Genomic DNA, 66,810 nt, shown 5'->3' with positions numbered 1-66,810 from the left:
GGTCTGAACACGAAAGAAGTGTTGAAAACTTCTTTGCTACTGATTTTATTGCAATTTAGGCCGAGTCAGTTATATATATATATATATATATATATATAGAGAGAGAGAGAGAGAGAGAGAGAGAGAACTCTAAACACTTTGTTGAAATATTTCGACCGGGTTACCGGTCTTTTTCAGTCGTGTTTTCGTGAAGGAGACCGGTAACACGGTCGAAATATTTCAACAAAGTGTTTAGAGTTTTTTCTGTATTTTACTTCCGAAAAAGAGACTTTATATATATATATATATATATAGATAGATAGATAGATAGATAGATAAAATTTCAAACTCCTATGGACATACAGTTAGGGGTGGATCAGTGATATAGGTTCAAAGGCACGCCAGTATCGCAACATTAACAATCAACCTTTGCTGTGGTTTATTATGACGTTATAGAAAGCGCGTCTAATGCTAACGAAATGCTGAATTTCTTTAATAATGTGTTACATGAACAGGAGAGGGATGGTTTGGGGAATTTAGTTTTTGCTAGAATTCACAGAACTTGCCTTTGTTCATTCAATTACTGTGGATTTACAGTAAGTGTGAACGAGACATATCGGCAAGTACATGACGTGCTTCAGATAGTTCATTTGTAAAGTCCCCGAGTGATTTTAAAGAGCGCTTTTGATAGGTCGGTTAAATTATAGGTAGGCGGTCCCAAGTATTTGGCATTATATTATCTCGTGCCTAACAAGTGTAAGTTTCACTATTTGATTTCAGTGTAAATTGCACCGTACGTAGCGTGAGATTCAATATCGGTTTTGATTTGACAACGGAGATTTGAGATTACGTTAATAAAATGTCTTGTAAAGTTTATCTTATATATACTAGATATCTGCATGTATAAGAGTGATGGGATATCTTATAAAGAAAAAAATATAAGATGTCTTATAAAAGATACAAGATATCTCGTAAACTTTAGAAGATATAACTTTTATCAGATACCTTATAAATTTTACCTTTTAAAGAGGAATAACCGTGTTATACTTATAATCCATCGCAGTATCAATAGGTAAGGGAGGGGGAATACAGGGTGAAAAAGGCGAGCTCCGATATGTAAAGAAAAGGCAGGATAGCAATATCCCAGAATTCAAATAGTGCTGAATATTGAAAAGAAAAGAAAAAGACGGGATCGAAAATGCTGCGGGAAAAGGCAGGATCCGCAGTTACCTCTATATCCCAATAAAAATTGAAAGGTTACTACCTTAAATTCCTGTAGATACTTGTCAGTTTTAAGTGATCAGAAATTTCAGTACATGTTTCTATAAGCGATTTTGTCCGTTTAAGAACAATGCTTTTGTTTTGTTGTCTCTTTCACATTCGCAGTTTCCATATCGTTATTTTAAAATAAATCTCTCAGAGGATATTTTCGAAATCTTGCAAAGCATTGGAAAAGATCATGTCGGAAAAATTTCTAAATTCAAATAGTTAGGGGGAAGAGGGGGTAAAAACTCGTAAGTTTCTGTCATCCGACATCGATTACACGTTAGTGGGAAAAAAAGACAACTGACTTTAAAACCACATAATAATACATTTTAATAAACGTTTAATAGTTTCAATGTACACTTTCATTTGTTTTACTTGTTAATCGATTAGTTTCAACATACTTCATATTTAGTTTTGTATTGGGGGGGGGGGGGGGGGGGGGGGGGTGTCTTGGTGAGAACTATGCGAACTCAGTTTTCTCTAACATTGAACATTTGATCTCGCCCCTAAAATAATTTGTCAGATTAAGTAATAAGATCAATAGATATTCTACTTCGAGAAAACATTTATTTTCAACACATGGCATGCTTTGATGTCTTTTACTGTTATATAAACCCACATTTTCGTAAGAAATTCGGAAGTAACCATCGCTAGATACTGTTAATTGAATGAACAACGGCAAGTTCTGTGAATTCTAGCAAAAACTAAATTCCCCAAACCACCCCTCTCCTGTACATGTAACACATTATTAAAGAAATTCAGCATTTCGTTAGCATTCTATAATGTCATAATAAACCACAGCAAAGGTCGATTGTTAATGTTGCGATACTGGCGTACCTTTGAACCTATATCACTGGTCCACCCCTAACTGTATGTCCATAGGAGTTTGAAATTTTATCAATAAAGTTAATAAAATGTACTTGATTGACCAAGCCATGAGCTATGGTCAATCAAGTACATTTTATTAACTTTATTGATAAAATTTCAAGTTCCTATGGTATGTCCGTGATTGCGATTACCCGTTGTACGAACGCGACACTCGCTTCGTCAATTATATATATATATATATAAAGTCTCTTTTTTGGAAGTAAAATACAGAAAAAACTCTAAACACTTTGTTGAAATATTTCGACCGTGTTACCGGTCTTCTTCACGAAAACACGACTGAAGAAGACCGGTAACCCGGTCGAAATATTTCAACAAAGCGTTTAGAGTCTCTCTCTCTCTCTCTCTCTCTCTCTCTCTATATATATATATATATATATATATATATATATCTGACTCGGCCTAAATTGCAATAAAATCAGTAGCAAAGAAATTTTCAACACTTCTTTCGTGTTCAGACCACAGGGGCTCGTCACGAATTGACCCTCTCTATTCTATATTTACATTTATTTGTAAATATAGAATAGACGATGTCAAATTTTAAAAAGACAAATATTTCGTGACGAGTCCCTGTGTTCAGACGAAATATGCTTCTCTTGGATTTTCTTTGCAGTTTCTTGAAAGTCATTTCCCTAAAAATTTCTCGCAGTTCTACAAATTAAAGACACCTTTGGTACATTGTCAGGGGTACAAATATTTCTTCTTAATAAATTTTGTCTGATTTCTCTATTAATATACACTTGATTTCTTTTTAATTTCATACTCGATTAACAAAAGTACATCCGGTGTGAGCATTGCCGGTGTGCTACATGGTTACACCGGTATGAGCTTCGTTGGCGACATTTTCGGTGCAAGAGTTCCCATGATTGACAATTTTATAACGTGGCCTTTGCGACGCCTAATTTCTTACTGATTTTACCAAAAAATAAACTCTCGGCATGTAATTTTAAAATCAACGTCATTGTTTTAGTTGGTATTGGTTTTCCCTTTTCGCAGTCTCTTCCATCGTGCTAAAAGATTATGTAATGACACGCCAGTGTAAAGACACGTGTGACCATCTAAAATTATTTTTATTCCCGCCCCTTTAAATATTGGTCCAATCGCAGTGATTGTTCTTTCCTTGATGCGTCAACATTGACAGATTTGTTTTGAAACCAACTATCCGAGACCTCGAATGAACTTGAGAAGCTGAGTCGTTCACACTTACTGTAAATTCACAGTAACAGTATCTAGCGATGGTTACTTCCGAATTTCTTACGAAAATGTGGGTATATATAACAGTAAAAGACATCAAAGCATGCCATGTGTTGAAAATAAATGTTTTCTCGAAGTAGAATATCTATTGATCTTATTACTTAATCTGAAAAATTATTTTAGGGACGAGATCAAATGTTCAATGTTAGAGAAAACTGAGTTTGCATAGTTCTCACCAAGACCCCCCCCCCCCCCCCCCCTGTATTCCCCCTCCCATACCTATTGATACTGCGATGGATTATAAGTATAACACGGTTATTCCTGTTTAAAAGATAAAATTTATAAGGTATCTGATAAAAGTTATATCTTCTAAAGTTTACGAGATATCTTGTATCTTTTATAAGACATCTTATATTTTTTTCTTTATAAGATATCCCATCACTCTTATACATGTAGATATCTAGTATATATAAGATAAACTTTACAAGATATTTTATTAACGTAATTTCAAATCTCCGTTGTCAAATCAATACCGATATTGAATCTCACGCTACGTACGGTGCAACTTACACTGAATCAAATAGTGAAACTTACACTTGTTAGGCACGAGATAATATAATGCTAAATACTTGGGACCGCCTACCTATAATTTAACCGACCTATCAAAAGTGCTCTTTAAAATCACTCGGATGAACTATCTGAAGCACGTCATGTACTTGCCGATATGTCTCGTTCACACTTACTGTAAATCCACAGTAACAACTTTTACTATTATGGATATTTAAATCATCGCGAATCTGTGCACTACTCTCTTCATGTGAAGTATCGAATCAATCGAGCCAATTTTTTCTAAATAAATGAACTTTTAACCCCAATATTGTTAACAAAGCTACATATGAAATATCTTGGTGTTACCCACAAAGTCCAGTTACTATATCCCCTCTTCCAATGAATTGCAAGGGGATAATCGACAATAGTCCCAAGCAAGCAAGGACCACAGGCCTTTTCAGTTACCCGAGTATTAGTTATTTACTAGGAAGGGATAAAATGCGGACCAGATCGGGATTCGAACCGGGGGCCCTAAATCTCTAGTCAGGTGCTCTACCCACTGAGCTATCTATCCACCTGATCGCTACAGTTAAAAGTATCACTAGTCCACAGGCCTTATCAGTCACCCAAATATTAGTTCAATGTATCACTAGGTCACAGGCCTTATCAGTCACCAAGTATTGGCAAAATGTATCACTAGTCCCACAGGCCTTATCGATCACCTGAGTATTAGTTAAAAGTATCCCTAGTCCACAGGCCTTATCAGTCACCCAAATATTAGTTAAAAGTATCACTAGTCCCACAGGCCTTATAGATCACCTAAGAATTAGTTTTAAGTATCGCTAGTTCCATTGGTTACAAAATTTAGAAAAAATTTCCCGTTCTGAAGGTGGCTCACAACACCCAGAAATAGTTTCTCAGATCAGTACAAATTGATTTAATTGTTAAAGATATGACGATATACAAGTATATATGCCAAATAGGCAAACAAAAATTCACTTTAACACATGAACAAAGCTTTACTGTGGATTTACAGTAAGTGTGAACGAGACATATCGGCAAGTACATGACGTGCTTCAGATAGTTCATTTGTAAAGTCCCCGAGTGATTTTAAAGAGCGCTTTTGATAGGTCGGTTAAATTATAGGTAGGCGGTTCCAAGTATTTGGCAATATATCATCTCGTGCCTAACAAGTGTAATTTTCACTATTTGATTTCAATGTAAATTGCACCGTACGTAGCGTGAGATTCAATATCGGTTTTGATTTGACAACGGAGATTTGAGATTACGTTAATAAAATGTCTTGTAAAGTTTATCTTATATATACTAGATATCTGCATATATAAGAGTGATATGGGATCTCTTATAAAGAAAAAAAAAATAAGATGTCTTATAAAAGATACAAGATATCTCGTAAACTTTAGAAGATATAACTTTTATCAGATACCTTATAAATTTTATCTTTTAAACAGGAATAACCGTGTTATACTTATAATCCATCGCAGTATCAATAGGTATGGGAGGGGGAATACAGGGTGAAAAAGGTGAGCTCCGATATGTAAAGAAAAGGCAGGATAGCAATATCCCAGAATTCAAATAGTGCTGAATATTGAAAAGAAAAGAAAAAGACGGGATCGAAAATGCTGCGGGAAAAGACAGGATCCGCAGTTGCCTCTATATCCCAATAAAAATTGAAAGGTTACTCCCTTAAATTCCTGTAGATACTTGTCAGTTTTAAGTGATCAGAAATTTCAGTACATGTTTCTATAGGCGATTTTGTCCGTTTAAGAACAATGCTTTTGTTTTGTTGTGTCTTTCACATTCGCAGTTTCCATATCCATGATATCGTTATTTTAAAATAAATCTCTCAGAGGATATTTTCGAAATCTTGCAAAGCATTGGAAAAGATCATGTCGGAAAAATTTCTAAATTCAAATAGTTAGGGGGAAGAGGGGGTAAAAACTCGTAACTTTCTGTCATCCGACATCGATTACACGTTAGTGGGGGAAAAAAGACAACTGACTTTAAAACCACATAATAATACATTTTAATAAACGTTTAATAGTTTCAATGTACACTTTCATTTGTTAATCGATTAGTTTCAACATACTTCATATTTAGTTTTGTATTGGTGAGAACTATGCGAACTCAGTTTTCTCTAACATTGAACATTTGATCTCGCCCCTAAAATAATTTGTCAGATTAAGTAATAAGATCAATAGATATTCTACTTCGAGAAAACATTTATTTTCAACACATGGCATGCTTTGATGTCTTTTACTGTTTTATATACCCACATTTTCGTAAGAAATTCGGAAGTAACCATCGCTAGATACTGTTAATTGAATGAACAACGGCAAGTTCTGTGAATTCTAGCAAAAACTAAATTCCCCAAACCACCCCTCTCCTGTACATGTAACACATTATTAAAGAAATTCAGCATTTCGTTAGCATTCTATAACGTCAAAATAAACCACAGCAAAGGTCGATTGTTAATGTTGCGATACTGGCGTACCTTTGAACCTATATCACTGGTCCACCCCTAACTGTATGTCCATAGGAGTTTGAAATTTTATCAATAAAGTTAATAAAATGTACTTGATTGACCAAGCCATGAGCTATGGTCAATCAAGTACATTTTATTAACTTTATTGATAAAATTTCAAGTTCCTATGGTATGTCCGTGATTGCGATTACCCGTTGTACGAACGCGACACTCGCTTCGTCAATTATATATATATATATAAAGTCTCTTTTTTGGAAGTAAAATACAGAAAAAACTCTAAACACTTTGTTGAAATATTTCGACCGTGTTACCGGTCTTCTTCACGAAAACACGACTGAAGAAGACCGGTAACCCGGTCGAAATATTTCAACAAAGCGTTTAGAGTCTCTCTCTCTCTCTCTCTCTCTCTCTCTCTCTCTCTCTCTATATATATATATATATATATATATACAGTGAAACTTCTCCAAACCGGCCCCTCAGAATACCGGTTCTCCCTGAATATCAGCCGATTTTCAAAGTCCCGGCAGAAATCTTGACACTTCCTTACAAAGAAAGTCTTACAAAACCGGCCACCCCTGAAAACCGGACATCGGCCACTTTTTAAAGTACATTTGTTAACAAACATGTGTAATTTACCCTTAAAGCTGACATGAATTAATAAATATAGTATAATTCTATATGTCCGCCATATTTCTCTGCTAATCCGCCATATTAGTTGGAATTTCTATTGTTATATATATCAGGGTTCGCATGGTATATAAGGGGACGAGCTTTGCTACGCCTCACTTCACATCAGTGTCTTCGATTTACCTGTGCGGGTAGTTTCGACAGGTAACACGTACATCTCCGATACTAATTTATAGGACATCAAGAAGAAATGAAATCACGTTTTGAAACACCATGCAGTGCTCAAAATTATAATAAACATATTGTACAGTAGTAAATCATTCTAAATATATATATTTGGATAAATATATATAGAATGCCTTTTCTTTACGTGAACGTGCGTACATTTGCAGTAAATATGTCAAAACTATACAAATATGCGGTCAAATATTTCATCTTTTATCTATTGATAAAATGGAATAAGCAAAGATTATACGATCTATACCAATTACAATTACTTCAAGTAAAAGGCAAAGACATAAATACCACTATACTTATGAAAATGGCATGTATGCTCGCCATGAAAATGCATCGAATGCGGACGACTATTTACCTGGGTCTACTCGTAATATCAGTAAAGGACCGCAGATGTACGTGTACACTTGTCGAAAATACTCTAAGTAGTAGTAAAACTCCATTTATTTGCATAATCCATGAAACAAAACGATAAACTCCATTTGCATTCCAACAGTAAACAACATTGTCCATTGTACAGACTGCGACACACTTAGCCCGTGCCGATCAGCTATCTTCAATCAGGGGAAGTATCAGAGTATAATATTTACCCTGTATTGTGCATGAATCCTTATACCATATGATTTACTGGTCAGAGTATTGCCGATTTATAAATCAGGAAATCATTTAGGAACATAAATTTGCATATACAACACTGTACGAGTGTATGGGATGAGAGAGAGAGAGAGAGAGAGAGAGAGAGAGAGAGAGAGAGAGAGAACAACGAGAGAGAGAGAGAGAACAACGAGAGAGAGAGAGAACCGATGATCTTGTAACAATCGTGCTCTTATTAAGACAAATGATATTGCTAATTCAATAAAAAGAGAACAGTACTATAGCTAGTAACTCAATATTGCTCTCATTAATTGATAATACTGATTTATTTGATTCATTTAAAGCACGCAATAATTAAAAATTAAACATTTTTAAATAATGTTATTTTCAATTACTTCATTTTATGCTAATTTGGCGCTCAATAGATCTTATATATCTACGCCATTTTGCGTTATTACATTCTGCGTCGAACTCGACGCAAATTGTACTAACGCAAAATGTAATAATCGAGTTTATCATATTATGCGTCGTTATCAAACATCAAGGGGAGAGTACAAGAGTGTCTGTCACCCACCTTTAATAACAATATCCATTTTTTGTTAGTTTGTAATGCAAATAAAAGATACATTGAGTGACAACCCCTCCCCCACTTACCCCAGCTTGAAAGTTCTGATATAATAGTAAAAGACACACACCACCACCAATTAAGAAAATGAAGATATGAGGCACTCTTAGTAGAGGACTAACCACCCCATCCGACCCCCAACGATTGAAGAAAATGAAGTGTAGGGGGAAATTATTGAGGTAGCCAAAGTAAAAGACTCTTTAACCCTTCACCCCCACATTAGGACTTTGAACATCGGACAAAACATCTTGGTTTGTTTGGGTGTTTTGTTTTATTTTATTGCTGTTTTCGTTCATCTTTTTTAATAATTATTTTGAATGGCAAGAGATTTTGAAGAATCCAATTTTCCATTTTTTCCCCTGTTCTATCCCCCCCCCTCCCCCATGAAAAATGACGATACATGTCTGGTTATTACATGTACATTTTGCTTTGAAACACATGCATGTATACTAATTGTATGGTGCATGTAGAATTGCACCCTTTACCAAGTTTTCCTTCATTTACACAGTGTAAGGAATGGTAAACCAAAATCACAAAACAAAATGCAATAAAGACCAAGATATTTTCAAGCGTAGGAACTTCATTCATGAATACATGTATTCAGAAAAATCGCATGCATGCATTGCAGGACTATAGCATTTGTGTGTTTTAACGTTTCTGTAACATGCCATAATGATTACTTTGAGGCTTGAGTGTAATTTATTCATAAATATTTTCATTTCGTAGATCTGGCGCAATGGCCATACCGCTGTACGTAGAAATTTCAAATTCAAATGTATTCGATAAGATGTTAGTATGCATAAATCAGTAAAATTCGTGTTGAGGTTTTATTTGATATGATACAATGTCAATATACTGTAATGCATTAGTAGGATATGCAAAAGGCAAGAGTATAAACATTTTCTTTTTTCATTATCAGTATCAATATCTATATGATCACGAAAAAAAAAAAACCATTATGATAATTTATATCCGGATTTATTTATACCGATTTAGATATCAATAAAAACAAAGCTGCATAGTTTGGGAGAGGGATTTCTAATGAGTCTGATGAAATTAAAAGAAGGAATCCAACATTTGCATTCAAACTAGATGTACTTCAAAATGAATTCATTTCTGCTCTGACTGAAAGCATGATTCTAAATTCGGGAACGAATCTTGCATACAAAATAATTAACAGGGGAACACATAAATTCGAGCTCCTTTGGAATTTAATGAAATGTAGATATGCACCTTTCTTTCAACACGAATTGATATGTTGTTCCAGGTACGAAAACAAGGGGTTGGGGTGGGCAGGAAGGCTGGTCTGCTTTTCCCACTTTTTTTGACAATTTACTTTTTTCCCATTATTCTAACATACAAAGTCCGTATTTTCTACACGCACAGTTCAAACTAATATTCTTTTTTTAAAATTTGTAATGAATTCAATTATAAGCATCAACTCCTGTAAGTTTCCAATATATTGTCAATCACAAATTTTTAGATAGCTGGAAATTTTTAATGCTTGTAAGCTTACATTTATATAAGTGATCAATTTTCTTTCCTTCTGTGAAATGATATATTATAAATCGAAGTAGTACGGTCTCTCTCTCTCTCTCTGAATATGGACATACAGAGACCGTAAATAATTATGTGGTTCCAAAAGAGACAACAAAACAATATTTTCGTTTATAAATTTCCTTTCATACGTGTCTTTGTGTAATGAACTGTTTATTATGGATTGCAAATGTAATATACGCATTTGCACACATATGTATATTTTCGATCATTATTCCCTTATTTGTATATCCAAGTTTGTATATGATAATCGAGAAATTTTGAATTGTGCACGCAATATATCCAACCAAATATTAGATTCCCCATTTCTATAAACTGCAAAACCTCGACCAGACAAGCATTCAATGCAGGAAAAATTTTCGACTCTGACATCTCCCCTGATTGAAGACACCCTGTTTGGGACGGGTGAAGTGTGTCGCAGTCTGTATAATGGAATGACAACGTGTTGTAAAGTTCTAACGAGATACAAATGGAGTTTATCATTTTGTTTCGTGGATTTATCAGAATAAAGAGAATCTAATATTTTCGGTAAGTGCACATCTCCGATACCTGTTGAATAGACGCCCGTATTTGATACTTTTTTTGGCGATTATACCTTGTGCATTGCATATTATGCATATAGCATGCACCTTTATTTTGCAAGAAGTGATATAAATAATATATTTTATGCTCTTTGCCTATTCCATTCTATCAGTATGTAATTGGTAAATGATTTACCCGCATTTATTTTATTAGAAAATGCAAATACTTGCATGCATTTGCAAGTATGCAAGAAAAGTTTTTTGTTTTTTTTGTATTTTTGTCTAACTTATCTAAACTTCCAGAATGTTGCATTAGTATACAATCAATATTTTGTAAATTTGAGCAAAGCATAATGTTTTAATCTGTTATTTTATTTGTTTCTCATTCCCTATATATTACTATCGGAGATGTGCACTGGTCGAGTCCACCTACAAAAATCACTCAGGTGTGACAATCACATTTGGGGTATATACGGGTAGAGTAAATTAGGCTACCTGAGAGAAATATGGCGGATAAGATGAGAAAGGTGTACGTATTTATCAATTCATGTCAGCTTTAACACACTGGCCACTTTTTGAAGACAAGAAAATCTTCGCCAAAGGTTAATTAAGATCGTCCAGGTGTGCAAATTGACTGACCAACTGGCCAGGTATGAAATTATCCATCGGAGGTGTGAAAAACACTAGTGGCCTCTTCAGTTTCTATTGTTTACCTGTGCTGTCAAGCGTGTTAATTGACACTTAGCTAATTCAAGAGACCCTTCCAAATTCTGTACAAAATGTAAAAAAACAGTTAGGAAATTATTGAATGAATACCATATCAAACACCATATTGTTTCACCATACTTTCGTATGGATATAAGCAGTAGTTAATCAAGAACAAACCCATGACTGTTAATGATAATTATTAAAAAATAGATTAATTTTCTTGGTTTCCATAGACTTCAAATTCCAAAGAAATATTCAAATTACAATTTCATATTTACTACTGTACTTTTTAAAAACGTCTAAACAAAATTGTTAATGACATAAGCGATGAACGTAAACAGAGTTTTTATAGGTAAGAGGAATTCCAGTAATAGGCCTCCTTGTTTTCTTTATGTATCCTGTTATAGATTTTCAGTTGAAAATTTGATGATTTCAGCGAGAATATTTCTTGTAATTCATAATTATCTATAGGTACAAGCGGACTAATTTGATCTCCACCGATAATTGATCATAGATCACCAGATCAAAGTGAACAGTACCTACTTTGTGAATATTGAGATAAAATGTCTATAATTGCTAAATTCTCGGTATACCGGCCATCCCTCTAAACCGGCCGTTTTTTCCGGTCCGAGAGCCGGCCAGTTTAGAGAAGTTTCACTGTATATATATATATATATATATATATATATATATATATATATAACTGACTCGGCCTAAATTGCAATAAAATCAGTAGCAAAGAAATTTTCAACACTTCGTTCGTGTTCAGACCACAGGGGCTCGTCACGAATTGACCCTCTCTATTCTATATTTACATTTATTTGTAAATATAGAATAGACGATGTCAAATTTTAAAAAGACAAATATTTCGTGACGAGTCCCTCTGTTCAGACGAAATATGCTTCTCTTGGATTTTCTTTGCAGTTTCTTGAAAGTCATGCATTTCCCTAAAAATTTCTCGCAGTTCTACAAATTAAAGACACCTTTGGTACATTGTCAGGGGTACAAATATTTCTTCTTAATAAATTTTGTCTGATTTCTCTATTAATATACACTTGATTTCTTTTTAATTTCATACTCGATTAACAAAAGTACATCCGGTGTGAGCATTGCCAGTATGAGCTTCGTTGGCGACATTTTCGGTGCAAGAGTTCCCATGATTGACAATTTTATAACGTGGCCTTTGCGACGCCTAATTTCTTACTGATTTTACCATAAAATAAACTCTCGGCATGTAATTTTAAAATCAACGTCATTGTTTTAGTTGGTATTGGTTTTCCCTTTTCGCAGTCTCTTCCATCGTGCTAAAAGATTATGTAATGACACGCCAGTGTAAAGACACGTGTGACCATCTAAAATTATTTTTATTCCCGCCCCTTTAAATATTGGTCCAATCGCAGTGATTATTCTTTCCTTGATGCGTCAACATTGACAGATTTGTTTTGAAACCAACTATCCGAGACCTCGAATGAACTTGAGAAGCTGAGTCGTTCACACTTACTGTAAATTCACAGTAACCACCGAGCTACAATACAAATAATTTCACAAAACATTTTAATCACCATCTTGTGATGTGGTGTCATACAGAGTAAAAGCTTTAGTGTAGTGAGCAACCTTAATATCCAAGCTTAAATCCAATATCCAGCAAAACTACATAAAACAGAACATATTCTTAAACCTTGCATGCCCTCAAAAGAACTTTTACAAATGAAAGCTTTACATAAAACAAGAGATGTTTGTAAAACACATATGCCCCTCATGGTGCAAAATTGAAAAGGGTTATACACACACACATCATTTAATTGAGAGTAGTATCATCAATTCAAAATATTGAGCAGACAATATCTTCCTATGTCAAGAGTGGATTGACCATGTGACCTAAAAATCAATAGGGGTCATTAACTCCTGAAGATGTACCAAGTTTGATGTCTGTCAAGCAAAGGGTTCTCAAGATATATTCCTATGTCCAGGTTGACCCTTGACCTCAAATTCATTAGTAGTCATCTCCTGATGATGTACCAGTGTACCAAGTTTGATGTCTGTCAAGCAAAGGGTTCTCAAGATATTGAACAGACAGTATATTCCTATGTCCAGTTTGACCCTTGACCATGTTACCTCAAAATCAATAGGTGTCATCTTCTCCTGATGATGTACCAGTGTACCAAGTCTGATGCCTGTCAAGCAAAGGGTTCTCAAGATATTGAGCGGACAGTATATTCCTATGTCCAGAGTAGAGTGTCCCTTTACCTTTAAACCTGAAAAACAATAGGGGTCCTCTTCTTTTTATAACCTACCCACATATGAAATATCATTACAATCAAGTGAATGGTTCTCAAGATATTGAGCGGACAACTCATGGTCTACCACATGGGGTTAAAACCAGCAGTTTGACCTTGACCTTTAAATCCATAGGGATCATCTACTCTCTAAGGAAAGCCTCTGTATCAATTTTGGCTATTATCAAGCAAAGGGGTCAAAAGATATTGAGCGGACAACACATGGGCTTAAGACCAAAGGTTTGACCTTGACCTGAAGGTCAATAGGGATCATCTACTCTCCAAGGGCAACCCTTGTACCAAGTTTGGTAGTTATCATGCATAGGGGTCAAAAGTTATCGAGTGGACAACATGGTCTACCACATGGGGTAAAGACCAGCAATTTGACCTTGAACCATGTGACCTGAAAATCAATAAAGATCATCTACTCTCCAGGGGCAACCCCTGTACCAAGTTTGGTTGTTATCGAGCAAAGGGGTCGAAAGATATTGAGCGGACAACACATGGTCTACAGACCGACAGTTACAAAACAATATGCCCCCTCTTTTTCAAAGGGGGACATAAAAAATGTAACATTAATGCAAAATGACCAACTTGGACCCATTCTAAACCATGGGATTGCTAGATACACGATCTTCGTACATCCTTATCTGCTTTTCCTCAAGTTGCATTTAGTTTTTGTACCATACAAGATTATCAGCAAACTCCAAGAAGGCTTTCAAATTAATGATAAAGACAATCACTCCAATGATTTAGGCTCCACACTGGAACCAAACCCTTGCCAACTAGGATCACGAGATTTACAATTTGGTAACAGAGTATTTACTCAATCTAACTATCTATTGATTTTCATCTTATTATCAAGAACATTATAGAATATACTTAAAACGTGATTTTGGAAATACAGTATTTTCCCATGTCCAGTTTGACCATGTGACCTCAAACTCAATAAGGGTCATCTACTCCTTCGATGTACCAAGTTTGATGTCTGTCAAGCAAAGGGTTCTCAAGATGTTGAGCAGACAGTATATTCCCATGTCCAGAGTAGACGACCCTTGGCCTGAAAAACAATGCGGGTCCTCTTCTACTCACAACCCATCCATACGTATGAAATATCATTACGATGAAGTGAATGGTTCTCAAGATATTGAGTGGACATGTGGTCTACCTACCGACAGACAATTGCAAAGCAATATGCCCCTATTCATACAAAAAACAAAAAAAAAGAAATTAAGATTACTATATCCCCTCCAAAATAAAAAATTAAGACTGTATTCTTAATCTTTTTAATAAAAACAACAAAATGTAAAACGTGGTGATGAGAAACAAAACAGATGAAATATCACAGCGGTTATGGACTAGAGCAATGGTGTGAGAATTGGCAATGAGGATACCCTGAGAAGCGGTGATCCATGATACGAGATTCTGAGTTCTGAATAAAAACATGAACACTGGCTGAAAGACTGGGGTATATATTGCACTCGGTCTGATTGGGGACTAGAATATGGTCGATAGGATTTCATTCCTGTCCATTTATTGCCCTCTCTGACAGACCTTGCTGCCAATACCTGTTGCACACCGCGCTCGCCACCAAGACCCGGAGAAACGGGTCAATCCGCCACATATCATTTCTACTTTTGTTTCTCAAAAACAAAACGTCAACATCACAAACAAGTCCTGTTTCATTATCTCCAATGCAGATTAGCACAATACAAGTTAATTCTAAACCATCTAATACTTCACAAGTTTTTTTCTCTTTTCTGGATTTCCTATAAAATCATCAAGAACTGGCCAAGCTCAAGAAGACTTGGTGTATATCCGGACTACTTCTAGTCTAGTCTAATTACTTCCATTGAGTTTTGCCAGTTATGATTCCTATGTGTTCTCGGATTAGGCCAGGCAGGTGTCCTATTATTTCCTTTGAATTTTGCCAGTTATGATTTCAATGTTCTCAGATTAGGCCAGGCAGGTGCTAGCTTGCTAGAATGTGACGTTTTTAATGCCCATGAAGACACATATTAACATATTTACAGGTTTAAAACAGATGGACGTGCTAGCACTACCCTGGTAGCACCTTCACTTTGCAACGAGCCTTCCTGGATCGCAATCTAAAATCAAATGCCACGGAAATATTGCCGGACCTTCGACTGGGCAGCATATTTTGTCTAGTCCCAGTTTTCTTCATCTTCTTCTTGGGCTCCACCAGCATTGACTACAACAGAGCCACCTGCACCGAGAGGGTAGCTATTATCCCCCTTGTAGGTCTCTCTGTGCTGAAAACAAAAGTACAGCAAATGATGCATGATCTCCACAAAGAACACAAAATATGAAACAAGAGGCCCATGGGCCACATCGCTCACCTGAGTCACCTTGGTCTATATATATTTGCATGTAAAACCGTAGTCCCTATTATGGCCCCAACCTACCCCTGGAGGCAATGGTTTTTGCAAACTTGAATCTACACTATGTCAGAAAGCTTTCATGTAAATGTGAACTTCTTTGGCCTAATGGTTCTTGAGAAGATTTTTAATTGACCCCATTCTATTTTTGTGATTATCTCCCCTTTGAAAGGGACATGGCCCTTCATTTGAACAAACTTGAAAGCCCTTCACCCAAGGATGCTTTTGGCAAAGTTTGGTTGAAATTGGCCCTGTGGTACTGGAGGAGAAGTCGAAAACGAAAAAGTTTACAGACAGACGACGGACAGCAGGCAATCAGAAAAGCTCACTTGAGCTAAACAAGAGGCCCATGGGCCACATCGCTCACCTGAGTCACCTTGGCCCATATCTGAAGACTTTCCATATATATTTGCATGTAAAACCTTAGTCCCTATTATGGCCCAAACTACCCTGTGCAAACCTCAATCTACACTATGTCAGAAAGCTTTCATGTAAATGTCAACTTCTTTGGCCCAATGGTTCTTGAGAAGAAGATTTTGAAAGCTTTTTCCTATATTTGTATGCAATACTTTGACACCCCCCCCCCCCCCCCCCCCACCACCAACTTGTGGCCCCATCCTACCCCCCGGGGGCCATGTTTTGAACAAACTTGAATCTGCACTATGTCAGAAAGTTTTCTTGTAAATATCAGCTTTTCTGACTAAGTGGTTATTGAAAAAAAGATTTTAACTATATATTTGTGTGTAAAACTTTGATCCCCCTTGTGGCCCCATCCTACCCCCGGGGGCCATGATTTGAACAAACCTGAATCTGCATTATGTCAGGAAGCTTTCATGTAAATCTCAGCTTTTCTGGCTTAGTGGTTCTTGAGAAGATTTTTAAAGTTTTTCCCTATATATTTGTATGTAAAACTTTGATCCCCTATTGTGGCCCCATCCTACCCCCGGGGGCCATGATTTGAACAAACTTGAATCTGCACTATGTCAGAAAGTTTTCATGTAAAAATAAGCTTTTCTGGCTGGCCCAGTGGTTCTTGAGAAGAAGATTTTTAAATGACCCCACCCTATTTTTGCATTTTTGTGATTATCTCCCCTTTGAAGGGAGCATGGCCCTTCATTTGAACAAACTTTCAAAGCCCTTCACCCAAGGATGCTTTTGGCCATATTTGGTTGAAATTGGCCCAGTGGTTCTGGAGAAGAAGTCGAAAATGTGAAGTTTAACAGACAAACGGACGGACGGACAAAAAGCGATCAGAAAAGCTCACTTGAACCTTCGGTTCAGGTGAGCTAAAAAAAGAAAACAAACACCAAAACTCAAAGTTTCCAGTTACTTCAATACTATTCTAAGTTAATGTTGAATTTAGCAATTTTAAAATTCGAAAACTTTAATATATATTCAATGCAACATTGGATTATGGTTGAGTTTTTCGCCACTCCACTTTTTTTCAATCATCTTTCAAGTTTCCAGTGCAGAAATTATCTAATATCACAACCTAGTTATATGCTCAGTACCTACCCTTGGTTGGTTTTTTCGAATGTCACGCCCACCAAACCTAGATCCCACATCACCGTATCCAGCTCCAGGCATACCAGTCTTGGAATACTCTTCAAGCCAAGAAGGCACTTCTTGCATTGCCTACAAAAACAAAAATTCGATACCAACTACTGCAGCGCTATATTTCTCGCCACCTTCGGCCACCGATTCCCTCTGCAATTAATTACATGTAAAAGTTCTCCAAAATATTTTATTATCATAGACAAAAAATATGGGGGGAAATGTATAAAATATAGCATTGCAAAACTACGAAAGCGTCTTACTACCAAATGAAACTATTTTTACTATGTCGTACAAACAAGATGCAGCCACTTTAGGCCATTATGCCCATGGTCTCGAACAGTCAACATTCTCAGGAACACAAAGTCACAAAAGACTTGAAACTTTACATTACAAAATTTAAAGCCTACAAATTGTGGTCTGGACAGCAGTAAATCAAGGGAAGTAACCTCAATTTGGGGCACCGCCCAAGCTGCATTTCCTGCTCTAAAGTTACACAATCTCTGTGCTTTGAAGGACAATACTTTGCACACACAAAGTGAAAACACCTCTCTACAAGACTAGTGCTTACATCTGACAGAATCCTGACCAGTGGTTTTGCCAAGGAACCATCTGTATCGTTGGAGTAGAAACTGACAGCTTTTCCCAAGTTTCCACAGCGACCTGTTCTGCCAATTCGATGGACATACTCGTCAATGGATTGTGGGAGATCGTAATTAATGACATGTTTCACCAAAGGAATGTCTAAACCGCGCGCTGCTACAGACGTGGCAATCAGAACTGGAGCCTTTCCTAGCTTGAAGTCACGCAGGGCTTCCTCTCTCTCCGCCTGTAGACGGTCTCTGTCAAATACAGTAACAAATTATAACCTTGCACGCAAGATCTGCGAAAGATCACCACAAAATTTATCGGTCACACAATAATATTCATCAGCACTGATATCACAATTTCTCACTGGCACTCACCCACGAATACCAATAATTTCTCACTACCATTCACCCACGAATACCGACAATTTCTCACTACCACTCACCCATGAATACCGATAATTTCTCACTGGCACTCACCCATGAATACTGGTTGTAGGAAATCCATTCTGAGACAAGTAGGATGCCAAGAAGTCAGCATTTCGTTTTTGTTCAACAAAAACTAAGGTTTTCTCTGTCCCTAAAATAATAATAAAAAAGTTTCACTTGGATTTTTAAAACTGTTCTTCTACAAACCATTAATCTGGCCTGGAGGTTATAAAACTTTTACCATACTCGTCCATTTTAGTTTTGAGTACAACTCTGAGCAAGCTCCGAAGCACACTTGAAAAATCTTGGGCATGTACTCCATTTGAGAGCGAGAATGATTTCATGAAAGTTATATAACCTTCACTTTTGAGTATGATCTAGAGCAGAGTTTGCGTATGAAAATGTGCTCAAAAAAGTCTTATAACCTCCAGGACAGGTTATTTTGCTGTGTATTAAGCAGTTTTGGGACAAGTTCCAACTCCCAAGACAGAAAGACACTTTTCAAAGTTATTCTCAACTAATCCATCTCGCACCACAAGCGACACCATTTTTAAAAATTAAAACATATCTATAAGAATGAATTGATTAATTGAATATTGTTCCAACGTCCCTCTTGAGCATATTTCACTCATATGGAGACGTCGCCATTGCCGGTAAGAGGCTGCAAAATTAAGATGCTCAGCATCTATGGCCTTTGAGCAGAGACAGATTTTAGCATGCCATGCCTGCTGTGACCAAGAAATTCGGTTTTTGTGGTCTCATCTGAAGGACCGCCCCATTTAGTTGTCTCTTGCGACAAGCAAGGGGGTACTGAGGACCCCACGGGACTCTCAGAATGGAGGTAAAATAAAAATACAAGACTTAATGACATAATGTTGGGAATAAACAATTCCATACACACCAGTTTCTATTAATTTTCAGTTCTGACCCCTTCTACAGATAATATACTTTAATAGAGAAACAGTACACACCTGTCTCAGTGAGTATGTCACAAAGTTTTGATCGTTTTTCCTGTCTGTCAACCTCGTACACACACTGTGTGACATCAGTACAAGCTCCTCCCACACGTCCGACAGTCAAGAACAGATAATCATTCAGAAAATCTCCAGCCATCTTCTGAATCTCTTCCGGGAATGTGGCAGAGAACATCAGAGTCTGTCTCTCGGATTTAGGGGGTGTCCCCAACTCTTCTACAATTTTACGGATGTCAGGCCCGAACCCCATATCCAGCATTCTATCCGCCTCATCCAGAATCAAATATTTCAGTTTTGTGAGGCTGATCTGTTATAAACAAATACCCATTTCATTAACAGTGGATAGGAACTAGAATTTTCTCTGAAAACATCCATTTCCAATTGTATTTTGTTTCACAACCAAAACATCAATGTACCTTACAATACAACCCAAATCTATCTACTGTATATCACATTTTAAAGACAAGAATTTTATTTATGTATTAATTTGCAAGACTAGTCATTCACGAAAATTTATCGCTCACAAATGAGCGTAAATATACATTGTACAGGACTTTCACAGTAATAAATGATTCACGAAAGGTATGTCTCGGGAACAATGTATATAAATATTGCATGAAGTTGAAGGCAACATTGAAAATTTTCACCAAGAAAACCATTATCAACCGAGGCGTGTAGCACAATGGTTTCTCGGGGGTTGAAAATTTTCCATGCTACCCTCAACTACATGCAATATTTGTTTTATTATACTGAATGTTATATAAATAACAAAGTAGAAAACTTGTAAACATCTGTAGACATTTGATCAGTCACCATTGCGTTTATTACAAACAATGTTGTTTAACAATCTACGGTGAACCATATGTGCAAAAATTTGACACGTGTGATAATCTTTATAATATCACCCTTTGTCAAGTAATGTTATCCGTTGCTAGATACAATCACTAATGAACGTGTGCTTTCTATTTTCAAAGGGAAATGTTTTTTCAAATACTTCAACCAATCTGATTCCAGTATTTTACGTGAAAGTATAATCAATAAATCGTAGCGTCCTCGGAAAAATAATACAGGACATTCAATAATCCAAATCTCAAAGTATTCCTGCATTTAAGACCCACCTTTCCTTTCCCAATGATGTCAATGAGCCGCCCTGGAGTTCCCACGAGAATGTGTGTTCCCTGTTCCACCTGCCTGATCTGATAGCCTACTGAGGTACCACCATACAAGACCACTGGCCTAATCATGGTACCATGGGCAAATTTCCGGGCATCATTGTAGATCTGCACTGCCAACTCTCGGGTAGGAGCCACCACTAGTGCCTGTGGCTCCTGAACGTCAGAAAAACTGCTTCCCGAGATCCCATTTTTTATCATTCCTGTCAAGACGGGCAGCAAGAAGGCAGCCTGCATGAATGTTACAATAATAAATAACTTAACAATTTCTTCCCATTACAAGATTCATGTCTAATTAGGCAAATCCATTAATATTTGTTATACAGAAACTAAATGTGAACTTAACGTGAATCTTATCATACAGAAACTTAATGCTCCATTGGACATCTTGCAATTCACTGGTCATTCATATGCAATTTTTATATTCTGTTGGGTTTTTCACCCCATTTAAAACAGATTTGATATGCACCATGTCAAAGATATCAAATAATGCAGTTCATATTGAAATAAAACTCTCTTCGAAATCACCATGAAGATTGATCTTGCATACCGTTTTCCCTGACCCCGTCTGAGCACAGGCCATCAGGTCCCGGCCTGCCATCACTAATGGAATGGAGTACTTCTGTACAGGTGTCGGTTTCTCAAACTGAGCTTTTTGAACATTAACTAGTATTCTCTCGTATAGTCCCGCCTCATCAAAGTTATTTATGGCTTGGGGCGCATCTCTGCCCGTTACCTCCACAGGAATTTTGTCATACTTGTCGAAGTTGATTCCCTTCTGGATTATCTTGAAGATCTCCGCTTCATCCTCAGAAGGTGCTGGTGGCACATAGGGTGCAGGTCGGTCTGGATCTACAAGTGCAAGCAAAACATAATTATGCCACTAACCCAACTTATATCTAAGTTAAAAAAAAAAACTTCTTTTATGTATGACATGTCAACATTCTGTTGGGTTTTTTTTCCCAAAAGAAAAGTTGATGAAAACTTTAGTTGTATCTGTCAGAGAAATGGCATGCGAGCGTTTATACTTGTACAGACATCTAACACATGCGTTAAAACTACCATAGCGACCACCACATTAAGCATCTCACTATTGACTGCATTGCAGTACACAATGGATATTGTGAATTATTTAATGTCTTTCAAATTGAATAACACATTTCCAACATTATTGTACAAAAGAAGAAGCAATACTTCATCACTTACTTTCTTTCACCACCAAAGCAGCGGTGTAGTTTATTTCTGTATATTATTTGCTAAATGCCTTCACTGCAGAAAATAAGCAATCCATATTATCGCAATTCACCTTTGAATTAGAACGCTTTGGTCGATATAGTATTGTGTTGTGTGACGACACAATTGAATCTGTTTGTAATACAATTGTGAAATGCAACAGACACTCTCATTGGTCCATATGTATAAGTCCGCCCAAATTCCCTTATACGGGAGTAGTCAGCATTTGAAAACATGACGGCCAGATGCTAGATGGAAAAAAACTTCAAAGGAAGAAAGAGAAAAAGTTGTATTCTTGTGTTGTTGTCTCATAACTTTAAAATCAAAAAAATTCCTAACATATTTTCCTACTATACTTGTGTCCAAACATACCTTCAAATATTTATTAAAGCCCCAAAACTCGATCACAGCTTTTGATGATTTCGTTCGTAGACGTAGCCATGTTAGGTAGCCAGTCAATTCGAATCCCAGTTCATTTCCATACTGGCACAATAGCGTCTAGATGTGTACTAATACCCAACAAATATTTTAGCTAAATAGTTTAGATAATATACCACCCCAGTCCCATTAAATGATAATTATTCAAATAGTTAAACTCACGGCAATGCGGCTTTCATTAGTCATGAGCGGCCGCGCCGGCCAGTCTCCATCTAATGGGCTTATGTAGCATTTTCGTTAATCAAGAGCTTATTTTACCTTTACAAAAACTGGTACAAAAAATGTTTTAATTTCTATTAATTATTCGTGTTGATAATAAATGAAGAGCTAATACATAACATACAACCGATTTTATGAATAGATACCAATAGCAAGAGTTTGAATTGACCGGTTACCTAACATGGCTACGTCAACAAACGAAATCATTTGAAGCTGCGAGTTTTCAGGCCGTGTGTGGCTTTAATGAAAATTTGAAGGTATGTTTGGACACAAGTATATAGTAGGAAAATATGTTAAGATTTTTTTATATTGAGTTTATGAGACAGCAACACAAGAATACACCGATTTCAGGCCTCAATCGTCCGCAGCTTTTTGTGACCCGTAAATCAAAGGTTTTTATAAGGGGTGGATCTTTTCAGAGAGCTATGTACATTTCTCCAGCTACACTGACTCCGCTCGAGAAAGTGGGCGGGCTGTAATCGGCCAATGAAAACTCTTGTTGTATTACATCAAACATGTCATTCAAATTATTCAATCGTCTCATTCAATTGTGTCGTCACACAACGCAATACTATATCGGGTAAAGCGTTCTAATTCAAAGGTGAATTGCGACAAGAAACCTCACCATCTGTCACGTGACCTTTTATCCATTCTCCATTGACGGTCTCTTAAGGTGTAACTGAACCTAGCCACCAGAGATGGCACATTAAGAGTTTATACTTTGACAGATAACCGATACTTACCTAGCTGTTAACAGCTTATGATTTTGAAAGATAACCGATACTTACCTAGCTGTTAAGAGTTTGATTTTGACAGATAACCAATACTTACCTAACTGTACTCTTTACTTTGACAGATAACCGACACTTACCTAGTGGGGGAGCATCTGGACAGTCCCGAGCCATATGACCTTCCTTCTGACACCTATAGCATTTGCCCCCTCCACCTCCTGCGCAATAATTAGTATGCACTACATAGTTAAAAGCAATTCAAACACCCCACACTCCACACAATTTTAACATTCCACACCTCATTCCAATATTCCACACTCCAAAACAAGACCAGGGTTTTATCCAGCATTTAGATGTTACTACCCATTTAATATTTAAGGGGAATTTTTAAGAATACAGTCATGCACTTCCAGGGGGTGGTGGTGGGGGACATCCATGGAATATAAGTTGATTTTAATCTATATTGTAAGTCTGACAATTATAGAAAATGACTTGGAATATATATAACCGATTTTGTTGAAAATTCTCATACCATTTTGTTGCCAAAGCGGGAAAGGTACCTTTTACCGGTAGTAAAAACAACTTGGATAAATCCCTGAAGACTGACAACATAATACGACTTCACACATTGCAAGCTACTCAAACACTTTCAATACACAACATATAAAGCAGCAAACTACACCAGCAATTCTACAGCCTAAAGATGGGACTAAATAAAGGTATTACCACCGCTCCCAGCATTGGGACATTCTCTGGCAAAGTGTCCATCTTCACCACATTTTCTACAGCCACTGCCACCATCACCACCACCGCCACGAGGTTTTGGACATTCCCTGGCAAAGTGTCCGTCTTCACCACAATTCCTACAGCCTTCAACACAAGTGGCCAACAATCACATTAAACCCCAGGGATGGGATTAATAATGTGAACTCTTAATTTGAATCTACACAAGATCTACAGACATCAATTTGATATGTAGTGTCCTTGATGTCTATGATGTAGATTTCCTAATATGGTTCATGATGTAGATTACCCTATGTTGACCAACTGAATTTTTTACAAAATCACTTGACATAAGAAAACGTAACAGTTCTCAAGAACAAGATTTTAAGGAATTTCCCTACTCAAAACCCGTGGAAACAAACTAAAAGAAATTGCTTGCATATTTACTAAAGAATTATACCCCAGTAGTATTTGAAAGGCTTTTTTACTACATGATGCTTGTTCACCAATTTGAAATATTATAACCTTGTGGTTCTTTGAAAGACTTCCTCCGAAAATTTTGGGACCACATCATCACTGTATCCTAACACGAAAACTCTTGTATCTACTTCAGAAAAGAATGCTCCCACATTTATTGAAGGAACTCGGAATCTTCCTATGTCAAATTCAACCCTCTTATGTTGCCCCATCATCTTCCTTGCAAACTTTTTCTCCTTTTTTCTGGTTCAGTGGTTTGTGGAAAAAGTTTAAAGCATACCACCTAATTTCCACTTTGTCTTGAATCATCTTCCCGTGGAAAGAGCATAAAGCCAAGCACTTCTTGTGAAGTTTATGTGAATAGCATACAGATGGTGCATTTCCAATAGTGAGCTTTTCACTCAAATAAGCTAAAAATGGCAGTTCCCGAACATAAACTGAATGGAGGTATTCGTAATGAAGAATTCCAGGGGGAGACAACTCCAATGTATTTTTAACGTTCGAGCACGATTGTAGGAGCCCGGGCACATTGCAAATAATTGATGCAGGTAAGTATGGATATTGAAATAAAAAGTGTCAAAACAAATAAATCAATAAAATTCCAAGTACTCACCAGATCCTCCCCCTCCTCCTCCTCCAAATCCCCCTCCCCTAAAATAGAAAACAGCTTTTAGGTAAGCAACAAAAATTCATCTATGTTTTGCCAATGAATAATGGAATCAAGTTTTATGATTTTTTTAAAACACATATATACCTTGGAGGTCTGTCACCACCACCAAAACCTACAACATGACAATTATTGATATTTCAAAAGTAAATATACAGTACGGAGTAAACAGGCAGGTACATGCATAATGAAAGCTTTAGACTTGCCTCCAACAAATCCAGAAGATTCCCGATTGTTTCTCGACCCAAAACTCCCTCCACCACCAAACCCTCCCTCTTTCTTGGATCCAAATGATGACCCTCCTTTGAATCCGCCAGTGGACCCCCCACCAAACCCTCCCCCACTATTGTTGTTGTTGCTGTCGTTAGACTTGTTTCCAAATCCATCGTCACCACCAAATCCTCCTCGAGATCCGAAGCTGCTACCGCCAGAGTTGTTGCCAGACTTTCCAAATCCGTTGGCCTGGCCTCCCGGTTTGTTTACAGAGAGTCCTGCCATGTCATTGGATACGTCACTGTCATTTCCATTCACTGTAAATCCAGCTCGCAGCACCCCTCGTCCAAAACCCCGCCCCATCCCACCTGTCAAAAGTATTGTCAGTCAAGGACTTCAGTTGCAAAATATCATTTTAAGTGCATACACAACTGGAAAAGCATATTTATCAACAGAAATTTTTAAAGACAAACCTGAAGCCTCTGAGGATGAAGAGGCACCTCTTCCAAATCTACAACATCCAACAAGTAAACAGTTTAAACAATGAAATAATACACAAACAAAATTGCAGATATACATCACGAAGTGGGTTTAAAAAAAAAAAATTCAAGAAATCATATTTTGAAAAGGACACCAAATACTTGCCCGCTGCCACGTCCAAAACCATTCTGAAATTTAAAATAAAAATTCTGATCACACCATACAATAAAAATTTCACAATGCCAACTTGTTCTGTGTATCGTGGAACATAGCATCTTATTCATGGGATATTCAATATGGACTATCAGAACCATTATTTCATCTGATTCTGTCCCGGTTTGAATATGTCCTACGAGATGACATTTTCTGTTAACTTGGGCAACTTTTAGGTGGAGAACAGAGAAAAAAAGATGCTGGTCTATCTATATGAAAAATCTTAGTTACCGGTAGCAAGAAAAGCAATTCTGCCCCAACCCTAAATTGTAAAGGGGAAGGGGCATCCCATCCCTCAGGACATGTACGAGTTGAATTCCAGCTTGTTTTCCTTATTTAACTGGTACCATTTATAACTGGTACGATAAAGTTAGTGAAAATGACATTAAAACAAATCTGTTTTTATGTCGACAGGATCCATGTCGTTGTATGCAGATGTTCCTTAGACAAAATTGAGAATATTTAAAGATATACTAGAGAAGACCCCTCTTTAATTCTTCCGTGATCATATTAGTCGTGTTTTCTACAAACTCGTGCAATAAATCACTCGATCCGCGCAAGCAGGGCCAAAAATAAAAATTGATTTGTTTGATGTACTCCGACCGACCCGTCAAATTTGCTCCTACCCGATCATTTTTTTCAGCAACTTTTAATTTCATTGGGGGGGGGGGGTTCCCTTGAAAAATAGAAAATTCTCCTTACTTTAAAACTAAATGTTAAAAAATTTCATGTCATTAAAAAACAAACAAAAACACCTACCTACCGACCCACCTTGAAAAATGTGGGTCGGAGTACATCAAACAAAAATATTTTTAATGATGGCCCAGATGTCATAGCATTGAAATATTAAGTGCATGTAATTAGTAGGAGTAACAATACATCGATGTTTTGTGATGCATAGGGGTCGATATGATACATAAAATGAAATATCAATGTTTTTCGATACTTTCCGGAAGTATACAATGCGCACGTTTTAAAATTAGAGTATTTGCGTAAACAACATTGGCGGAATTACAGCATCAGTCAGGCCTAGTTAGAAATCCAAAAGGAAAATCAAAAGTTTGGGAATACTTTGCATTTAAAGAAGTGGATGAGAAAGTAGACACATCGAAAGTTGTGTGCAGAATACATTTTCTACAATTAATCAAAAAATAATTAGAGAAAAAACAGTCATGATAAAAACTCGATATACCATGATATACTGCTATATTTTAATTTATGAATTAACGCGATACTTTTTTCCCTCACGATACACAACCCTAGTAATTAGAGGGGTAAAGCATGGACAGGTTTATTTTTTTACAAAAATGCTTGGGAATGTCATAATAAAGTGCACCGCCACGGCACATGATACACCCGTCACATATTGTTAACAGTATAGATTGTACCCATTAAAACATTTTTTTTATATCACCTTAATTAAATGTCACAGTGACCTTAAAGTAGGATGCGAAACACCCTCTACCCAAGATGCATTAGTTGACCAATTTTGGTGATTCTAGGTCTAATAGTTTTCAAGTTATGAGCCGGACAAGTTTTTGCCATATATGGCCATATCTTCTTAATGAAAAGTCACAGTGACCTGGTTTTAATGTGCGACACACTTCTACCCAAGATGTATCTACAGACAAAGTTTGATGATTCTAGGCCTTGTAGTATTTAAGTTATGGGTCGGACACGAAAAAGCTAACAGACAGACGGATATCTTCTTAATGAAAAGTCACAGTGACCTGGTTTTAATGTGCGACACACCTTCTACCCAAGATGTATCTACAGACAAAGTTTGATGATTTTAGGCCTTGTAGTATATAAGTTACGGGTCGGACACGAAAAAGCTAACAGACAGACGGACATGAACGCCATACCATAATATGTCCCGTCTTAAGACGGGCGTATAAAAATCCTAGCTTCGTTAATGTCGAACATTAATTGTCAAATTTGAGGATTCAATTCACAATGATCGATTATAACAGCATCAAAATAAATCCTACTTTCCCTAGCAAGATTCGCAGATATTACATGTGATCATCACATGGTTTCTCACAAAATATCAGCAACCGGTACCTATCATCTTAGACCAGAGCCACGTCGTTGTTTACAAACTGACTTTCTCCATGTATTCCAAATGCCGATGCCCAATAGTGACGATTTCAAGATCACAATTACAGTAGCGCACAAGTTACATATATATATAATTTTTTTTTTTAGACTTTAACAATATCAAAGAAAATAATTTAAAAGATCACCTGAGAAACATTTTTATTTTGTTATGGAGATTTACACATATACGCCACTCGACATCAGTAGTAAATAACAAGTAAATATTATGACATTTCCCCATGATATACTTATGTCGTGATGAATTTTTTCATTATGACGTCATAAAGCGCGAAGTACACCAATGTATATCAAGAGTTATCTCCCTGTTGTTGCAAACCTTACCTTAATTCAAATGACAAACGTTAAGTTCGAACTGAAACGTATTTGTCTCAAAAAAATCTTTATTCTCGTCATTCAATTTGATGCTTTATTTTCAAAAGCATTAGCCATTTTCTGTTTCTTTAAATTCTACCCGGCACAGAAATTCTCTAGTCCGTTTGTGAGAATAAAATGACCTCAACACCTTTTTATAAAATTTCTATTTCATAAGCCCTGCTTTGTTTCTTCCCAACCTATTCCTTATTTTCTCTCGGGACATCTTTTCTTGAGAACGAGAAGTTGTATTGAATATATAGACATTCCCTCACATGTCAACACCAAAAAATGACTGTTTACGTAATTTGTCAGTTTTTATCTATTTATCCGAACCATAACACTGTAGATGTCGTAAAACATCACTTCCAATAGTGAATATTAGCACTAAAAATAGAGAGATTATGTCATCGTGCAGTTCAAAATTGCTCGCAAACTCTTTAGACAAGAATAAAATATCTTGTGGTTTAAAGTAAAGTTTCTTGTTTATTTTTTCAACACGACCACTCAGACAAGTAAATCTATATTTTACCCGACTGGATCTTATCATTCAGTAGACTCGGTCGGACGGACGTGCCCTAGTGTCAAACCCTGCAAATAATCAATCGTTTGTAAAGAAGATTTTGATTGGTTTTCGAGAAACTTCCGTTAACATGGTTAGTGACTGCTCTTTCACCAAACGCTCGACATTTTAAACTAAATTTAGAAGCGAGAATTGCGTGTCTATCAACTAGTGCAAGGGTGACAATCGATTGTGAAAAATAAAATGATTAATCGATAATCAAAGAGCCAAAAACGATAGATGACTATTGTTATCATCACTAGTGTACGTTATAGTATCAAACAATAAACAGTCTTTATTTCACCTTTATTGAGGAGTCCATATTTTATTTCACATTTTACAAATGTATGCACTCAAAAGGTATATACATAATCCGGTTATTCCAGATTCTGCATAATTCAATGTTGGGTTATTCTCAACTAAATGTACATTAATTGTTCTTCTGAGATTCGACCGGGTTATTCACAGTTGAGTCATCCAATATGTAAATTCGACCGGGTCATTTCCCGCCGAGTCGTCTGGGGTACTTTGGGGAGATAGAGGTAACCCCACTAGATCGTTACACATGTATATCTAGAACTTTGAAAGACAAATTCTGTTGTCTCGCCAGAACCAAAATACTAAGTAGAGTATCCTTTTCCTTACATCATTTTCATTTGAATTCAATTTTTAAATACAAATACTGAAAATCTAAATTAATCACCAGGTTGCCATTTGGGTGAACTAGGTTAACAAACAGGTCATTGAACCCTAAAACAGTTCTAAAAAATTACCAAACGAACAATTAAAATGAGATGATCCAACAACCTTGTCATAAAAAAACTCAACTAATCATACTAAAATAACCGAAACGTTCTGTGCTTCCTTGATGACATCAATTTCCTTAGTATATGAATATAGAAATTATGACCATTTCCTCAGACTATTCATTCAATCCATTTCCTCAACAACTTTATAATCTTGTGGCTTAAGACAAGGTTTGTTCCAATACCTTGTTTACCTTGATACTACTTGAACATTTGTACTCCAGTCTCTATTCTTTGGGAGGGTTATACCTATAACTGCCTAACAAAGAATCTGTAACATGCCCCTTTCACTTTTTTTGGGGAAGAATATTCACACGCTTACAAACTAATGTAGACAATTACTTCTGTTGTTTTTACCTGTTTTTGGAGAATACCACGTCCTCTCCCACCCATCAGACTCCGTAAAATGTTTTCAAACACAAATCTATTACGCGATTTAATATTGTAGGGCTAAAGACCTAGTCAGTCGATTTCACGAGAATTGAACAATTCTACCTCCCAACTGGAGAGTTCTGCATGGGGAACCTTAACTCTACCTCTACTCTAACATTAACAGTACGCGTCCCCCTCCCCCACAGAAATTTTGCTGAAATAATTTCATCTCACACGATTCCGGAGGTTAAATACCAGAAATTTAAATGCCATTGGATTAATATCACTTTCATGTGAACTCAGTCGACGGCGATACACTAGGTACAACGAAACTTTTCAGACTTATCAATTTTCCCTATCAAGTTATATCTCCCAATTACAACATCTGCCCGAAGAGAGTGCTAAAATTGAATAGAAAAGAAAAACCAAGAAACTTCTCGGTCATGTGGAAAGATCTACAAAATAGGATTTAAAAATCGCATGGCATGGCTCAAGAATTATATATTTTTCCTTTCTTAGCATTCTTTAAAACGAATGTCTGAACACCGATTTCAAGGGATGTACATGTTGGCCTATGCATACTTGATGCACTCGTTCGTACCAAGGCTTATATACTTACCACGACTTCCATCTCTGGTTTCTGCAATACATGTGCTAAATATTCCCGCGCCAACTGTCACGTGGGTTTAAGATAACTAGATAATTCGTACTGAAAACACAAGCATAAGCATCGGCGGATCAAGAATGTATCTAGAATGTTTGCTTTGTACGAGTATTTTAAATTAATTTATTGTATTAATTCTGCGTGTAGAGCTTCACTTGATTTGAGCTATTCTACAGTAGTAAATAAGAGTTCGTGTCATTTCTTTCCATCTTGTTCTTTTTTGTTTGGTTTGAACATTGTCGTTCAGAGCTCGGGCGAATCTAATCTCGGAAGAGGCGTCAGTCCAAATAGCAGCCTCGACGAATCTCGCTGAAAATTTTGAAAAGGGGTGGGATCCATATATGCACCTTTTCCGCCCAAGAAAAGGACCGAAAAATTGAAGACCCAAAAATGGCAAAGATGACCATTTTTCTAGATCTAATGAATCTGCATCAAATCGTACGGAAGCCCTTAGACTTCCTGGATCTGCGTCAGAAGAAATGATTGTTTTGAGGATATTTTATTGATGAAATCAAAAGGATTGCGAACAAATTCTAACAACTTACAAGAGAAATAATTGCTTGGATAAACAGATTTTATATATATGTACATGTGTGTATATATATATATATATATATATATATATATATTCTTTTTTACAAACTATATATATATATATATATATATATATATATATATAGTTTGTAAAAAAGAATTCGTATTTGATACAGTAAATACATCCAATAATAAAAGTCAAGAAACACAAAACAATTTTGGAAAAAGTAGCAGTTCTCCCACTAAAAGTAATTCAATAAATCAAAAGATTTTGTCAGACATTTATTTCTCTGAGAGTGGAGGAAATTATGGCTTCTTTTATCGTATATATTTCTCTAAACAAGAGACCACGATTTACTTTAAACTTGAAAATTTTAGGGGGGCTCGCGCCGGTTGCCCCCCCCCCCCCCCCCACCCCACCCCACCCCACCCCTTATATCCTCCAATGCATTTATGTATGTGCTCTTGCGATTGACCTTTTTGCACCCACAATGATTGCATTAATATTTAGTTATTTTTCATACATTTTTTTTTACAATAACCAGACACGATTACCTATTATAAGAAATTGATATGATTATACAGCATAGTGCACCAAATATGTTTAAATAACAACTTTATATTTAATATCAATGGAAAGATTTCCACCCAATCGACCCATGGATTGATTGTTTGTATCTTGTTTAACGTCTCTCTCGAGAATTTTTTACTCATATGGAGACGTTACCAAGACCGGTGAACGGCTTTAAATTTAGGCCTTTGCTCGGCGCTTACGGCCATTGAGCAGTGAGGGTTCTTTAGCATGCCACATCTACTGTGACACTGGGCATCCGTTTTGAAGGTCATCTCCGAGGACGAGTGACATTCACACCTGATGCTGAGCGTTTGGCAATGGAACTGTCACTACCTGTTTCAACAAACTCAGGTCTGTCGCGGCCGGGATTCGAACCCTGGCCTTCCGCATGCGGGGCGAACGCTCTAACCTCTAGACCACCACCGCGGCTCGACCCATTGATCTCAAGGCTCATATCAGCTATCTTGCTCTCACAAATATATATGTCTCTTCATAAGTTTATGAGTCCTACTTGTAGTCTCACACTGAAACAAAAACTCGCTTGGATAACTTAGAATGCATGCATATTGCATTCACAGTATATATGCACTGAGTGTGTGTAACGGGGGTGGGGTGGGGGGGGGTTAGAAAATGAGAAATTCAAACACATTGATTAAAGTTATAAAATTGGTATTTTATTTTCATTTAGAAATGTTTACTGATTTTGATATATCAAAAACTTAGAATAATCAACAATGACACTTCCTCTATATTTATACAATATTATTGTCTTTAAAAAAGACATGTAATACATGAGTACATGTACTTGTTTTCCATTAAATTCACACTTTAGTATGTTGCACAATATATCCATTGCTCTGGGCTCACAAATACATTATTGATTCTATCCAAGTCCCATATTTTGCAGAAGTTCTTGAATTTTCTCTGTAACCTGTAAAGTTGTGGGGTCCAGGAGATATGACATCATCAATGTAAATGAAGTACCTGTTATAAAAATTATATTCTGTATATTCAAATATTGAAAAAAAGATGAATATCTAATATACTAAGAATTGTTTTTATAAATGTCTGGTGTTAAAATGAAAAATTCTATCTTACTAAGATAGAAAATATTGTACCTTTCTTGCTGATTTTCATGGCAAATTGCTGTTGAAGTTGTTGGCTGGAAGCCCATTTCAACTTGCACTGGTCCTTAGGATGATGCTTAGAAAAAAATCATCATAATTAATATTTGCACAGTCAGTATTAATCATTAATTATACTGTGTCTGACAATGCCAATTTTAAAATTGTGTGTCTCAATGCATGTTTAGTGAACTTTAAAATGCTGATATATTGAAAATTACACACATAACATGTATTTTATTATGTTAATTTTTAAAATCTTGTCTGAAATCAGTATTACATATGTAACCCTACATGTATGTTAAATGTGTGCAGTGCAGCAATGTGAACTCTTGCAGTAGTAGTACATCTGCATGATTGTTATTTATTTCATATTATTATAGTTACCTTCTATTTAAACTGTACATACCCTTCCACCCCCGGGTCCTTAATGAGGTGAATAAACATCATAATTATCATATTACAATATGAGATGACAGATATGTTTTCATAAACTGCCAGTTCATTCTAATAATATCAAAACAAGTCAACTCTAGATTTATCAGACCTGTCTCCTTTACGGAGTGTGGGTCAAGAGAAGGACATGCATATCTTATTTTCATACAATACATTTATTTGCCTAAGAGGGGGGCTTGTGATTTTACAAATATTTTAAATATAGTTTTGTAGACCTACATGCTTGCATGAAACATGAAACCCCAGATTTGAAATATCTCTTAGGTCAATGAAATTTCAAGATACTATAAGTACTATCATTTATACCAAATAGAATTTTAGTGCAACACTCCTCCTCCACCCCCCCCCCCCCCCCACCCCCTCAAAACTTGTGAGAGCCCTATTTTTTTTTTTTTAAATCTGGCATATACATGACATCCATTTACAATTACATGCACATGTAGGAGTTATATTTTGGGCACATATGGAATACATAAATGCACAAAAAATGAAACAGCTCCAAATTGTGCGTTTATAGATGTTATTATAAAATCGCGTTGTGAAATAGCAGAGGAAAAGTGGGTTGAATACAAATTCAATTTGCCATTTTTTTCACTTACCAAACGAAATTATGATTTCGTTGTCCGCGTTGAATGCATCCATCGAATTCCTCTTCTCAGAAGAAACTTTGTTTAAACTCTCAATGACTACATAAACAGTATTGAAACTCGCAGCACTCGGACATCACGATCACGCTACATCAACAACTTTGTTTACGTAGCGCAGCTATGCATGGTGGTGAATTTCGTGAGGTAAAAAGTGCCATTCTGCACGGACGAAACATTTAGTCCACTATTATTACATTGACGTATTCCTAATCTAAACTATGGCCAAATTTCTATATCTTTCGTCGAGACGACCCTCTCAGTCATCGATTCAGTCACAGCAACAACTTGTACTTTCGGAACCCCTTTTTGTTTTTCAACTACTCTATGGCGATGTACGGAATTCCGAAAAATAATTTCACGTGAAAATACACGATTTTTACTGATCACGTGGTTGCTATCGGTCTCTACCTTAATGCCTCTTCAGACAGTTATAAAATGAAATAATATTGCTAAATAACATATCACGACGTAAGTAATTGTCCTTTGTGACGTCATAATAAATTACACTGGTAGCGGTATAATACACACAATATTAGACAACTCTGAAAATTTCGCAGTCATTATACATTTTATAAAATGGAAATATGTTAAAATCTCCATGACCACAATTGGCAAAATGTTCGGAACACGGCGAATTTCTGATACTTGGATCGCGAATTTGCTGCTTGTGGACGCGCACACACGAAAATAACTGTAAAATTGAAACTACATTGAACTGAAGTGATAATCAATTAATTAATGTATATAAAGTACTAAATAATCACAACTAGGTACTGAAAATTTTCGCCCCAGCCCGGGGTCGAACCAGCGACGTACGGCACCAACCGCCTAGCAAGTCCACTCGGCCACAACGACTTCCCTATATATATATATATATATATATATATATATATATATATATATGTGTGTGTGTGTGTGTGTGTGCATAAAAATAACCAAATGCACTTCTTCCGCATTGCACTTAAATTATTGCTGTACTGTCTAGTGTAACGTATTAAAAAAAAATCAGCTATACATATAGAGAATTTATTAAATTGCAAAAGAGAGCAGCATGAATACCATATTGAAAATAATAATCGAGATATTGGGACCTCCACTGGTTTTTTTTTTTTTTGGTTTTTTTTTTTTTTTGTTGTTGTTGTTTTTTTTTTTAGCTGGAAGCCATTTAAGGATAATTTTATGTTAGGAAAATTTGTCTTTCTGTTCAAAGTTTTAAACAATCAAATGCCAAATTACCTCCATGTGTTTCAATGTACAAGAGATGTCAGTTGTCGCCAAACCTGGTGGAATAATCATATGTCACAGTCAAATTTATTATATTTACCAATATCTAAAACTGAAAGTGATAAACGTTCATTTATTCTGATAAACAGAGACTATTACTTGTGGTGTACCTCAAGGAAGCATATTGGGTCCTTTATTGTTTTTTATGTAATACGTAAACGATATGTGTATCAGTATAGATGCAGACTGTAAGCTTATCCTATATGCAGACGACAGTGCAATCTTGTACTCACACAGAGACCCAAATGCGATCTCTGATAAACTTGGTAAAGTATTAGAGAGATGTTCCGAGTGGCTTGTAGATAACAAGTTATCTTTCCATCTTGGAAAAACAGAGTCTATTCTTTTTGGCCCTAGTCGCAAACTAAAAAATGAAGGTAAGTTTGAGGTTAAATGCCACGGTCATGTTATTAAATCTAGTGAGTTCGTCAAATATCTGGGAATAACAATTGACAAATTTTTAAAATGTCATCTCATAGTGGATGAGATTGTGTCCAAGGTCAACTCCAGACTTAAGTTTCTTTATAGAAATGGAAAGTGGTTGAATAAAAGGTCAAGGTTAACATTATCTTCTGCACTTATTCAGTGCTACTTTGACTATTGCTCTTCTGCATGGTATGAAAGCCTATCCAAATCCTTGAAGAAAAGGCTTCAAGTTCTTCAAAACAAAACAATAAGATTCATCTTAAATCCGAACCCCAGAACTAGTATAAATTGTGATATTTTAGATTCAAAAAACACACTCTGTGTAGCAGATCGTATTAAACAATTAAGACTCAACCATGTCTTTAACATCAACCATGGTCTTGCACCAAATTATCTATATGAGAAATTTGACAAAAATGATAATGCTACTAGGGGAGCCTCCAATTTTAGTTATCATGTCCCTAGGGTTAGGACCTACAATAGTTCAAATTTTTATTATCATGCCATTTTAAACTGGAATTCTCTTCCTTTGGAGGTAAAAGATATAGCTAATAGAGCTAGTTTTAAATCTGCTGTCAAGTTGCATCTTGCAGAAGAAGCTCGTAGTATTTATATATAATGTTGTTGTTGTTGTTTTTTTGTGGGTTTTTTGTTTTTGTTTTGTTTTTGTTGTTTTTGTTTTGGTGTATAGTGATACATTTTTAAAAATATTTTGTATCAATATATAATCAAACAATGTACACAGTTTTACTTAATTTGGGCTAGGAAAATCGTCTATAATGCTCAATCTTATTTTTGTCTATGCTGTCTTAGTCATACATAATCCATAATTAACTTATAACATCTTAGAACCCATTGGAAATAAGCAAGATTTATAAATTGCTTTCATGGGTTATCCTAGGCAAAGATTGATTTAAAGTATATAATTTATGTTGTCTGTGATAAGACCTGGTACTGCATGTGATAAGAATGTATTTTGATAATGATGTTGTTGGTGGCTATAGCTGTGATAATATCTGGAGTGCTAATGTGTACATACGATAGCAATGTGCCAAAAATTCATTTGTGATCCCTAATTGACATTATGAATGTATTTTACAATGTATATGATTGAGATTTGTAATTTATCTGATGCTTTACCTGAATAAACATAATAATTATAATAATTATTTAGTTTCATCTGTATTTCTCTTGAACAAGCTGTCACAAAATTAATGTGGGAAACTCTGGTTCGGCTGACAGCTGTGTGTCTGATGGAATAGCACTTAAAACATGATTTCCTCGTTCTAGTTCAGTTCAATGGTTTTCGAATGTACAATGTACTAAACAGTTACTAGCTGTATACTAGTTGTGTCATCGTGGATAAATATTATTATTATTATACTGACACATGATCGATGAGAGATTTGGCATACTCAATACTTATAGTAAAGTTCATCAGCTGTTAGCTCTTCATTGGCACTGATATGTATATATATATATATATATATATATATATAAATATATATATATATATATATATATATATATATATATATATATATATATATACACACACACACACACACACAAAGCACCAAAATGACCAACGGCATGAACAACCAGATTGTCAAGTTTTTGGACAAACGAAAAGATTTACATAATGAGGCCAATATCAACAGAGAATAATAACAAAAACTACATACATCTAGCACTACAACTACACTAATCTACAAACGTATTTACAACGGAGACTACATGTTTTTTGGTTTTTTGAAGTTTGCCAATCAATGTTAAAATCAGAGCGAATTAGGACATGCCTTATTCGTCCAAAGATCCAAAGAGCTGATCCAAAATCGTGCCACATTATGTAATTCTGTTCGTTTGTCCCGAAGAAGGGACGGGTCGTCCTGAAAATCTGACAATCTGGTTGTTCGTGTCGTTGGTCATTTTAGTGCTTTGTATAATTTTTTGTATTTGACCTTGTATCCATGTTGTGGATCCGACACTGTTAGGTATCGGGTGTTCTTGGATAAGTTAATGTATATATATATATATATATATATATATATATATATATATATATATATAATTCAATAAAAAAATCAGGAAAATATACAGTTCCAAATAAATATATTTTGGAACTGTATATTTTCCTGATTTTTTTATTGAATTATTTTGACTGTGTGATATCAACTCTTTCTATTTGGATTATATATATATATATATATATTTACATACAAGCCTCTATTTCTGTAAGAGTAATATAAGTAATAATATTCTTGAAACTGAATTTTACAATAACAATGTACTGCTGATGAATATATAGCAAGGGATGTAAATTGACACACCAAACGAAAAGGAGTACAGAAAATTGTCACGAGTGAAAGTATGAGACGCATTCAAAAATAGAAATTAGCCTTACTTTGTAAAGAGAGAGAGAAAAAAAGTTTTTTGGTGAGAAGGGGGGGACCCTTCGGGACCCGAACTCGTGGTCTATACACGGAGATAGGCCTATTGCTGGTATCAAGTTTATGTTAAAGGTGTGATTTTATAAACTTTGTAGAAATTGCCATGTGTTTTATATAATTCATTTTGACACCTCTATCCTCTGTCCCACGGTATCGGAGACAGGCGTATAAAATTTATGGTCAGTTCAAGATCTGTGCTCTTTGAAAATGGTGTGGTTTAATCTAAACGTTTTCCGTCTTGTAAATTAGTGTCAGATCAGTTTTCTCCTTATGTTGCAACTTTATATTGATTAGTTCTATATATCAAGAGTTGAATACAGGGGCGGAGTTTGAGAAAAACATGTGCATGTCTTAGTCCATATGAGAGAGAGAGAGAGAGAGAGAGAGAGAGAGAGAGAGGTGCATGGAGATTTGAGAGAATTAGTGTTCAAGATTCTGTAGTTTTGAAATTCCCCAACAAATGGAGGTCGCGGAAAACATAGTGAGGTAATTTCTACAGGCTTGTTAATCCGGCACATGACTTTTCATTTGTCTATAACTATATATATGGGTGTCCCTGAATCCTGTTGATGGGCCTTGATTTAGGTTATTTACATCCTTTATCTTCATATAGCTACCTATAGATAACAATATCTGTCACAAACATTGAAACTTACAAGCACGGTCCCTCCGGGACGATACCCGAGAAATGACTGACCACTCCAGGAAAGACTTTTGTCCGGTCGTATCCACACTAAGCACGTACCAGATCTTTCTCATCGGGGAACAACTCAGGTCAGACTGTTTAAGGTTCATTCTTCAGCACAACTACCTCAGCTGTGTCTTGATTTAGTATGCACACTGTGATTTAAGTATTGATAAGAAGATTAATATGAAACAGCGGGAAATAGGACCGAAACAGAAGGGGGGGGGGGTATGTCAATCTGACGTCAGAGAGTATCAGTGCTAGTAAGATGAGGGGGTGGGGTGGATGTAAGACAAGACATTCTACATGATATGTCATTTTCCTCTGTATTACTCTCAGTATCACCCCCATCCCTGACATGTACGCGCGCAACCAGGCTTTCATCGTTCGATATCTGTAGGGCCGAAGAGCTAGGATTCTAGCGATTCAACATTTTGACTTTTAGGCTGATAAGGTGGGGAAAATATTCGAAGGGAGGAAAGGGGGTGGTCGTGGGTGGTGGCCAATGTTAAAAAAAGAAAGCCATTAATGTTCCATATGAGCAAATCACTTTGGGTGTTCACGTTGATTTTTGAAAGATATACTTCTCTGTAGAAATTCTTGGAAAGCTGACGTACATTGCAGTTTGGGAAATAGAAAGCGAGAAAAGAAGCAGTTCGTAATTTTCTGTCACGAGTTTGGGAATTTTTTTCAGAATAGGTCGAAGAGAGGATTAAATGTTCCCAGACCATTGCGACCCTTTATCTGCAATGTCTCAGTCCGGCACCTGCTTCACGGCTCGGGGGTTTCTGCAGATCATCAAGCCCCGGCGATAGTACCGAGAGATTTGAGCGGATTCTAGTTCAACTCCTTCCGTCTCTATCAATTTTAAAACAACTTATCTGGGGATACCCCTTTCACGTATATTTTTTTTTAATGAAAAGGACGGCCGTAAGCGAGATAGAGTTTATTTTTATTGGATATTTTACAAAATGATAACCATTAGATTTAGATGGTTTAGAGTATCTCCCAGTCTCAGTCCTAATCCCTAATCTCTTTAAGTGATGGGTGTTTTATACTTTCTTTGTGGAGAATTTTTAGATAATTTTCTTGTAAATAATCATTCCTAACCTCAGTATGAAAATAACAGTATGTTAGGTTCTATTTGTTGCAATTCAAGGCGAATAGTTTCAATGTATTAGTTTTGAATGTTGAGTAAATTATACATAGCATAGGTGGATCCAGGAATTTGTGAAAGGGAGGGGGGGGGTCTAGCACTCTATTTACACCTTTTGCTTTTGTTCATAACATCTTAGGGATATCTCAAGACAGTTTTGTATTTGAAAATGCTTTGATTATTTATCGCCGTACTCAAATCTGATAAGAAAGGCAGTCTAGGTCACCTACACGTTTGTCAATGCAGTGTTCTATGAGTGGGGAGTCAAACGGCTTGCGTGACCTAGGCTAATAAGAAAGATTGATTCAACGTAGTTCCACCCTCCTGTGACGTCATAAGATTTCGCAAAGTCAGCGATTAGATTTATGCATGACAGGAACATAAATTTTGTTGGAGTCTTTTTCAATATCTATTGCAAAAAATATTGTTAACCGTAAAATATTTCAAACGTCTAAGTTACATGTGAATAATCAATTACATAGTTCAAGATATTGAATCCAAGGGCAATAACTCCGTTTCCATTATATTGTTTATCCTTTATTTTCTCACAAACATTTTGTATATCTTTTAAAGAAACAGTTTCATGAAATTGTTATGAATACTATTATATCGTTTTAAACAATTCTTGAGAAATTTTGATGATGCTGTTTAAAGTGGATCGATCCTCAAGTGACTTATCAATTCAATTCAATTATTTATTGATTCACCAAGCATGTTGGCATACAATCATGTTACACAATATGAGATATATAATGGCAATAAACTAATTACTAACAGTTCATTTACATATATGTAAATACAAGTATATATTTGATATGTACCTGTGATATTAGACTATGTATGCAATATAGTATTGCATATTACATAAATTAAATGTAGTTATAGCACTCTACTTTTGGTGCGCAATTCAAAACATTCATGTAAAAATTCACAAAACCTTCTAGCATGAACTACATTGACAGGATTGCATAGTACTTTACAATGGTTTTCCTTTGATATATCATCGTCTGAATTGTAGATGTTCAAAGAGTAATATTTCTTTCTTATATCTTTATACATGAAGCAGTCATATAAAAAATGTAACTCATCTTCAACAGTAGTTTTACAAAACTGACAAAAACGACATTCTTTTGGAATACATGGTTTTGAATATCTACCAGTTTCAATTTCTAAAGGGTGGGCAGATATTCTTAGTTTTGTTAATCTAGAGCGTACTACTGTCGCAATTGGAAATTTCAAATAGTCTTGTAATTCATAGTTCTTTCTAATTTTACTGTAAAATAGCAATTTTCCACGTTTAGAGAATTCAGTATTTTGCAGTTGCATGTTAATATTATCAATATAGTAAGTCTTCAAGTAATTGTAAAATGTGCTTTTATCAATATCCAATGATGGAAGATTTAGCTTATTTCTTAACTTTATTATTTGTCCTTGCCAATTTTCCTGTATGCCAGTATTATAAAGGTTATCATCTTCCAGTTTAGCAGCCATAAGTATTGGATTTCTAATACCATTTTCATCATCATAGTTTTTTAGTCTTTTGTAAAATTTGAACATAGAGAGGAGAGCTTTAAAGCAGATGGGGAATGTTCCTAGTTCATATTTGATGGCTAAATTTGAAGCTTTTTTCTGTACACCCAAAATGTCTTTAAATATTAAGTGCTGTATTTTTTCAAAGGGTAGTTGGTCACAATTGTTAATGTTAATATTAAAGTCTGAAATCCAAATTTCAGAACCATATAAAATGATAGGTTCAATAAGAGCAGAATAAAGTTTTAAAAGAGTTTTTACAGATAATTTATCATAAAAGGGCAAGGAATGTTTAATTGCATAAAAAGCTTTCCGTGCACGGTCAGCTAGCTGTTCAGCTGCATATTTAAGTTTGCCATTACAACTGAAAATAATTCCCAAATATTCATATTCATGTGTAAGATGAATTATTGAGTGATTATAATTAAAATAGTGTTGGGCTGTGTCAATTTTCTTATTTGAGAAAATCATTGCATTAGTTTTATTAAGGTTAACAGTTAATTTTTCCTTTATGCAATATTCTGAAAGGCAGTCTATCGAAGTTTGAAGGCCTTCTTTTGTAGTTGAGAGGAGAATTAAGTCATCTGCAAAGAATAAATGACCAACTTCAACATTTTGAAGTCTAGGTGGGTTTGTGTTAAAATTCATAAGTTGTGAGTAGAAATCATCAATAAATATATTAAAGAGAGTAGGGGAAAGGTTATCGCCTTGCTTAACCCCACGCGTAGCCACAAATGGTTCACTATATCTAGATTCATCTTTGCAGCAATATTTAGTGTTTGAATACATGTGTTTTATGAGATTGTAAAATTTCCCACCTACACCTTTTTTGTATAGTTTGGTTAACAAAGAAGTTCTATCAATTGTATCAAAAGCTTTGGTGAAATCAACAAAACATGCCTATATGTTTTGTTTCTTGTGTTTAAAATATTTGTTAATAAGAGTTTTTAAGATAAGTATGTTATCTGTAGTGCGACGATTCCTCCTGAATCCAAATTGGTAGTTACTAAGTAGTTTATTTGTTTCTAAGTATGAGTTTAGGCGGTACTGTAGAAGCCCATTAAAAAGTTTACCCATACAGCTAGTAACACTTAATCCTCTATAGTTGGTTGGGTTACATGGGTCCCCAGATTTATAAATGGAAGATATTTGTACTAGATTCCAGTCTTCGGGTATTTCCCCAGAAAGAAGAATTTTATTAAAAAGTTTTGTTATTACAGATAAAAGTATATTTGAACTACTTTTAATAAATTCATTGAGTATCAAGTCTTGTCCTGGTGATTTGCCACATTTTAGATTTTTAATACCAAGTTTAACTTCACTGTATGTAAAAGGATAATCAAGGGGATTAAGGTTTTGTATTTCAGAGTCAACTACATCTTCATAGGCATTATTTCCCTTAGAGCATAATAAGTTTTTATAGTGATCCACAAACATGTGAAGACTTGGGGAAGAAGAATTGGAGTTTAAGTGCATTTTATTTTTCTTTAAAATTTTCCAGAAATCTTTTGAGTTATTCTGATTCAAGTTATCAATTTTGTCAGTGATTGTTTTATAAAATTCATGTTTTGATTTCTTTCTCATAATGTTAAATTGTCGTTTGGCATTTTTGAAAGCATGTAGAAGATTACAGTCTTTTGGTTTGCTCTGCACTCTTCTTCCAAGTCTTTGGACCTCCCTCCTTAATTGAGTTATATCATTAGACATCCATGGTTTTGGTTTAGGTTTGTTTTTCTTATGCTTATTTATTGGTGGTTTAAAAAGAAGAGTTTTAGATGCAGCTGTTACATATATATGATTTAATTTATTGTTAATTTCATTAATACTGAAGTTTTCACTACTAAGATTGTTTTCAAGTTCAACTAGACAGTCAGTGCTCTCTACATCAACTAAAGCTGTTTGATAAGCAAGTTTACATTGATCAGACCAAATATATTGTCCTTTCAAAGGACTAGATCTGCATATAATCTTTGGTTCACATATGAGTGGATTATCAAAGGAACAACATTTGAGCCTAGTACATATAATACTATGATCTGACAATTCTGTAGGTGGTAAAACACTAAAATACATCACATTATGTAAAACATGACTGGTAGCCAACATATAGTCTATACAACTAGAACCATTAAAATTATAAAATGTACAATAACCAAGAGAATCACCCAGGAATCTTCCATTAAGAATTCTAAGGTTTAAGGTTTTACAAAGTGTAGTTAAGAGTTCACCATGTAGATTGGTATGCTTATCAGTGTTATTGCGTGGTAAAGTAGAATCAGGTGAATAATCTGGAGGTAGGGGGCAATCAGAGAATGTTTCTGTTACAGAATCATATGGAATAAAATCAAGTAGATCCCCTGTGCGTGCATTGAAGTCGCCACTTATCAATACTTCTCCAAGAGACTGAAAGTAGGAAACTTCAGTAGTAATTTGAGAAAACACATTTTCAGACAAGTCTTTTGATTTGTATGGTTTCACATAGCAAAAGCATACATATATATCCCGGGATCTACAGTCTGAAAATTTAACATTTTCTACTTTTATCCAAATGGAGTTATCAGATTCCTTTACTTTTGTAAAGTGTTTGTAAATATCTTTTTTCACAAATATCATAAGCCCTCCAGATTTTCTGCCTCTCTTTTTAATCTTTTTAGCATTGAGTACAAATGGAGTAGCAAATCCTGGAAGATTATGTGGTGAATCCTGCATGGTTTCAGAAAAACAAATAACATCATACTTGTGATACAAAGAACTAAAAAATTCAACATTATCATCAAATTTTGATTTACTAAAACTATGTATATTCCAGTATGCAGTGTTAAGCATGTTGTACTTGATTGCATAAATTCTCTTGACTGACTAGACTTATCATCTATTTATGTTTACATGTATGTGTGTTATGCACACAATATAATGTCTAACAATACCTAGGGCCTTGTATAATATTATTTGTAGAAAAATTTAACATTGATTATGTAAACCTTAGCACAAACATAGATACATATTTATATGTTATGTGCACAATATATATAGATGTAGCAGTATTCTTAGAAGAAAACAGAAGAATTTCACACTTAATAGCTGTACATGTGATATAGACACAATATAAATTTTACACATTGAATATATGAGGTCATATAATGTACATGTATCCAGGTAGTAGCATTCTTACAAGATACTACAGTATATCAAGTGAGGGTATGACAATGAAGATCTTTTCTTCACATCATGTGATATGAGATAAACTGCGATCTGACTAGAATATAGTACATGTAGTTTCTATCAATACTGACAATTTATACCAGATATGAAAGTTGCTTTATTTAATCTCTGATATGGGGTAAACCGGGATTGTGGTTATGACTTGGGTTCGATCTGGGTTGTCTCTCTTGTCTGTATACTGGTTTTCTGTATTGGTCATAAGGTTTCATTCCAAGAAAGGGATTTAAGTGTCCTTTGATGGTTGATACGAGGTTTTTCCTACCAGTATTTGAGAAATGAATTCCATCTCTGGTATAGTTTCCTCCATGATCCAGGATCTTATTTTCCCCTACAAAGAAAATGCGACTTTGTGTTCTATTTTCACACATGTCTTTCAAGTGTTTGTTTACTGCATCTACTTTTCTGTTGTATTCCATTTCTCCTATCCTTTTGAAGAGTGGCAAAATGTGCAGGTAACAGTTTTGGGGTGCAGATTCCACAAGCTTGCTAAATCTTTTGATGACAGTTTCTGGGTTTTCGTTTGATAGGTCATTACACCCAACACCAATTATGAGGTGTTTTGGTGTTTGTATGGATTTTTTCATGTGCTCCATAGCTCCACTAATGTTCTTTTTTCCATTTCCAAGAACTGTAATTTTTAAGGATTTGTTTTTATAAATCCATTTTGGATCAAGTCCGTTTCCGTGCGAGTCCATTATCATTTCTGTTGGTAGGTCTCGAGATGATTCTTGAGCTAAGTTATTTTCTCTGGTTTCTAGTGAGTCACTCAAAGCTTCGTGTCAGTTTCTGGTAAGTATATTCAGGTGTTTCACTTCGGTGTTTTCATCTTCTTGGGTACTAATTTGTTTCTGTTTCATTCCAGTCAGTTTTCTTTCTGGTTGTCTTTTGTGGGGTAGATCTACATCTGTCGTAAGTGGTTGTACCTTGAGTAAGTCATTCCTTTGTTTAGTCAATAGGGCTGTGCTTTCAGAAACTTTATCTGGCTGTCCTTGTATCTTTGGAATATCATTCCTATGTTTTGTCAAATCCAACAACAGCGATTTGTTTTCAGAAGCAAGATCTTTGATTTCCTGATGAACTTGCATCATTTCTTTGGCCAGTAACTTGTTTTCCTGATTGTCTCTCATCAGTTCTTTGGCAAGTGACCTATTTTCCTGGTTGTCTCTCATCAGTTCTTTGACCAGAAGGCTATTTTCATCATCTTTTGATCTAATACACTCACCCATGGTTTCCTTCAGATTTGTGTTTGCGGTATGATGATCAGTAAGGATCATAATTTGACTCTGTAGTGAGCTCACCGTTAGAGTTCAATTATCTAGTTTTTCTTCGAAGTTTTTTAGCACTGAGCACAAGTTGGACTCTAAATTTTGTATGTACGGTGCTTGCTCAATTGGTGTTCCATCAATTTCTGTTAATGATTTTGGTAACAGAAGTCGTGGTGCTGTTTTATTTTTATAGTTCATAGGTGTAGACAGGATTTCATTCCATTCTGAGCTTGAGTGGTCACTGTTGGGAGGACAAGGAGTTTGTTGTGAATCAGAACGTTTCTTAACCACTGTCACTGTTTTGTCACAGGTGGAGGGCCGATGGGTTTGATGAGTAGTGACATTTTTCTTAACCACAGTTTCATCCATGTGTTTTTTTTAGTTTGGGATGTACTCAAAGTACTGCTTTCCACAATTGCTTTTAGGTATTCAAATTCACTGGAAACCCATTCTTTGTAGAAGGAACCTTGTACGGTGATAAGGAAAGTTGTCAGAAATATGTGAATTGTGATAATTTTCTGACTGCTATCATCATTTGTCAATATTTTGATTTGTATCTCGTCGTGTTTGCTCTCATTTTGTTTGCAAAGTTTATCAGTCCATTCTACTAAGAATTCATCTTTTTCGCCAAGTTCAATGTGGTATCTGAATACCAGACAATGAATCCAGTTGATAAGTCTTTCCTTTGATTCTACGCGAAACGCAGTCATTCGTGCTGCCGGTTCATAAATATTTTGGTTTAAGTCAATTGTTTCCGTGAGAGCATTTGCACCCTTTCCATGAGGTTTATTTGGATTCGATGGAATGATGTATTTATCAATATCTTTTGCTGTGAAGCAATTTTTCCATTCTAAATTCTGTCTCAATATTATAGGGTTAATTTTCCCTAATTTTTCGAAACATGCCGCCATTTTACTTGTAAATCATCACGTGGCGCTCACAAAATGTTCGGTTTGTGTGACTATATAAGGCACATTTACACCCCTAAGACTATATATTGCTTCAAATGATCTCTTTTAAGTTTTAAAACAAGTCAAAGTCAGTATACAGAGCTGAATGATAAGATAAATTCAATATTTCATTATCGTCTTTCTCTTACCGAAACGTTAATTGTAATTGTAATCGGGTTCCATATTAATGGTTAAAAGTGGAAAAACTGTATTGATTTTCACTCAATATAGCTAAATCTAATCAATAACCAAAGAAAATGTGTATGTTGCCACCTTTTTAAAGATGTCAGACATACAAAAACAGAAGTATATATCAACATAAAAAAATCACACTTTTTCGTTAAATAAAATAATGAAAGTTAATAAAAACTTGTTGAAATGACAAATTTTAAATGTCAACAGTTTAAGAAAACTACTAATACATAGATGTATAAAAATTAATTGTGGATATTGGGGAAATCATTGTGTCATAGACATGTAGTAGAGGAAATTCCAGCATAGGAGTTATTGCCCTTGAAAACATTTTTAGAATTATAAATAATTGATTATCTATGGAAAATAAAACCTTTTTCAGGATCAAAAGTTTTCCATTTTTTTTTTTTTTTATCTTATTCATTGAATAAAATTCCTCTGAAAGATATATTTCTATCATGCACACAATTTAATTAAATAAAGATTTTGCAAAAAACTGTGACATCATATGAGGATCAATCAACCTTAAAGGGAAAGGCAACCTTAACCACATAGTTGCTTTTATGAATAGAGTATTACATACTGATATCGTAATTGACAGTCTTTAACAACAAAAATCCTCGCTTAACAATTAAATCAATATTAATCAATCATGTATTTTGAATTACCCTTCGCAAAGAGAGTGGTCATTGAAGTTTAATTTATGACGTCACACCGTCTATTCCGGTTTATTACGTCAGCAGCACTGTAAACATGACAAGTCGTGCAAACAGTTAAGTTTGGAGCCATATAGATTTGAGACCGTTCTTTCGCAAGAAGAAATTGAGGAAAGAAGACATTCAGTCAAGTCGCAGGGCAAGCAGACGGTACACGTTTCTTCATACAAATGTCTTGAACCTCAACTATTCTTTTTAAATGACTTGGTTGAGTCGAGAATTTCGAAAAAAAAACAAAACAACTTTTTTCACATCTCCCCTTCGCATTAGTAACTGCTTGCCAGAAAGGCATCAACCTACTTATTCGTAAGATCTACCACATGCACATCTTTGATGATCTCACAGGTGCTTGGGTTCAGGACCCCCCCCCCCCATCCGAATAAGCTACATGAGTTGATTTAATTAATTTTTTTATTGAAAATATTTCTAATACCTGTCAACAACGTCTTGCATACCCATAAAGTCCATAATACATGTAATTCAAAATAAGCCCTTAAAAAAAATACCCTCACTGGTTATAACCAGTGAGGGTATTTTTTTTTTAAAGGGCTTATTTTGGACTTTATGGGTATGCAAGACGTTGTTGACATGCATTAGAAATATTTTCAAGAAAAAAATAATTAAATCAACTCATGCAGCTTATTCAGTGTGTGTGTGTGTGGGGGGGGGGGGGGGTCGGGGGGGTCGGGGGGGTCCTGAACCCAAGCACCTGTGGATGATCTTAGAATCTCATCAAAAACCGGAACAGACGGTGTAACGTCAAAATTATTGATTTTTCTGGTCTTGAATACAAAAGAGTTACACATCATGGCAGCCTCTACAGATCGCGGGAATTTCAATTTTTGACGTTTTCAAATTAGTCCTGAAGCTTATCTAGGCCATATATCAACAGAATTGTATGACAAATCTTTAACATATGATTAATCCTATCATTTATCATGTAAAAATATTTTGGGGTGCCTTTCCCTTTAAGGAAAATTGCAATTTTCTGTCTTTGATACAAGTATAAGTGTGTGCTAATTGATAAAAAAAAAAAATTAACACCGCGACATACCTATTTTATCATTTTTATTTGTTACTAAGATGCATTATTTAAAGAATCAACAATCAAATATAAGATTGAACCTATAATTCTAGAGGGGTGGAATTACCTTAATGTAGTGTGTCAGTAGAGCACACGGAATGGAACTAGCGACCTAGACTAGGAATGGAACACGACTCCTAATTATTTTATTTATGGCGATTTATTTATCGCCAATGCAGCATGACATTACAAAACAGCCAACTTATCCCTTCACCACATGTTCGCTGAAAGGCCCCAGACCTCATGTATCGGATTACAGATTTTCTCCAAAATTACTTCAACACTAGCCCCATAAATTATATGGCCCCCATCATCCACGTACCTCAGCAATCACTTGATTCTACACTAATTAAGTGTTTCGGCGGTGTGATACGAGGTTATGATATTGAGCTAATTGATTTGATTGATCGATAGATTGAATTTTCGCTGCATGCAAATCCGTCATATCAAAAGTCTATTTGCACTTCATAATTATCATGCAGTTTGATTACTCTAAAATAGAGAATGTGAGCGTATCCCGTAAATTTTTATCGCGTTTGTATGAACCACACGATAGGTACGGTATACGGACAGAAAGTCGCAGGACAAAACGTCACTGGACAAAAAGTCACAAAAATGCTCACTAAAGCTGTTGTTCAGACACCAGACATTTCTTACAGAGGATGGGAGGTAGAAGGGATTACATGTCATCATTCTTATGGGTGTTTGTTTTGTCACATTTAGCACTTTCAGTTCATTATTAGATGTTCATTATTAGATAATAAGAAAGGAAAATCATTAACTTGTTTATATAGCAATTATTATATGACAGTTCACTTACTTCTTGTTTTGACAATAATTTGGAGTGAAAGGAAGCCAGCCATAATTCTGCCATCAGATTTTGTTTTGACAATCATTAATATGTAGTATACTAAACCAAATGATCATAAAGCTTATTTTTATTTAATCTCTTTTTAAAAATCAAAATAATATTTTACAATAAATATGATAAAAGGAATAACAATTTTATGATTATCAAAATCTCATAGAAAATATAAATTTTGCATATATATTTTCTTAAACTTTACAAAAAGAACGATGTTTTAAAATATATTTAAAAAATCAATACTTTTTATTTTCTTATAAACTGTGACTTTTTGTCCTGTGACATTTTGTCCTACTTTCATAAAATTTCTTATTGTGACTTTTTGTCCATGGTCATTTTGTCCGTGACTTTTTGTCTGTGACTTTTTGTCCTGTGACTTTCTGTCCTGTGACTTTCTGTCCTACATTCGATAGGTACAATGTAGAACAGAGAAAACGTCGTTGTCTCTCTGGGGGATGTGCCAGTAATTTAGAAGCTTTCGCTTTATGGGTTGTATTTGGCGATAAATACAAGGCGTATACCATGTTGTTTTTGTACCTGATAACAGAGGTGGCTAGATCGTAGTTATCAAGTATCACATGTGTGTTTTGATTGATTTCATTATCACTATAGCCCCACTTTAGAAGGTTTGTTTGGAAAGAATTTTATTCAATTCAAATAAAGGTGGAGGACATGATAAACATGTTAGGGAGGACAGCAGACTAACTCATCATGTGTTAGAAATAAATACACCTAGTTGGTTTTTTTAATTCTCTAAATTTCAGTGTATTCGGTACATGCCAATATCTAGAAGCCAAAACTTCTGTTCGTAAAGTGGATGGAGATATGGCTTGGGGTAATTTATGAAGTGGAGCGGAGTGGAGTTGTGGAGTCATGGAGAGGAGTCTCTGTGCTTCATAACTTTATTATCCCCCAACTGTCACTAGTAATGTAACTCAACACCCTCATCCGGTACAAATAGGTGCGTTGGAATTTGGTTCAATCTGTTTGTTCTACTTTAGTTGTACACACATCTGTCAAAGCCCCTTCATCCCCTTAGGTGTGAGGAAAATTTTCCTGTCACAAGCGCTAACAATGAGGTCAAATCTATGACCTGCAATGTCAGATAATCACTTCATCATTTTAACGCTGTGTAAATGCATTGCCTTGGCAATGGTATTTCCTAAATTCATGTGTTTTTATATAATAGCTGAGGATTTTTTTGGGATCAATTATAGATTGATATAACCTATCAATATTATTGATCAATTGACAGGAGTAAATCTTGGTGGTTTTTTTTTATAAAGTTAATGGTTATCTGGGACACCTATTCACTGTGTCCACAACAGTGTGATGGAGATCAAAGAGTAGCCGTGTTACATCCCAGGGCTGATTATATAATACAGGCATTCAGTAATTAAATTTCAAACAAAAGGTTACTGATTAAGAGTTGCAAAATCATGATCAGTTTCTGCATTCAGTAATGCATGTTTTTTTAATTTTATTTGTAAGCATTTCTATATCAAAGTCCTGTGTTGTGGTATGTAAATGTATATTTTATACATGATAAACATGAATTTTATTCATTGACTCCACTCCATGACTCCACAACTCCATGACTCCACAACTCCACTCCACTCCACTCCATAAATTACCCCAAGTCTGGAGATTTACATTCTAAGATAAAATGATATTCGTCGGCTTTACCAGTAATTTCTAGCAATGACTACCTTGAAGTACATCTTTATCAATTGTGTTTCTCATATGGCAAATAGTTTTACCTTTAATAAATCCCTTATAAACTGAAGGATTATGTGCACTTTTTCGTTCCAATTTGTAGGTTTGATGCACGTTTTAAAATCTAGAATGCGAGTTGCCTCAAATCGATTCCTTTATACACCGTAGGGTAAAAAAAAAAATGCATTTCATTCACAGATATTTCATGTTTCATTTCACTCGACGTTTTGAATATATACATGTATGTAACAAAAATCTGTCTTCCTGTACACATAATATCATGTTTACAGGAAGACATTTTTTTATTATATATATTTAAAACGTCGAGTTCCTGTGGCCATATTAAAACAAGTCTAAATGTAAAACTTATACGGTACCAATTTTGATGCACCAGATGCGCATTTCGACAAATAATGTCTTTTCAGTGATGCTCAACTGAAATGTTTGAAATCTGAAATAACAATAAACTTGTAAGAGCTATTTTAAGAAGAAAAAAAACTGAAGTCAAATTCGTCTAAGGACTATTCACAAGGGATATAATCCTTAATTTTGAAATGAAGTTCTAAATTTTACCACAGCAATTAAATATACATCAGTATTTTCAAGCTAGTAACGAAGTACTTAGCTACTGGGCTGTAGAGACCCTCGAGGACTAACAGTCCACCAGTAGAGGCCTCGACCCATTATTTATAAAAATAAAGCCATCGTCACGATTACGCCTGTGGTACCTTATGCGATGTTTACCTGGAAATTGTTTATAATTTCCTTGGTCATCTGATGTAATCGGATATCGCATACAGATGGGGAGCATTTTGATCCCTATACCACATCCAAAACTGGCCGTGTATTAACTTAGTAAGTAAATGTCACTGGACTCGGTGTGATACATTGTGCACCAGTGTGGCTGCTGAACCTGGTGGCCTTTGTTTATGCCAAGCGCTGAAAACTTTGCTGTGCATGTCATGTAGAATTAATGACTTATGAGTTCACATCATTACCATTCCCTTTCTTATTATAGATAAAAGGTATTTCCACCCTCCTGTGACATCATAAGATTTTGCAAAGTCAATGATTTATGCATGATAGGAAAATAAATTGTGTTGGAGTCTTTTTCTACGGAAGCCCATTAGTGCAAACCAAAACTAAATTTTAAAAAAATTATTATATAAAATACGAAATTATTAAATAAAAAACGAAAATATTAAATAAAAAACCAAAATCCAATAACAAACGAAATTACTAAATTAAAAAAAACACACCGAAATCCTCAATAAAAAACGAAATAGCTAAATAAAAACCAAAACTAAATAAAAAACGAAATTATTATATAAAAAACGAAATTATTATCTAAAAAACGAAATTATTAAATAAACAACGAAATCAATGAATAAGAAAAGCAACGTACTGTACTGATAAGTCATTAATTCTACATGATACGGCAAAGTATTCAGCGCTTGGCATAAACAAAGGCTACCAGTTTTAGCAGCCACACTGGTACACACGGGTGCAAAGTCAAGTGATTGTTGAGGTACCTACTGATGGGAGCCCTATATTTTCTTACTTATACGCGGTCAGCTAGCCTATAATATCACATCACTCTACACAAATATGCAATTTGAGGCAGTAGAAACATACTACAGTAAATCGGATAAATCTATCTATGCAATAAAAACACCATCCACCGTCGATCTGAGCCTTCTCTTCAGATTAATTTTGGAAAATAATACGTTTAAATTTAATTCAAAAGTTTATGAACAGATATTTGGATGTGTTATAAGGGTCTAAATGCTCCCCAGCTGTATGTGATATCCAACTACATCAGATAACCAAGGAAATTACAAACAAATTCCCAGGTAAACATTGCATAACTATTGAAAAATACGGAAGCCCATTAGTGCAAACCAAAACTAAATTTAAAAAAACGAAATTATCAAATAAAAAACGAAATTAATAAATAAAAAACCAGTACAACATGGTAGATTTGACGTAGGGGACTAGAATGAGGTTGCTCACTGTGTACTTTTTATTTTCCTAGATCTTGCATGAATGGCGTAGGACTGGTCAGAGATCGGAAATACCGACTCCGGAGCTATAAATCCTGTTTCCAGGGTAACGAGACAGTTGATTGGCTGGTTCGAAGCAAACGATGTGAAGACCGTCTGTTTGCCGTTCGGATAATGAGAGTCTTACAAAAGTGGGCGTTCTTCCATCACGGTAGTCAGAGTCCTTTATTGGTGTCTGTGTTCGCAATCTCCATGTATAGATTTTACTTACGAGTTCGTTGAACAGCTCAGATTCTCTGATATTCACAGAATGATGTAAATTTCATGAATTTATTTTAAAATTTGTTTATTTCTTAAATTTTCTGTAGTTTGCGATGACCATAAGTTTAAGGATGAAATGCTCTTTTATCGGTTTCGTCGTGATGACGACACAATCAGATCACATAAAGACCTCCTCCTCTTCTACAAGGTGCTCGATATCTACCACTCGTAAGTGTTTAAAAAAAACCATGCAATCAATCATTTGATAATATCAAGACTTGTCCATAGCACATCTTATCATATCATTCTACAATTACTCGTTGTGCAGTGACGCTGAAATACTCCCTGGTAGATCGTATAACTTGTAATATATCGTATATATCGTAATATATCGTATATATATATATATATATATATATATATATATATATATATATATATATATATTCTGACTTAGTTTGATTCCATTCACTTTTCATTTTCATTCCTGGTGGTGATAGCAAGTGTTGTTAGACACATTGTGTGACTGGGTATGACAACCTTAATTAAGTGCTTAACAACTTATGTTCTGTCCAGGATAAACTCATCCAAGAAAGGAATTTTGCGGAGCTATCAGTTGAAGGAACAGGTGTATGCAAGGGCGTTTATGGGAACAGCCTTCGTCGATTGGTTGGTGAAGACAGGAATGGCAGACACGAAAGAGCAAGCCATAATCACGGGGAGACAACTGCTAGAGAACGATATCATTAGACATGGTAGCGACATTTTTTTCAGTTGAGGAAAATAGAAACGCAAGGGGTAAAATGAGATGAAATGTTTGCCACCGTGTGAGTTGACATGACATTCAATGCCTGTTTGATAGTAGTTCTGTCTGTGTATATTCGTGTTGATTTGTATAAAACCTCGAGAATTAAATCTCATCCATGAAATTAAGATTTCCATGATATGTTGAGAAAAAGAGGGGGGATAATTTACATTTTGAATGTTTTCCCGATTTAAAGGGGTTGGTGGTGTAACTGCTGTCCGTCTATCCGTAGGGGAAAAATGTTCAGCTGATTCCTGCAATTCATTAAATTTTTCATATTTTACAAGGCACTTTTAATATAAAGTTCATTCTATGGAATTTTTTACAATAATGACAAATGATTAAATTTCATAATTTTGTGGGTGAAATTAGCATTCATATTACTTCGACTGTCCAGCTAACCCCCAGTAGTTTTCTAACTATTTTAATAAGCGGATATCAGTATACACATGCTAAGGTTGTGCATATTGTTAAAATTTTGATTTTCTTGAAATTTTTCATGAGCGATCTAGAGGTATTGCCCTTTAATCATTTTTGAAACTGATTTGATCATGTTCATTTTCTGCATTATCAACATGAAAGACAAACAATTGTTACTTCGCTATATCCAGCTATTTCACTTACCACATGGATGAAAATCACTTCGCTATAAAGAGTAATTCGTTATACCCGTCATTCTTGTAACTGAGATTTACTGTAATATATTTTCTGACATTCAGTGTTTTCCCATTTTATTACATTTATATTTACTGTCCTGTCGCCCTCTGACGTCACACAGTCTATTACATTTATTTTTACTGCCCTGTCGCCCTCTGACGTCACACAGTCTAACACATTTATTTTTACTGCCCTGTCGTCACAGTCTATCACATTTATTTTTACTGCAATGTCGTCACAGTCTATTACATTTATTTTTATTGCCCTGTCGCCCTCTGACGTCACACAGTCTGTTACATTTATTTTAATTGCACTGTCGTCACAGTCTGTTACATTTATTTTTATTGCCCTGTCGCCCTCTGACGTTACAGTCTAACACATTTATTTTTACTACCCTGTCGCCCTCTTACGTCACACAGTCTATTACATTTATTTTTATTGCCCTGTCGCCCTTTGACGTCACACAGTCTATCACATTTATTTTTACTGCCCTGTCGTCACAGTCTATCACATTTATTTTTACTGCAATGTCGTCACATTCTATTACATTTATTTTTATTGCCCTGTCGCCCTCTGACGTCACACAGTCTGTTACATTTATTTTTATTGCCCTGTCGTCACAGTCTTTTACATTTATTTTTATTGCCCTGTCGCCCTCTGACGTCACACAGTCTATCACATTTATTTTTATTACCCTGTCGTCACAGTCTGTTACATTTATTTTTATTGCCCTGTCGCTCTCTGTCGTCACACAGTCTCCTTGTCGTCTGCAGTGACGGATGACCATCACTTCAGGAATGACAACATGCTGCTGTATCAGTTCAATCTGGATCTGGATCAGCGCCGTCGGATGTCGGATGTTCTCATCCTAGACGACCAGCGCCGGATGTCAACCGATTCACATAACTCAACAGAGCCCCAGGATACTCCGACCCGATTCCTGGAATCACACGATTTCTCCACCCACGCCAATACTTGTGGTAAATATGGATATTTCTTGGTCAACTGATCTATGGACTAGGGTGATCCCAATTCTCCATCGTCTGTCTCGCATTCTAAATAATTACTCAAACTTAACAAAAAATTACTCAAGAGCCCTTCAAAGAAGAGGGGCATATTGCTTTGCACCTGTCGGTCGGCCGGTAGGTCAGTTGGTAGGTCGGTAGACCACATGTTCTCCGCTCAATATCTTGAGAACCATTCACTTCATCGTAATGATATTTCATGTGTGGGTAGAAGTGGACTCCTATTGATTTTCTAGTCATAGGTCAATCTACTCTGGACATAGGAAGAGGCTGTCCACTCAGTATGTGGAGAAACCTTTCCTTGACAGATATTAAACTTGGTACACTGATACATTGTGAGGAGTAGATGACCCTATTAATTTTGAGGTCACATGGTCAAAGGTCAAACTGGACATAGGAATATACTGACTACTCAATGTTTAGAGAACCCTTTGCTTGATAGACATCAAACTTGGTACACTGGTGCATCTTCAGGAGTAGATGATCCCTGTCGGTTTTGAGGTTACATGGTCAAAGGTCAAACTGAATATAGGAAGATAATTTCCGCTCAATATCTTGAGAACTTGTTGCTTGACAGACATCAAATTTGGTAAACTGGTACATCTTAAGTAGTATATGACCCCTATTGATTTTGAGGTCATATGATCAAAGGTCAAACTGGACATAGGAATATACTGTATGCTCAATATCTTGAGAACCCTTTGCTCAACAGACATCAAACTTAGTACACTGGTACATCTTCAGGAGTAGATGACCTCTGTTGATTTGGAGGTCAAAAGTCAAGGGTCAAACTGGACATAGGAAGATACAGTCCACTCAATATTTTGAGAACTTTGCTTGACAGACATCAAGCTTGGTACACCTCAAGTAGATGAACCCTATTGATTTTAAGGTCACATGGTCAAAGTTTAAGGTCAAACTGGACATAGGAAAATACTGTCTGCACAATAATTTGAGAACCCTTTGCTTCACAGACATTAGACTTGGTACACTGGTACATCTTAAGGAGTAGATGACCCCTATTGATTTTAAGGTCACATGTTCAAACTGGACATAGGAATATACTGTCTATTCAATATCTTGAGAACCCCTTGCTTGACAGACATCAAACTTGGTAGACTGGTACATCATAAGGTGTAGATGACCCTTATAATATTTGGGTTCAAAGGTCAAGGGTTAAACTGGACATAGTAATATATATCTCCTATACTTTAAGAATCATTTGCTTCATTAACACCAAACTTGGTACACCATAAGGAGTAGATGACCTCTATTGATTTTTAGGTCACATGGTCAATCCACTCTGGACATAGGAAGTTATTGTCTGCTCAATATCTTGAACTGGTTTGGCACTACTATCAATTAAATGATGGATGTGTATAACCCTTTTCAATTTTGCCCCATTGGGGAGGGGGCATATATGTTTTGCAAACATTTCTTGTTTGTTGTTAAGGGAAGCCAGCTGTTTGCTTTAATTTTCAGATAATGAATGCTACGAAATGAACAGCACAGAAACGGAGAAACCAGCAAACACTTCTCTCATGCAGCCCAATTCAGGTCAGATCAAAATTGTCTAATTTTTCATACCAGTACTCTGGTTGTTTTTTCTATTGATATATTTTGTTCTGGGTATATTTTTATCAACTGAGGCGAATCTAGAGGGAGGGGTCAAGGGGTTGCAGCCTCCATCCCCTTTTAGCTGAACATTCAATTGAATGTATAGCCATCCATCTTCGCTAGCCCGAAAACTCTTGGTTAGCGAAGATATCTATCATATTTCATATCTAGTAAATGGATGGTGGAATTTTTGTAATTATGGTATCATTTGAAGGGTTCATCAAATAAAAATAATCCATGATAACAATTTTCAAAATTTTGATTACTGCTTGATTCGCTTAGAATTTCACATTGAAGTCTATAGGAAGAACATGTTTTATTACATCCTTATTTTCAAAAGAAATATTTCCATACAAAATTCTCTTGGTAAAAAGTTACATACACTTTCTCTTTACGACATTATGAAATAAAATTAATCATTTACCGCACATATTTTTAGAAAATTAGATTTTTCTTATTTTTACAAAGGGCAGACAACTCTCCAAAAAGTCTCATGCAAAAAAGTCAGTTCACTTTCATCATTATATAACAATAAACATTTATGTTGATTTTTCATTCAAAATAGTTAATTACCCTTTTGTTATACATTGAATACTTTTAACAAAACAAGAGGCCCATGGGCCACATTGCTCACCTGAGTTGCAGTTCCTAGCAATAAACAAGCTTGAGCAAAACTATCTTTATACAAGGAGCTTCGTTCAGAATTTTTTTTTCAAAGATAATGACTAAAAATTCATTAATTATGAAACTTGTGTGACAGGTAAACACTACTGCGTATGTGACAGGTAAATGACTACAAATTCATTAAATATCATAATTATTACTTTGTAGACAGGTATGGCCTTTAATGTTAACAAATTTCATTTAAGGATGCTTTGTACAAAGTTTGGTTCCCTATACATTCACATGTAAAACTCTGATCCACCATTGTGGCCCTACCCTAACCCCAGGGATTATGATGTTTACAAACTTAAATCTCCACTTTGTCAGAAAGCTTTCATGTAAATTTCAGCTTTTCTGACCCAGTGGTTCTTGAGAAGATTTTTAATTGACCCCACCCTATTTTTATGATTATCTCCCCTTTGAAGGAGGCATGGCCCTTCATATCAACAAACTTGAATCCCCTTCACCTAAGCATTTGTATCATTTGTATCAAGTTTGATTGAAATTGGCCCTGTGGTTCTGGAGAGGAAGATTTCTACATATCAGCATGTAAAACTTTAACTCCCCCCTATGTGGCCCCATCCTACCCTCAGGAGCCATGATCTGAACAAATTTGAATCTACTCTAAATCAGGAAGCTATCACTTAAATCTCCACTCTTATGGCCCGATGATTCTTGAGAAGAATTTTGAAGATTCTCCTTATATATTTGATGCAAAACTTTAATCCCCTATTGTGGCCCCACCCTACTCCCAGGGGTCATGATTTTCACAAACTTGCATCTCCACTATGTCAGGATTTTCAGTTTCTCTGGCCCAGTGGTTCTTGAGAATTTTTTTTAAATGACCCTACCCTATTTTTATGCCCCCCTTCAAAGAAAAGGGGCATATTGGTTTTCACCTGTCGGTGAGAACCATTCACTTGATAATGATGTTTTTCAGGTCAAAGGTCAATCTACTCTGGACATAGGAATATAATGTCCGCTTAATATCTTGAGAACCCTTTGCTTGAAAAACATCAAACTTAGCACACTGGTACATCCTAATGAGTAGATGACCCCTATTGATTTTGAGGTCATATGGTCAACTGGGCATAGGAATACATGTATACTGACCATTCAATGTTTAGAGAACCCTTTGCTTGACAGACATCAAACTTGGTACACCAGTACATCTTCAAAAAAAGATGACCCCTATTGATTTTGAGGTCACATGGTCAAAAGTCAAACTGGACATAGGAATATACTGTCCGTTCAATATCTTGAGAACCCTTTGCTTGACAGACATCAAACTTGGTACACTGGTACAACTTCAGGAGAAGATGACCGCTATTGATTTTGAGGTCACATGGTCAAAGGTCAAAAACGACATTAGAATATACTGTCCGCTCAATATCTTGAGAACCCTTTGCTTGACAGACATCAAACTTGGTACACTGGTACATCTTCAGGAGAAGATGACCCCTTTTGATTTTGAGGTCACATGGTTAAAGGTCAAACTGAACATAAGAATATAATGTCCGCTCAATATCTTGAGAACCCTTTGCTTGACAGACATCAAACTTGGTACACTGGTACATCTTCAGGAGAAGATGACCCCTTTTGATTTTGAGGTCACATGGTTAAAGGTCAAACTGAACATAAGAATATAATGTCCGCTCAATATCTTGAAAACCCTTTGCTTGACAGACATCAAACTTAGTACACTGGTATATCTTCAGGAGAAAATGACTCCTATTGATTTTGAGGTCACGTGATCAAAGGTCAAGGGTCAAACTAGACATGAAAATATACTGTCTGCTCAGTATCTTGAGAACCCTTTTCTTGACAGACATCAATGTTGGTTCACTGATACGTCTTCAGGAGAAGATGACCACTATTGATTTTGAGATCACATGGTCAAACTGGACATAGGAATATACTGTCCGTTCAATATCTTGAGAACCCTTTGCTTGACAGACATCAAACTTGGTACACTGGTACGTCTTCAGGAGAAAATGACCCCTATTGATTTTTAGGTCACATGGTCAGAGGTCAAACTGGACATAGAAATATACTGTCCGTTCAATATCTTGAGAACCCTTTGCTTGACAGACATCAAACTTGGTACACTGGTACATCTTCAGGATAAGATGATCCCTATTGATTTTGAGGTCACATGTTTAAAGGTCAAGGGTCAACCTAGACATTGGAATATACTGTCCATTAAATATCTTGAGAACCCTTTGCTTGACAGACATCAAACTTAGTACAGTGGTGTATATTCAGGAGGAGATGACTCCTATTGATTTTGAGGTCACATGGTCAAAGGTCAAACTGGACAAAGTAATATACTGTCCACTCAATATCTTGATAACCCTTTTGATTGACAGACATCAAACTTAGTACACTGGTACATCTTCAGGAGAAGATGACCCATATTGATTTTGAGGTCAAAAGTCAGTTGTTGAACTGAACATAGTAATATATTGTCTCCTATATTTTAAGAATTATTTGCTTGATTGACACCAAACTTGGTACACCATAAGGAGTAGATGACCCCTATTGACTTTTAGGTCACATGGTCAATTCACTCTTGACATAGGAAGATATTGTCTACTCAATATTTTGAATTGATGATACTACTATCAATTAAATGATGTGTGTGTATAACCCTTTTCAATTTTGCACCATGGGGGGCATATGTGTTTTACAAACATCTCTTGTTGTGATTATCTCCCCTATGAAGGAGCATGGCCCTTCATTTGAACAAACTTGAATCCCCCTCATCCAAGGATGCTATGTGCCAAGTTTGGTTGAAATTGGCCCTGTGGTTCTGGAGATCAAAATGTGAAAAGTTTACGCCAATGACAACAGACAAATTTTGATCAGTTCTAAAGGCTCACTTGGGCCTTCAGCTATAAGGTGCCCTAAAAAAAGGTACAAACTTTGAGCACATCTTCCTCCTCACCCCACCCAGATAATTTTCCATACCCCCCTCTGATTAAGGTATGATGGTACATATACATGTATATGTTTGACAGTATTATTGAGGTATGATGGTGTATCTATTTGACAGTATTATTGAGGTATGATGGTGCATGTATTTGATAGTATTATTGAGGTATGATGGTGTATCTATTTGACAGTATTATTGAGGTATGATGGTGTATCTATTTGACAGTATTATTGAGGTACGAGACAGCAGATGAACTTGAATCTCCTGACACACCCTACATCAAGTCCTGTGTAAGGGTAAGTCATTTATTATACCCAATCTTGTGTAATGGTAAGTCTGTTGACATAGTAACATGTTAAGGGTAAGTCTCCTGATATAGTAACATGTTAAGGGTAAGTCTCCTGATATAGTAAAATCTTAAGAGTAAGTCTCCTGATATAGTAACATGTTAAGGGTAAGTCTGTTGACATAGTAACATGTTAAGGGTAAGTCTCCTGATATAGTAACATCTTAAGGGTAAGTCTGTTGACATAGTAACATGTTAAGGGTAAGTCTCCTGATATAGTAACATGTTAAGGGTAAGTCTCCTGATATAGTAACATGTTAAGGGTAAGTCTGTTGACATAGTAACATGTTAAGGGTAAGTCTCCTGATATAGTAACATCTTAAGGGTAAGTCTGTTGACATAGTAACATGTTAAGGGTAAGTCTCCTGATATAGTAACATGTTAAGGGTAAGTCTCCTGATATAGTAACATCTTAAGGGTAAGTCTGTTGACATAGTAACATGTTAAGGGTAAGTCTCCTGATATAGTAACATCTTAAGGGTAAGTCTGTTGACATAGTAACATGTTAAGGGTAAGTCTCCTGATATAGTAACATGTTAAGGGTAAGTCTCCTGATATAGTAACATGTTAAGGGTAAGTCTGTTGACATAGTAACATGTTAAGGGTAAGTCTCCTGATATAGTAACATGTTAAGGGTAAGTCTCCTGATATAGTAACATGTTAAGGGTAAGTCTCCTGATATAGTAACATGTTAAGGGTAAGTCTCCTGATATAGTAACATGTTAAGGGTAAGTCTGTTGACATAGTAACATGTTAAGGGTAAGTCTCCTGATATAGTAACATGTTAAGGGTAAGTCTCCTGATATAGTAACATGTTAAGGGTAAGTCTGTTGACATAGTAACATGTTAAGGGTAAGTCTCCTGATATAGTAACATGTTAAGGGTAAGTCTCCTGATATAGTAACATCTAAGGGTAAGTCTCCTGACATAGTAAAATCTTAAGAGTAAGTCTCCTGATATAGTATTCCCGTGGGGATCCGGCTTAGAATAGATCCTCAATACTCCCTTGCTTGTTGTAAGAGGCGAATAAATGGGGGCAATCCTTCGGATGAGTCCACAAAAAACCAAGGTCCCGTGCAACAGCATGTGTGGCACGATAAAGATCCCTCCCTGCTCAATGGCCATAAGCGCTGAGCATAGGCCTAAATTTTTCAGCCCTTTACTGAGTGAAATATTTTTGAGAGGGAGTTAAACAATATTCAATCAATCAAATTCCTGATATTTGTAAAACCTTAAGGGTAGGTCTCCTGACATAGTAATATCTCGTGTAATGGTAATTCTCTTGACATGCTCAAAAATCCTGTGTAATGGCCGATTAGGCCAAAAAAAAAAAAAAAGGTTTTCAGGCCAAAAATTTCAAATTTTGATGATGCAGGCAGGTTTTTTGTTTGTTTTTACTTGGTTGTAGCATGGGTTATCTTTCCTTTTTATGTTGATTGTAGAATGGGCTACCTTTTCTTCCTCATGTACATGTTTATGTAGAATAAGCATTGGAATTTTTATTAATTACTTACTATCAAATAATTCCAATGTTATTTATTACAAGTGTTTTGATTGGACAAAAATAAAGCTGAACAAGAGTTTATAAATCAATAAATCCGAAAACGCGATGTATTCATACACGCCTGAAAACAAATAACATAGTGCGGGGAAACTATTCAAATTTTTGCAATATTGTTAATGAAGTGAATGAATTGGAATTATATTAGGATTAAACATTCTTTTTGAAGAATTTATCGATGTGTAAACTCCACACATTTTACTCACAAACTTAACATAAAAGTGCTTCGCACTTTTATTCAGTTTGTGAGTAAAATGTCCGGAGTTTACACATCGATAAATTCTTCAAAAAGAATGTTTAATCCTATAATGTATACTATTATATTTAATAATTATTTGATCAAAAGATACTTACAATGTTATTAAAACCTTCTGAAAGTTTTACATAAATATATGTAACAGAAGAGTTACTTTGTTATAATTGACAAAAAAAATACCTTAATTTTCAATGGATGTGACGGGGCCTGAAAATCTATTGGTTTTTTGCGTATCTCTAGACATGATCTGTCAAATCCAACAGAGGGCAAGTCCCCTGAACACTCTTATTCTCTATGTCAAATACCATCTAAAGGGAGTTTCACGACATGCCCAAGTCCTATCTAAAGGGAGTTCCATAACACACCTATCCTGTCTCAGGTAAGTTTCCCAATCCATCTGACATGAAATAATTATGTTCTTTCACAGTTAGACCCAAGTTTTTACAATCCCTGTTTTTATCAGTAGGAGTGCTCATGACGGGTGTGACCAGTCAACAGAAAGCTTACTCCTCCTAGGGACCTGATCCCACCTCTGGTGTGTCCAGGGGTCCGTGTTTGTCTGATCCCACCTCTGGTGTGTCCAGGGGTCCGTGTTTGTCTGATCCCACTTCTGGTGTGTCCAGGGGTCCGTGTTTACCTTACTCACAAGTTTGCATTCTTTACAGAATACAAGATTAATCACTTTTCCTTATCTTCTGATGTTTTTAGATTTTCAGTGACTCTGTAGGCTATGGGTTTGTCATACGGGGAATTGGCCCGACTTATGTCCAGACCGTCGATCCAGAGGGACCTGCAGCAGATGCTGGGCTTAAGGTAACATACTCCCTTTTCCTGATCAATTACACACAAGGTTAACTGTCCGAAAGAGAAGCTGGGGAATAATCGGTTTATTAATTGTTTTCTTCCCCCACCCTCTTTTCCATTGTTCCCTCACTTCTTTTAGCGACTTGCAGTTAATAAAAAGACAAATCAGATTTACGGAGTACAACTTATCATTTGAAGGTTCGTCAGTACGTGTACTCTGTAAATGGAGTGAATGTTCTGCGAGAGGATCACCATTCTGTGGCCCAGAGGATCATTAACAGTGAGAGGGACTACATTAACATCTGTGTCATGTCCCATAAACGGGACATGTAGAACAACACGATCCAAACAAGGAAAGGGGCGGAGCCACATCTGAATCTGTGTCAATAAACGGGACATGTAGGACGACCCGATCCAGACACGAATAGGGGCGGAGCTACATCAGAATTTGTGCATGTTGTATACAATGGACATCAATGACAACTGACCGGTCCTAGGATGAGATTGAACCCTAGGTCATCTGTGTCCTAAGTACAAACAGAACATTACAGGCAACTAGACAGTGGTAATGGCTAACTGTGTAAATGCATGAATATAACCGTCAACAACCATACCGGTCCAGTGAAATAGATACAAAACAAAGATAACTTACCACAGTCATACTGTCCAACTGAATGGAAAAACATACTCTCCTACCTAATGGATACAAATTATGCACCACAAAAACAGTCTCGGTGTTCAGTCCTTGGCATTCCAAACATTTTGATGACAACAAATGCTGATATTGTGACAAGTACAGGGGTATTTACAGAGAAATAGAACTGCTTATTAGATAATTTGAGTAATAATTTGTGAACAGTACTAAATTATGATGGATCATATCTTGATTGTGTTCAATTTTTTGAAATCACTTCTACAGCAAAAGTCAGTGAAGAATGATCTAATGGTGAGATTTTAGGAAATGAATGAGAATTCTGCAAAACTGGACACAGCCATGCAATGAGAGTACTGTGGAATCATGGGGTTTGTGGGTTCATAATTTCGTGGGTAAGCGATACGATGTCATTAGGAAAGATAACTCTACTTGGTTTAAAAAATGTTCGAGGACACGTAAATTCATTGGTAAGAGTGACACAAGAAATTCACGAACATCAATCCCCCACAAACAATGATGATTCTACAGTACATCTAAAATTTATTACAAGTTACTGCAGGAAGTCTTCAAGAAGGGGTAAAAATGAAACAAAAATTTATCACAAGTTACTGCAGGAAGTCTTCAAGAAGGGGTAAAAATGAATAAAAAATTTATCACAAGTTACTGCAGGAAGTCTTCAAGAAGGGGTAAAAATGAAACAAAAATTTATTACAAGTTACTGCAGGAAGTCTTCAAGAAGGGGTAAAAATGAAACAAAAATTCATCACAAGTTACTGCAGGAAGTCTTCAAGAAGGGGGTAAAAATGAAACTAAAATCAATATTTTCTCACTTCAGCCCATATCTGTATAAATCCCTACAGCTGGACAATGTCTTCTGTTGTCATTGTCATTTGAGTATGCTTGCACAAACACATATCATAATTTTTGTACACGCACACAATATCATTTGTATTCACTTGTACATATACAATATCATTTGTGTACATGTACACACATTTTTATCACCCTCTGTCAATATTAAACACTTGCTGTGTAAGCTAAATATTCCTGCTATTGTCAATGTTCACCTCAACTAACACAACAAGCACACAAAATAAAACTGCAAATATTAAGAGTGTTTAGTTTAATTTCATAGATTTCATATAAAATAAAATAAATTTCCTGATTAGAAGTATTTCTGTAGAGGCTCCTCGAGGGTTCTCTCCATCTGGCCGATTACCGACTGACACATTAGAAGTATTTCTGTAGAGGCTCCCCGAGGGTTTTCTCCATCTGACTGATTACTGACTGACACATTAGAAGTATTTCTGTAGAGGCTCCTCGAGGGTTCTCTCCATCTGACTGATCATGACTGACACATTAGAAGTATTTCTGTAGAGGCTCTCCGAGGGTTCTCTCCATCTGACTGATTACCGACTGACACATCTTCTCTACTTCCTC

At 35.8% G+C, this 66,810-nt stretch overlaps 3 protein-coding genes and 1 long non-coding RNA gene across 10 annotated transcripts in view; 1 reads left to right on the top strand and 3 right to left on the bottom strand.

The window, feature by feature from the left end:
• Positions 1-14,791: 14,791 nt before the first annotated feature.
• Positions 14,792-30,901, bottom strand: LOC125669205 (ATP-dependent RNA helicase DDX4-like). Of its 4 annotated transcripts, none has more exons than XM_056164055.1 (15): positions 30,862-30,901; positions 25,983-26,005; positions 25,811-25,848; positions 25,331-25,705; positions 25,212-25,239; positions 25,071-25,108; positions 23,984-24,127; positions 23,398-23,475; positions 21,187-21,488; positions 20,583-20,867; positions 19,462-19,771; positions 18,542-18,641; positions 18,046-18,316; positions 17,436-17,555; positions 14,792-15,794 (listed from the first exon to the last, which is right to left on the bottom strand). In XM_056164055.1, the coding sequence occupies exons 1-15, from the start codon at positions 30,871-30,873 to the stop codon at positions 15,687-15,689; spliced, it is 2,232 nt and encodes a 743-aa protein (XP_056020030.1). In that variant the 5' UTR covers positions 30,874-30,901; the 3' UTR covers positions 14,792-15,686. The 4 variants fall into 4 exon arrangements, with proteins under 4 accessions (XP_056020030.1, XP_056020029.1, XP_056020028.1 ...); XM_056164054.1 differs by lacking the exon at positions 30,862-30,901 and adding an exon at positions 30,228-30,379; XM_056164053.1 differs by lacking the exon at positions 30,862-30,901 and adding an exon at positions 30,228-30,363 and having other exon boundaries at positions 25,811-26,005.
• A 1,765-nt stretch (positions 30,902-32,666) lies between these two features.
• LOC125670522 (uncharacterized) lies at positions 32,667-35,093 on the bottom strand. Its single transcript, XR_007368239.2, has 3 exons — positions 34,194-35,093; positions 33,133-33,217; positions 32,667-32,998 (listed from the first exon to the last, which is right to left on the bottom strand). It is a non-coding gene; the product is annotated as an uncharacterized LOC125670522 (long non-coding RNA).
• Positions 35,094-39,034: 3,941 nt separating this feature from the next.
• Positions 39,035-65,600, top strand: LOC125669530 (DEP domain-containing mTOR-interacting protein-like). 3 transcript variants are annotated; one of them, XM_048904091.2, is made up of 9 exons: positions 39,035-39,175; positions 53,818-53,996; positions 54,154-54,274; positions 54,623-54,801; positions 56,264-56,488; positions 58,016-58,090; positions 61,974-62,044; positions 64,620-64,724; positions 64,914-65,600. In XM_048904091.2, the coding sequence occupies exons 1-9, from the start codon at positions 39,090-39,092 to the stop codon at positions 65,046-65,048; spliced, it is 1,176 nt and encodes a 391-aa protein (XP_048760048.1). In that variant the 5' UTR covers positions 39,035-39,089; the 3' UTR covers positions 65,049-65,600. The 3 variants fall into 3 exon arrangements, with proteins under 3 accessions (XP_048760048.1, XP_048760049.1, XP_048760051.1); XM_048904092.2 differs by having other exon boundaries at positions 39,041-39,175; positions 56,282-56,488; XM_048904094.2 differs by lacking the exons at positions 64,620-64,724; positions 64,914-65,600 and adding an exon at positions 64,378-64,613 and having other exon boundaries at positions 39,041-39,175.
• An 876-nt stretch (positions 65,601-66,476) lies between these two features.
• Positions 66,477-66,810, bottom strand: part of LOC125669529 (HEAT repeat-containing protein 1-like) — a 41,704-nt gene continuing 41,370 nt past the window's right edge. For both annotated transcript variants that reach the window (XM_056164051.1, XM_056164052.1), the window contains one exon: positions 66,477-66,810. This exon is cut by the window's right edge and continues 8 nt beyond it. In XM_056164051.1, the coding sequence (XP_056020026.1) occupies positions 66,730-66,810 (81 nt within the window). In that variant the 3' untranslated portion in view covers positions 66,477-66,729.

This window comes from Ostrea edulis, chromosome 4 (assembly GCF_947568905.1).
Source record: "Ostrea edulis chromosome 4, xbOstEdul1.1, whole genome shotgun sequence".
Lineage (NCBI taxonomy): Eukaryota > Metazoa > Mollusca > Bivalvia > Ostreida > Ostreidae > Ostrea > Ostrea edulis.
The sequence above is the reverse complement of the archived record's forward strand: the minus strand, read 5'-3'. Positions and strand labels throughout refer to the sequence as shown.

Coding starts and splice junctions, on each gene's coding strand:
- LOC125669205 (XM_056164053.1), bottom strand. CDS start 25,916: ATGTATATCTGCAATTTTGTTTGTGTATTATTTCATTGTTTAAACTGT. Junction 20,868..21,186: donor AGACGGGGTCAGGGAAAACG/GTATGCAAGATC, acceptor ACATTCATGCAG/GCTGCCTTCTTGCTGCCCGT. Junction 19,772..20,582: donor ACATCATTGGGAAAGGAAAG/GTGGGTCTTAAA, acceptor TGTTTATAACAG/ATCAGCCTCACAAAACTGAA.
- LOC125669530 (XM_048904091.2), top strand. CDS start 39,090: ATGACTGACCACTCCAGGAAAGACTTTTGTCCGGTCGTATCCACACTA. Junction 39,176..53,817: donor CTCATCGGGGAACAACTCAG/GTCAGACTGTTT, acceptor TTATTTTCCTAG/ATCTTGCATGAATGGCGTAG. Junction 54,275..54,622: donor GTGCTCGATATCTACCACTC/GTAAGTGTTTAA, acceptor TGTTCTGTCCAG/GATAAACTCATCCAAGAAAG.